Source organism: Mustela nivalis, assembly GCF_964662115.1.
Source record: "Mustela nivalis genome assembly, chromosome: 8".
Lineage (NCBI taxonomy): Eukaryota > Metazoa > Chordata > Mammalia > Carnivora > Mustelidae > Mustela > Mustela nivalis.
The window spans coordinates 278,869-344,795 of NC_139027.1; the positions used below are offsets into that span (position 1 = coordinate 278,869).

General features: G+C 61.9%; 1 protein-coding gene across 7 annotated transcripts; it reads left to right on the top strand.

Annotated features, from left to right (window-relative positions):
• The first annotated feature begins 8,876 nt into the window (after positions 1 to 8,876).
• TPO (thyroid peroxidase) lies at positions 8,877 to 57,292 on the top strand. 7 transcript variants are annotated; one of them, XM_082743047.1, is made up of 16 exons: positions 24,318 to 24,647; positions 27,713 to 27,797; positions 31,265 to 31,434; positions 33,428 to 33,560; positions 38,970 to 39,099; positions 40,761 to 40,967; positions 41,667 to 42,176; positions 45,287 to 45,545; positions 46,133 to 46,303; positions 47,124 to 47,361; positions 47,835 to 48,043; positions 48,650 to 48,817; positions 51,626 to 51,757; positions 52,060 to 52,159; positions 56,131 to 56,263; positions 57,055 to 57,292. In XM_082743047.1, exons 1-16 carry the CDS (start codon positions 24,518 to 24,520, stop codon positions 57,091 to 57,093), a joined length of 2,814 nt encoding a protein of 937 aa, XP_082599173.1. In that variant the 5' UTR covers positions 24,318 to 24,517; the 3' UTR covers positions 57,094 to 57,292. The 7 variants fall into 7 exon arrangements, with proteins under 7 accessions (XP_082599175.1, XP_082599174.1, XP_082599172.1 ...); XM_082743048.1 differs by lacking the exon at positions 52,060 to 52,159 and having other exon boundaries at positions 24,317 to 24,647; XM_082743046.1 differs by lacking the exon at positions 57,055 to 57,292 and having other exon boundaries at positions 24,317 to 24,647; positions 56,131 to 56,421.
• Positions 57,293 to 65,927: the final 8,635 nt, after the last annotated feature.

The window sequence follows — 65,927 nt, forward strand, 5'->3', positions numbered from 1 at the left end:
CCGGGTACGGGCCCAGAATGGTTCTCCGCGCTCTCCCGAGTGCGTCGACCCCTCATGCCGATTAGGGTGAGTTTCCCCACGGGGTGGAGGCTGCTGGTTGAATATGGAACATTACGTCCTCGTTTGGAACACGGAGCACGTGGTAGGTCACAGGCTCAGGGCGAGGCGTTGGGGGCTCAGAGATGCGTAGAACAGGGGCCCCACTCTCATCAACTCTCTTTCATAGGAAACAACGGAATGTATTTAAAATATTCACACGGGCTGGGTGCTTGGCTGGTACGCTGGCGCTCTGGGGAGCTCGGAGAGGGAAGTGAGCCTGACTTCGGGTATGAGCTGGTTGCTGGGGTGTGAACACATCAGGGGCTGATTTCAGGTGACCGGTGGTTAACTACCCATTGGCGACCTTCCCGAATACATCCGAGTCCCATCTGCTGTTCGGAGCAGGGCTGTGCTCCAGCGGGATGGGTGGGGATGGACACTGGGTCAGCTCTTGGGGAAGCAGAGTCGGCGAGTGCCTCGCTGGCTTGGGAGGACGGGCCAGGACGCACTGACCTGTCCTGGCTCGCCGAGCGCCTGGATTCCATGGGCCGCTTTGAGACCGCTGAGTCTGTGGGGCTGTGAGTGACGTCTCACGTCTTGATCTGTCAGGGGGTCTCGTGGGAAGGGGACGGTGCCTTTCACACGGTCAGCGGTGTTGCTGCCGAGGAATATGCCCGTCAGAAAACGGTCTGAGGAAGGCCTGTCTGTGGTTTTCTTCTCTTCTCTGTGAAGACTCTTCCTTCCTCCAAACGGCAGGACGAAGCGCAGATCGTTCCCCCTCGTGGTGCAGACGTGGGGGTTTCTCTCAACGGCTGACCGGGTGGTTTTCCACTCGGAGACCTTGTCACTCTTCATGTCCTGGTTACAGCTTCTCAATCTGTCGGAGGGCACAGTGTGGACACCTTTGAACAGAGGCGTTGCTGAAATTTACAGAAAACACTAATTTGATTGAAATTATATCAGAGAAAATAGCTTGGGAGACAATCATGCCATGTTTTTGGTTATAGAGGGAGCAGGTAAAATCGCTATTTGAAATTCCTCGTGGGACAAGTGTTTACAAGTCCGATGGTGCTGGGATTTCATGCTTCCTCTGTGACTTCTCCTGACTCATACGCTTGAACTCAAACCTATTTCAAATCCAGAATAATCATATTCGCCTCTTCTGTACGGTTAATTCTTAACCACACAAATCAGTCTGAGCAGGTGTTGCCGTGTTAAATGTGTCAGGTCACGTCTTAGGATTCTTCTCCGTAGGTCGGTCGGTGAGAGGATTTTTGTAGTAGACTTAGCAACATCCCATGATCATGGAACATTTTCTGTTTCCTGCAGAAGGGTAGTATCATAAGGGCACGGGGTATTCTTGAGTTCTGGGGACATTGCCAAAATAGAGAAAAAAAGTCTGGATGATAACATCTACCTCCTCACCCTGTTTTATATGTAAAGTGAACAGAAAGTGAAATTTTGGCATATCTATTTCACCAAGAACACAGCAGTTTCTGCAAAGCTCCTATATTCTGCCGGATGCTTCCCTGAAAGAGTTTGGCTCCTTGAACTGCTTGAAGAAAGTGTGACGAAATGGACAGATGCAGTATTTTATGTTTTAATGAATAAAAAATTAACGGGTGTAGGAAGACCTTGTTTTAGTATTGGTGTCACAAAAAAAATCCTCTTAGTTTTCCTTGAAAGGAACACGTGCACATGTGTAAACACACCTGCACACACATGCGCATATGTACACAGATGTGCGGACATGATCAGTGCACAACTGCACGTGCCGGTATGTGTTTGCACACGTGTGTACTCACACGCGCACAGCACACATGCACACTTGTGCACACGCACACACACCTGCCTCGCGTGTGCACACGTCTGAGTGCATGCCTGCACACATGCACGTGTGTGCACACGTCTGAGTGCACGCCCGCACACATGCATGTGTGTGCGCACATGTCTGAGTGCACACGTGTGTGCACACATCTCCTAAACACCACGCTTGCCTGCATTTTGTCCTCCTGCAGCTGCCTCTCCCGTGGGGGCATCTGGTGGGAGTGCCGCATCGGGAGGGCATCGCTGAACGTGTCCATCTCTCTGAGCAAGGCAAACCGGGGGAGTAGACCATGTTGAAGTTGGGGTTCTGGCGACAGAACACCCAGGGACACCACGTGCTCGACCGGAAGTGGAGCCCACGGTTCTGAGTTCCTGCGCCTGGACCTCACATGCACAGGTCCAGAGCTGACAGTGTTAGAGTGGAGCCGAGATTCAGTTCGCGGAATTTAACAAGGATGGACGTGAGCCCCTGAGTTCCTTCTAAAGGGCTTTCCTCGATAATGCTAGAAAAGAGATGGTACCCTCTGCACAGTTTGCCAGGAGAGATTTCCGGACAGAAGAATGTTATATATCATTTTTCTTCCCAGGAAACTTATTATTATTTTTTTTTTTTGGAAAGCAATCACCCCAATTTGTGAAGATACAAAATCCAATCATCAAGTGCGCCAGAAAGCCAAATATATACAAATCACATTCGTTCTTAGACACAATCTGGTTTCTGAAGGAAAAAAGTGTATTTCGTGACAGAAACGCGTCCGGTCCCGGAGGACTGCCTTTCCCTCGGTTGCCGTGCACTAGCTTCCGTAAAGGCGCGTCTCCCAGGACATATGCGCCTGCTTCCATTAAACATGAGGACCTGGTGGTGTTTTTCCTCTTTGGCAAGTGTGGAAACTGGCAAGAACGCGTCTTCTGCTCGAACGACTTCTGTAAGGAGGATATTTCCTGCCTCCTAAACAGGGAGGTTTGTTGGCTGACAGAGTCTTCCCTCGTCTCTCAGTTGGCCTCTTCTTTCCCGACAAGTGGAAAACACGCTTCTTGACTCGAATTTCGGGGCCAGCAGTGGCGACAGCCGCGATGCTTCTGTTCCGAGGAAGCTTGCCGGCGGCTGGCGGGCTCTGGTTCCCCGCAGAGACCTCCCAGAGGCTCACGTCTCCCACCCGGGATGGTGTCGATGTAGCATCCCAGGGTATCTGTGCATTGATCATGTTTTAAAAGATTTTATTTATTTATTTGACAGACGGAGATCACAAGTAGGCAGAGAGGCAGCAGAGAGAGAGGAGGAAGCAGGCTCCCTGTTGAGCAGAGAGCCCGATGCGGGGCTCGATCCCAGGACCCTGAGATCATGACCTGAGCCGAAGGCAGAGGCTTAACCCACTGAGCCACCCAGGGGCCCCATTGATTGATCGTGTTTTAAAAGAGAAACTGACCGGTGAGAAGCTGGTCTCTCAGAGCTGTGGTCAGAAATTCGGCTTTTTCTCTGGGGGACTCTGGGAATGCTGCCCCCACGGGTGGGAGACGGGGCGACCCCAGAGCAGGCCCCCGGAAGCACCTCCACCCCGTGGTCCCGGCCGCCGGCCTCCTTGGCCGTTGTGCGGATCCACAAAGCTGCTCCAGCGCGAGCCCCCAGAGCGGCTCGCCTTCGTCCTCTCACGGACATCGTGAGTGCTAGGGTCGGCGCGTGTCAGCGCCGTTACGTAAATCAGGAAGAAAATAGGGGAAACCGTCGTGTTCAGAGATCCCACATGGTTATCTTTCTCCTGGGACCTGAAGCTCCGGGGTTTCCGCCCCGACGGTTTCCAGTTCGGCCCTGGTGGGTTATCGTCGGTATCGAACACGGGAGACGACTCAAAGGAGCGTTCTGTGTTCAGTCCGGCCACCAGCCTGTTGTGCCCGCAGCCTGTGCGTGGACGCGCCCCTTGGGTGCGGACTGGTGCCGTGGCCCCTGGAGAGCCCCCACGGCTCCGGGGTGGGGGGCTTCTGTTCATTATTTCCGGGGAACGCATCCCTGCACTCTGCGTTTCCCATAACGTCTGGGTACTCCCCTGCCAATGACCCCAGAAAGGACACACACATCCCCGTGTGCACGTGGTGAGGACACCGCGGTGACCCTGTGTTTGCCAAGTGTCCCGGCGCCTTCAGGTGGAGGAGTGCGCACAGGCCGGCCGCCCCCAGGGGGGTGTGTCTGCGACGGTGCGTCTGGGGCCTCGGCGGCACCCCCGGACTCTGCGCGGGCTGCGTCCGGGACCTCTCATGGGGTCAGCGTTCCGTTTCCACTTTGGATGTTGGCAGAGATGCCCCTCTGTGCCAGCTGACCTGCACCCAGCGGGAGGTCACATGCGTCTAAAGAACAAAATTGTGCTTCCCGTGGGGAAGCGCATTTAGTGAACCTGTGACTGACGGCGCCCTGGTTAGGACACCGGACAGAGCACCCAGGAGGGACCAGACGGCCCAGGTGAGGTGGGTGCCCCCCCACAGCGACGCCTGCTAAAATAGCCGACCTGCCTTTCCGGTGCCCGGGATCCTATGGACGATGCAGTCTGCACTAACACGACGGCCCTGGGACCGTCAGCACCACGTCCTCTCCATTGCTTGACTGATGGGCCTCCGGCGGGGGTCGGGGCAGGGGGCGGTAACAGTTTCCTGCTGAAATCCTGCCGCCTCTTAGTCCAGTGTGTTCTGTGGGCACGAGGGCAACACTTTGGAGGTCAGCGCGGGCAGGTCTCAGGGGTCCATGCTCATGCGCCTTCCCGCGGCTTCCCTGGGGCGCCTGCTTCCACGATATCACAGGGTCCTTTGACGGCGACGCAGTCGTCACTACGTGGGAAGGCATTTGTTCTTGTAGCGTTTGGTGAAGTTTTGGTCGTCTGGACTCATGAGACGAGTGGGCCTGGGAAATCCAGACGGGGCCGCGGGACAGGCAGTCGTGAACTTGGGGCACGTCTTGGGAAACCTCTCACTTTCCCTGGGGCCTGCGGACACACCAGCCCGGTTCCGTGTTCAGCTGATGAAGACAGAGAGCCCCAGAGAGTCATGGGGGCGTAGGAATGGACACAGGATTTGAAGGGCTTGAAGCTTCAGTGATTTGCAGTGATTTCTCTATGAAAAATTACAGTTGGGAACCCGGTTAACTCAGCTACACACGGACAGCCTCCCCTCCGGGGGCCGCTGGGCAGACGCAGAGGTCGGAGTCGAGGGCCGGTGGGCGTGTCACTTGGGGCAGACGACGCGCAGGAGAGGAGCCGCCGCGCTCTCAGCCGGGGAGGGAACGTGCCGTGTGGCCTCCGGGAGCAGAACAGGCGCAGGACGGCTCTTTCCAGAAGCTACCGTGAGCCGACATCCCCGTGATACTGCCCGTGAGGTACAGGAACATGGGAAAAGACAGAGGGGGAATCTGGGCCCTGTGAGGACACTCAGCATTGAGGCTCCGTTTAAACGAACCGCCCATAGGACCAGTCAGGCCAGTTTGAGGGACAAAGCTGCCGACGTCGTGCTCAGAGGGAGACAACGCGACGGACCCCGTAGGGGCACCCTGCACCCCCATGACCTGTGCCTTCTTAATCTGTCTCTGAACGGTGAGCAGAGAACTACTCCGCGGCACCCGTCACCATCGGACAGTTCGGGGAACCGCTGCTCAGGGGGTCCCAGCACTTCCCATGTCTTTCTCGCCCCGCGTGGGGATGTCTCTGGGTAAGGCCTTTGTCGCCCGCAGGCCGGTGTCACAGTCCGCCATCACCCGGGCCCGGCCGCAGAGCGTGTCACCCAGAGAGCCTCGCGGGGACCTGCAGCGAGAAGCCAGCTGCCCCACACAGCCCTCCGTCTTGGCCTGAATCGACCATGTTATGTGAGCCGCTCTCAGGGCATCTGGAAAAGATGGACTCGGGGCGTTCGGTCAGTTCTGGGTGTCTACATCGTTGTGGGTGTGGGCACACCCGGGGGGTCAGCTTGCCTTGACTCGGGCATGGGGTCTGGGCCACTCTGGGTCCTGCCGGGGACGGGAGGGCCACCGGGAAAGGTGATGCGGCAGCAGCTGTGTGACTAGTAGGACACAACGGTAGGAGCGTGCGCCTCAGCTGCTGGGACAGTTCGCGCAGGACTCAGAAAATGCGAAGATGACCAGCGACCAGTCGCCAACAGCCCGTCCGTCCTGCCGCTGTCACGATCGAGATCCGCTCTCATGTGAGGGAGGAACTTAATTCAAGGTGGAACACAGTGAAGGGGCCGTGGTTCCTGTACCTGGCATCAGGGTGGCTCGGAGCACAGGACTGAGGTCACGCAGGGGCCCCCATCCACCCCTCGGGGGAGCAGGTGTCCTCCGTGCCGGACACACCTTCCTGCTGACTCTGTGCTGGCAGAGCCGCTGTCCCCACGCCCGACACGCCCACGTGGACACCCTGTCCCCGCTCCCAGGGTCCACGGCAGCCTCCCCAGGACGCTGGCTGCCCACCTGCCTCCTGTCCCCGTCCCACAAAAGGAGCAGCTTCCAGAAAGAAGTCTCGCCTGCACAGTCCAGGAGGGGACCGAGGTAGGCATCCTGCTTAAGGCAAGCGTGAAGCCAATTTTGAGATGTCAGATCTCGAATCACCAAGAGAAGAGCTGAGGTGGGGGTCGGGGCAGGATGTCGGGGGCGGGGCGGGGGGCGAGTGTGCTCTGCCCTGGCCCAGAGGTCCTGCCCCAAATTAAAATATCAGAGATCCTGCCCTTACAGGCATGGAAAGGAGCACACCGGGGACGCGACGAGCCAGCCGGCTGTCCTTGCTGTCGCGACACAGCTCTCCGGACGTTCGCGACAGCTCGGAGCACAGGCAGTTTGCACACAGTGTAGTGAAGCTGTCCGTTAGGTAGCAGTTCTCTTAGAAGGAATTCTGGTGGCTTTAACTATTTTGGAGTTTTATTATGCCAGAGTAGAAAAGAAAGAAACAGAGTAAGATGTGAGGCTCTTTCCCCATGGACTGCGCAAGGTGGCGGCCGGACAGGAGTCACAACTCACCGACCGTCACGCACGTCAGGACACCGAGGACCTGCGTCTGCTCCGTCCGCGTCAGCGGCGGGTCCGATCCACCTGCGCGCGGATGCGTCGTGGGCACTCGTGTGGGGTGTGCAGGGAGCGGGAAGACCATCCGGGGCACAAACTCCACATCACAGCCTCCCTGGGGCACCCCCGGCCGGTGTCCATGGGCTGGGGCTGAGGTATGGGACCCCCGGCCCCGCACAGAGGAGTTACCTCTGGGACACGGGAGATAACAGGGTCAGACCAGCCTGTCGGTGTCCACGCGAACCAGGATCTTCGTGGCTATGGTCATGCCGACCACAGGACTCTGCCTCCCACTTTAAACCTTCCTACTTTGAGGGTATTTGTACCTGAGTGACTTTATTGGAGCTCAAAAAGCATAGAATCCACTGAATGTTTCATAATATGCTTTTCTAAGATTCACAGCATTTTATTTTATTTTTCCTTGCAGGAACTCGAGTTCCCAGACCTGACGGCCGTCCTGCACTGCAGTCACACCTGCCTAGCAGCCACTGGCCTCCTGCGGGGTCATGCCCGTGGGGTCCGAGCTCAGGGGCGTGGGCGTCCAGCTCACGCCGTGTCTCAGCAGGACACGGACGTACTGGCTGCCGGTCATGGCAGGGGCTTCGTGTGAAACACGAGTCTGGGCTTTTCCGTTCGACTTTCTGTTTCTCTTCTGGGGCTGGACTCGGGGCTGAGCTGACCTGCTGCCGACACGCAGACACGGATCGCGGATGTCCCGCTCTCAGAGACGAACCCACGGTTCGTCGAGGAAACGACTCTCGCTTTGCTCAGCGACGTTGGTAACACTGCACGTCGGCCCTTTTGGGGGTTGAAGTTTGCACAGAAATTTGAAAGCGTTTATGCACACATGCTGGCAAAGGGGTTCCTTGAAAAGAACATCAGCCTGAAAAGGTGAGACCTTTAGCTTGTAGATTTGTCTTTGAAATAGACGTTACTGAATTTTGAAAATTCAAACAAAAAATGTGTTTTTAATCCTTTTTTCCTCATTTGAAATTTAAAAAAGGAAAAGTCATGAAGAAAAGTTTATTGAACTACTCTGCACATTGCCTTACGGCGGGTAACCCTACGGAAGATGGAAGGAAGATACTCGACTCTCCACTTAGATCTGCACAAGCCTCGTATTTCGGTGAATGAAGAAACTCAGCTTGATAACAAAAGGAAGAGTCCACACCGCGCACATGGAAACATACCCAGAGTCAGGAATTACTCGTGTGTCTTTCTATGCTCAGTTCTCAGGCTTCCGATTCTAAACTCTGTTCCTGCTTTTTGGAGAAGCTACATGCCGACCGCACAATTCCCTTGTTGTCTTAAACACGCCTCGGCTCCAAAATGCAGGACGAGTAAACGTTATAGGAACTATTTGGCCAAAAGGGTCCTTGTCCGCCCCTACAGCAGATAAGGAAACTATCCATTCTCGGGGTGTGCAGATGGGCAGGCAGGTTTTTCCAGGCCTCTGTGCGGTGTGCTCCTCTCATTCTGGACAGGAAGCTCAGGCAGCAGGTCAGCAGAGGGCTCCGTGCTTGTGGTTGGTGAACGCCAGTTCTTGCTGGGCATGCTGCACTTCTGTTGGCTGTGGGACACGCCTCGGCTCAGATGTCCTCCCAAACCTGAAATAGAGACACGAGAGAGTCACTGTCTCTCCCTTCAGGATAACAGTCCCACTTAGAGTGCGGTGCCCTACGTGCTGGTTCAGCCAGGTCCCAGGTCCTGCCAGAAATGTGCCCCCTTGAAACGGAGTCTGGGGTAGAAAACAAGTGAACAGTAGAGCTACCGTATGAGCCAGCAGTCACACCACGGGGAAGCTACGCAAAGGACAGAAACACTGATTCAGAGGGACGCGGGCACCCTGATGTCTCTGGGGTCACGGGAGCAGCCTGACTGTCCACCAGCCGACGAACAGATGAAGAAGGTATGGGGCAGACGCACTACAGAACACTACTGGCCACCAAAAAGAGTGAAATCTTGCCATTTGCAAGAATGTGAGTGGGTCTAGAGGGTATCACGCGGAGGGAAGTGAGTCAGAGAAACAGACGCTTGTGGAACTTAAGAAACAAATGATCAAAGGAGAAAGTCCAGAGAGAAGGAGAAACAAGCCAGGAAGCAGGCTCTGAACAACAGAAAACCCTCGGACGTCGGCCGGCGGTGGGGGTGGGGACGCGGCATGAGGAGCACAGTCCGGTGGCCCCGAGTCAGTGCCCAGGCGAGGTCGCGGCAGCGGACGCCCTGTGCTGACTAGCCCGCAGTTAAAATAAACACAGGAAAAGAGCTGAGTCAGGGAGAAAAGGTCAGGTGCGCCTCCGAGCGGTGCTAAGTCCTGAGAGATCTGTACAAGGGAGGACAAGGAGAAAGAGAAGAAGTTCCTCCTGTTGACTCCTGTCCAGCGACGGCCGCGCGCAGAGGCGAACGGCGTTGGCCGGCCATTTGGCTCCTTTCCACGGTCCGTCACGAACGCATTCCCAAGTCTGCTCGGTCGGATCAAGTATGCCATCGAGGAGCTACTCCGCTGGGCCCCCAGAGGTTGTTTTGGTTTTTGTTTTTTGCTTAGAACTTGGTCCAAGAGTCCCTCTTGTCATAAAACAGCAAACGCCCAGAGCTAGACGCGGTCCGGTGGAGAGCCGCGGTGCCCTGGTGGGGGCTGGTGTTCTCCTGGTGGGGCGGCGCGGCTGTAAGCTCCCGACAGCCCGCCGGTCCCGCCCCGCCCGGACCCTCTCTTCTCCACCTGCCGACGAGGGCCACGGCGCAGACAGACCCCGTCGCTGAGGCCAAGAGGACCGGGAGGGATTGTCACGTCGTCTTCTGACTCCCAGATGCACGGCCCAGCCTTCCCCTGTGAAGTAAGAGTAAGACGTTTTCACAAAAACGTAATAATGTAATATTCACACATAAACTTGACGTTATTATTGTTAAAGCAGAACAAACTGAAATGCTTCTGGCAAAAGGAAAACCAAATCCACGTTTCTAAAAATATCTTCCAAGGGCTTTGGCAGCAAACAGGTGTAGAATTACTAAAGGCACTTTTAGTGAGTTCTTTCCTAAAGTGTTTATTTTATATCTTGGCAATGACAGGATATAATACAGAATTCGGTTGGAGGAAAAGGATACATATTTTATTAGTACCTAACAGTAACTTGTATTATAATGAATATATTATTTTTTGAATTTAAATGCAATTACTTAGCATAGAGTGCATTACTGGCTTTAGAGGTAGAGCTCTGGGGTCCGTCCGGTGCAGGCGACACCCAGGGCTCCGTCCATCTCGCGCCCTCCTTCCTGCCCATCCCCCAGTTACTGCACCACCTCACCCCTCCCCTCCAGCAACCCTCAGTTTGTCTCCTATGATTAAGAGTTTCCGGGGCACCTGGGTGGCTCAGTGGGTTAAGCCTCTGCCTTCGGCTCAGGTCATGATCTCAGGCTCCTGGGATCGAGCCCCGAATCGGGCTCTCTGCTCTGTGGGGAGCCTGCTTCCTCCTCTCTCTGCCTGCCTCTCTGCCTACTTGTGATCTCTCTGTGTCAAATAAATAAAATCTTTAAAAAAAAAAAGAGTTTCTTCTGGTTTGTCTCCCTTTCTGTTTTTGTCTTGTTTTATTTTCCTTATGCTCCTCTGTCTTGTTTCTCCACTTCCTCCTATCCGGGAGATCATATGATCATTGTCTTTCTCTGATTGACTTATTTCGCTCAGCACAATACCCTCTAGTTCCATCCATGTCGTCGCAAATAACAAGATTTCATTTCTTTTGATGGCTGCATAGTATTCCATTGTGTATCTACACCACATCTTCTTTATCCATTCATCTGTGGATGGACATCTAAGTTCCTTCCATGGTTTGGCTATTGTGGACATTGCTGCTATAAACATTCGGGTGCACGTGCCCCTTCGGATCACCACGTTTGTATCTTTAGGGTAAATACCCAGTAGTGCGATTGCTGGGTCGTCGGGTAGCTCTATTTTCCACTTTCTGAGGAACCACCATGCTGTTTCCCAGAGTGGCTGCACCAGCTTGCATTCCCACCAACAGTGTAGGAGGGTTCCCCTTTCTCCGCATCCTCGCCAGCATCTGTCATTTGCTGACTTGTTAATTTTAGCCATTCTGACTGGTGTGAGGTGGTATCTCATTGTGGTTTTGATTTTTATTTCCCTGATGCCGAGTGATGTGGAGCATTTTTTCATGTGTCCCTAACACTAAATATACACCAGATTTGAGAATATTAAATAATATATATTTATCCTGAGAAAAACTGTTCTCCTGTAATAAACTTTTTCTTTAAAATTGGAATCAAGGCAAATGCAAACCAAAAAAAAAAAAAAAAAATCCAGAATGTTCCCCTGGGGAAACCAGCATTGCCGCGTTCCTTCAGATAGACATGTCTGGCTCTGTCTAACCTTGACTTACACCCTGGAACAGAGCCTGACCCTCGTAGACGCGGTGGTGGGTAGATTCCAAGAACTTTACAGATTAATGTGTGAGAACCACTGCCCGTCACGGCTGCTGAGATCAGCTTCAAGGTGTTCCGGGGGCTTCTCTGCAAAACCTCCTCTCACTGAAGCCTGGGAGCCGAGAGGCTTGCTGGCGGCTTTATGGAATGTTCTTTGATGAATGAGGGATTTTTTGTGCCTTCGTAAGAGCTCACTGTGAACCCAAACCCGTCTGAAAAGGACCAGGTCAGGCCCCAGGCCTGGGCCACGGCCCCCCCTTACTGTCAGATCCTCCGTCCTCCGGACGGACTAAATAATGCCAACTTCAGCCTGAGCCTCCCTCCTGCCCTAAAGGGAAAGGTCCAGAAGGTGGGGCTGGACCCACGGGTGAGCATTTTGGGGTCATGGCAGATGATGTCATGTAAATAATTTGCGTGGCAGTCTCTGCTTTTTTAATTAATGAGAATCTTTAAGTTCTTGAAAGCAGGGGTCAGCAGGCCATAGACCGTGGGCTGCATCTGGTGGGGGACGGCTTTTGTCCAGGCGGCTTCATTAGAACCTGTTTGGTGGGTTCGCTGGGGCCTCAGATACCCGGCACTGGGGCTCAGAGTTCAAACGCCGCGGCCGTGTTCCTGCTTCATCAGAAAGCGTTTCTGGAGCACAGGCCGGGCGTGGACATGCTCACGGCTGGGGACACAGAGGTGCCCTCGGCACCTGCCCACCCCCGGGCGTGGTTAACCGCCTGCTGGAGGCTTCTGGCCCTGCTGGCCCAGGGAGGCTGTTCTGTGCTGTGCCCACAGGGGGACAGGGACGGGGGTCAGGGAGGCTCAGGCCTCCGAGGAGCAGACCGGGGAGCGCAGGTCTTGAGAAGGGCGGGAAGCACGTCTGGGGCATTCCGATGGCTCGGGGCATGCGGACCCCAGACGGGCAGGGAGGGGAGGGGAGGCCCAGAGTAAGGGCGATGCTGGCTGCCGAGCATTTGGGCATCATGACGCGTCAGGATCCCGCATTCATCCACTTCAGTTCTGAGCACGAGCCTCCGGTGACCAAACCCTTCCCCTGGGGCTGCCCGCGGACACAAAGACTGGGAGGCCGGCCGTCCCTCGGTCCCGGGCAGGACGCCCCGGTGCTCAGCGCGGGTGGCCGGCGTCCAGGCCCCGCGAGGAGGGCAGGGCAGCTCCTGCGACAGGTGCGCGTGCGGGGAGGAGGCGGCCGGAGGGACACGGGAGCCTCCGCCGACGGGGCGGACGCGGCTGTGTGAATCCCGGGTCTCCGGAGGGGCAGCAAGCCCGGACGGGTGGACACGGATTAGGAGACCCCTGCCCCGGCTGGGGGACCCTCAGGGGCTTGAGCAGGCTCCGCCCTCCTCCTGCGAGGGCCACGCTGGGAGCCCCAGGGCGCGACCCCTGAGCCGGAGCCGGGAAAGCCGCCTCCACGTGTGTACGGACTGCAGGCCGCGGGCATCGGGCGGCGGAGGGCGGCGGAGGGGGACGCGGCTTTCCCAGCGCTCTGGGCGCGGCGGGAGCGCAGGAGGGCGGCTGCGGGGGCGACACCGGAGGAACCTCAGGACGGCCCCGGACCGGCTGTTCCCCGGAGCTCGCGTGGCCAGAAAGGGCGGCCGCGCCCGGCCCAGCCCACCGAGGGAGCACAGACCCCGTCGGGGCCAAGACCTCCCACGACCAGCCGGCGCCGCCGTGGCCATCAGGACGGTCGCCGGGAACCGCGCACGCACCGCCGGCTGCCGCCGTCCGGAGCGCAAGAACCCGGGGCCCGGTGGGGACGCTCCGCCCCGGGGTCCCAGATGCGCCCGCGGCAGCCGCGGCCGGAGACCCCTCCCCAGCCGGTGCGCTCGGTGCTGCGGCGTTTCCGGACCAGGGGCCGACCCGAGGGAGTGGAGTCGGTCTGCCCGGGCCGGGCCGCTCCGGTCAGCCCCGTGTCGGGCGGTCAGCGCGGGGAACGGCGCCTCCTCCCAAGCGGGGACGACAAATGTCAGGGACGCCTGAGTCCGGCAGGAACTCACGGAGCGCGACGGGGGCGTCGGCAGAGCCGCGGGGCAGCCTCGGACCCCGGAGGCCGCGGAGGGTGACTCAGCGGTGGGCGCCCCGCGCGGCCCGGCTGCCTCCCGGCCAGGGTGTGCGGGAAGGTGGCCCGGAGCTGGCCAGATGCGCGCCGCCCGGCCCTCCCCGCGCACAGACGCCGGCCCAAGGGCGGGGAAGCAGCCCCAGGCGTCCTCCCCGGGCTCCTGGAGGGGCCACCGAGGGTCAGCCTCGGCACCTCCTACGTGTGTCTCTCGGCATTGGCAACACGCCAGCGGGAAGGGCCGTGACCTCAGAGAGGTTTTCTTAGGAGAGACAGAATGTGCTGGAACACAGTGACGGCATGAAAAGAAGGTGTGTGTGCTCTCTGCCGGTGGACACAAGCCAGCCCTGGGGGGCATGGGGCGCTTGGCCTCACTGGGCCTGTGAGTGGCTCTCGTGATGGAAGCTTCTGGAAATTCATAGGGATGATGACGCATGAAGGACAAACAGACCGTAAACGAGCAAAGAAAACCACGACCCGGAACACTGTAGGAATTCCTCTGGGAGACAAGGGGCTCCTTCCTCCGTAAGAGTCTCCCAGTTCTCGCTTATCCGACCTTCCCGGTCTTCCCTGCTCCCTGGTCCAGGGCTGTCGGCGTCACCCCGGCTGCACTCCCCACCCCCCACCCCACCCCCCACCCCCGCGCCCCGTGGGCTCACGTCCTCCCTCTCAGCTTCCGTTCTGTCACTGCGGCCAGTCCCTCTGGGCCCTGCTCCCTGACCCTCGTGACCTCGTGACACAGCCCTGGAGTGTCCCTTCACTCGGCGCTGGGCGCTGTTTGCTTCGAGCCTGCAGCGTAGTGGGACGCCTCCAGCGCAAAGACGCACCGAGGCCGGGGCCTGGAGGCCGCTCCTTACACAGTGTCTAGCATGAAGAGATCCAAGTAAGCAACGATACGTACGAAGTTGATGGTTTTCACTGTAAGGAAGTCCGCGACGTGACAGGGAAGTGTGGTCTTGTCTGGGACGGATCAGCGAGAAGCGATGGAGTTCATCTGTGATTGGAATACTTTACGTTAATTGCTTTTGAGCTCTTCTCTGATAAAAAAATATGTTCACTAATCAGAAAACTCACAGTGTCACTAAGAGCAGCCCACGGGGTCTGCACGGCCGGTGCGCCCCTGACCAGCTCTCCAGCCGGGCGGACAGCGGCCGTGAGACCGGCAGGAGGAGGGCGGGAGGGAAGCCAGCACCCCAGGAGTCTGGAAGAAGGGTGGACGGATCTTCCAAAACCAGGCAGTGGCGGTGGCTGAGGTCCTCCAGGCGTGGGTGAAACTTAACATCCTGGAACACCGAAGCCCCCGAGTTCCCGGAGTGACGGGTGCACAAGCAAGCCCCCGTCTCACAGACAGCAGGAGCTCGGGACCCGGACCCCAGGACGCAGTGTCTGAGGACGGCGGCCTGCGCTGTCTTTGTGACCATCCTGGTTCCCTGCAGTGCCGCTCCCGGCACGAGGAGCCCCTGGAGGCCTGCGCGGGTGCCGTCCGCAGACTCTGCGATGTCGCATGCGTGTTCGGGGGTAGGATGGCTTTCCACCCTGTGCGACCTGCCGATTTTGGCAGCTGGCAAGGACACGGCAGTCACGGCTGGCCCTCTCATGTGGGGGCAGCTGGACGGGGACGCTGTGTGGAGGCCGCAGGACGGACGTGTGCAGAACCCACAGACACCGGCCATCTCAGAGGCTGTCTCTGCGCCCGGAGCGTGAGCCCCGAGCCGGCGCTGTGCGTCCCACCCGCGAACGAGGAAACACACACCTGACCGCGGGGCGAGGCGAGGCGCCCTCCCTGCGGACGCACAGACTTCCCTTCGCTCCGTGTCCTACGTTTCTCACACTCAGAAAACTCGTTTGTGAAATATTACTAAAACCAGCAGGGAAACTCCCGGGTTCCAGAACACACACGGTGTTGTGATTGCCTATGAGGTAAAACCACAAAATGCCTTGACCCGAGTTGCGTGTGTCTGAGAAAGAACCTCCGCACCGCGAGGCGTGAGATCAGCCACACAGACCGAGAGAAATGCGTCTCTGCAGTCACAAGGGAGCCGACATGAGCTCCTTCTTTTTTTTTTTTTTTACTTTTTTTTTAATTAAATGTAAATATATTTTTTTAATAAACATATAATATATTTTTATCCCCAGGGGTACAGGTCTGTGAATCGCCAGGTTTACACACTTCACAGCACTCACCAAAGCACATACCCTCCCCAATGTCCATAACCCCGCCCCCCTTCTCCCAACCCCCCTCCCCCCAGCAACCCTCAGTTTGTTTTGTGAAATTAAGGGTCACTTATGGTTTGTCTCCCTCCCAAACCCACCTTCTTTCATTTTTTTTTTTCTAATGCGACGTGTGCTTCTGTGAAAGGTGCAAACGGACTCGGGGGTTTTAGCCAGAACCGAGTATTGGTTCCATGTCGAGTCTTCATGTCTCGGCAAGTCAGTCGTTAACGACCAAGCCTACAGGAGATTTTCTGAAATCCCTTTTATTGTTTACAACAATATAGACGGTTTTCTAATACACACCCTCGTGGCTCAGTTTTTAAGCAATCCAGGCACGAAGAGAAGCCCTTGGGAAGGTCTCTTTCCTGCCCCTTCGTCCCGGCCCGGCCGGCCTGCGCACCTTGAAGTGACCGGCGCTTCCCCTGCTGGTCGACAAACACCGTCCTCGTCCTTGTTTGCGGCAGGAAGGGCAGCGCGTCCGGGCCCCTGAGGGAGTGGGGCACGAGGCCCGTCGGTAGCAGCCCTCCCGAAGCAGCAGGCACCGCAAGTCCTGGCCACGGGCCTCCCCCAGAGCTGAGCCTGCACAGCGGTCCTTCCTGATCCCCCATGTGGGCTGTGTCCAGAGGGACTTGGGAGTTCAAGCCAACCACTGGCCTGGGGACCCCAAGAGGAGCAGATACAGCGGCTCTTGTGGACGGGCAGGCAGCGAGGGCCTCGGGCAGGTGCGCATCAGAGACTCCTTCTGTGAGGCCAGGAGCCTGGGGTGCATGTGAGAAGACCCCAGCCCTGACCACCCGGGGACTCCTGTTTGCCCTAAGTGGCCCTGTGGGCTCTCGCCTGACGGGACCCCAGGTTGTGGAGGTCCCAGCCTCAGCCAGAACGGAGGCTCAGGGGTATCCCCTACAGGCTGGTGGCCCCAGGGCCCGCGTGCGGCTGGGGTCGGCTGGAACAGCCGACCCGTGCTCTGGTGGAGAAAGAGGCCCCAGAGGTCTTGAGGGTCCTGAGGGACATGAGAGCAGCCTGGTGGCTTCCTGGCAGCAGGGGAGGGGGGCGGGGAGTTCAGGGATGGGCTGGGGCGGGTGCGTCGCTTGTAGGAGAGAGTGTCAGGAGTCGAGTGCCCGTCCTGACAGCTGGGTCCCTGGATGACCATGAGGGCAGAGCCCACGCGACCCCGCGCCCGTGTTGACAGCAGTTGCAATGTGGCCGCTCGTTACTGCGGCAGAGGGAGGCCTGCCTGAGTCCGGATTCCACCCGCTGTCCTGCATGGACGTCTGTCAGTGCTACGTGGACATCTCACGGCAAGAGAACCTATTGGGTCGCAAAAAGCCGCGCGTTCCCAGCACGAACCGTGTCTGGAGATGAAATGAGGCTCCGTGTGCTTCTGAAACCAAGGGGAGGCGCAGGGCAACGCAGGTGTGCGTTTCCACCTCCCGGGGACCCCGGTGCACGCACCTGCCGGGCAGCTCCTTGCGTGTCTCTTACCCACTGCGTCCGTCATGACGACGGCTGTGCTTCCCCGTGGCCGGCCGTGAGTGCCGAAGGGGCCGGCTTGACTTCACCGCCGTCAGGAGAGAAGAGAGTCCCGCAGCGGTCCCGTGCTGGGCCCCAGGGGAGGGGCAGTCTGGCCGCCGCTTCCTTCAGCCTGCTGAGCGCTAACCGGTGTGCCCTCAAAGTCCACCCGCCGGAGCCCTAACCTCCGCCCTTCGGGTGCACCCGGAGATGGGGTCCTTCGAGAGGAACTTGAGTGAGGGCTTCAGAATGGGCCGAATTCCAGTGGGGCCGTGTCCTGACAGCACTTGTTGCCTGGGTCACATGCGCAGGGAGGGACAGCTGTGCGAGAACAGTGCAGGGCCCGGCCCGACCCCGTAGAGAGGCCTCCAGGGAAACCCGTGTGCCCACACCCAGATCTCGGACACCAGGATCTCAGCCGCCCCACCAGCAGCTCCGCCAGGAATACGTCTCTGTTGCTCAAGCCCCTCCTCGGTGCTGACTTGCCTGACGACCCTGGGAAGAGACACCGGACCTTCCTTCCTCCTCGGCTTCACGGGTTCTTTACTGAAGCCTTCGACGGATTTCACAGGAGAAGATGTGATGCTCCTCATTACCCTTCAAGCTTCATTTCACGTGACTGGTCTCCTGGTCATTCCCCGTGGTGCCTTCTCCAAACTACCCGCCAGCGCCTTAGATCAGCCCTTCTCTCGCTCACTTGTTCGTCCCCATGCTCACGGATTCCGCTTGTGCCCCTCCTCGGTCCGCTCCTTCACACTGTCAAGGGCTCACACGTACCCGCCTTTTCTCGGCACCATGGACAGACCGAGAAACGAAAGCGACTTCTCCGCGAGCCGTCCTGCCGCCCCGTTAACCGGAATCTCTCTCTCTGTCCCCGTCGGCTGCCCCCTCACACGTCCTTGTCCCCAGCAGGCTTTCCTCGCCACACCCGCGGCCGCCGCTTCTGCACTTCTGTGTCCCGCATCCGCCTCCAGGGTCTTCACAGGGATCCGTCACACGCCACAGAAACGACTCCCCTGCTCGTCTTCCTGACCGGACGGCACGCTGGGTCAGTGCGGGGAGAACACGTCCGTCGAGCTCAAACCCGGGGGTGAAGGCGTGTGCGGGGCTTGTCGGTCCGATGCAGGAACACGACTGCCGTTTATTTCACGAGTCAATGTAAGAAGTTTCGACAGGATTGTCAGACCTTTTTTTTTTTTTTTTTTTATGACCTTTGTGGGCTTTTTAACTGTCACCACGCGCAGCCCGAGTCCAGCTAGAAAGAGGAAAGGGAGCTCTCGGACTGACGGTGGGTCATAGTGACATTGAACACACCTCTCGTGTTCCGCTGTTTCCCTTAATTGACTGAATTGACTGATTTACCCTCGTGTGAGCGATGCCTCCAGCTCAGAGGGAAGAAACGCCTCACCACGTTGCCCGAGGAAATGCTGTGTGCTTGCACGTCAGGAGTGAGCGGAGGCATGGACGTGTTTTCCCTGGAAATTACTCAAGGTCGTTTACTGACCTTCACTGCTCAGGTCGGAGAGCGAAGCCCGGTGCTCCGGTGCGCGTGGACTCCAGAGCCCTTTGCAGGAGCTGCTCCCTCACACATGGCTGAGCCGCTGCATCGGCCCACGTGACAGTTCTTTAAAATCCCAATGTTAGGGGCGCGTGGGGGGCCCAGTGGGTTCAGCCTCTGCCTTCAGCTCAGGTCATGGTCTCAGGGTCCTGGGATCAAGCCCCACATCAGGCTCTCTGCTTTTCCCAAGAGCCGCTCTTGGCTTGGTGCAGACTGACTTCGGAAAGGCTCCTGCGTGTCGTGTTCCTCTAACATGCGCCGAAATCTTTTCTTGATTTCTTCCTTAAAATGACACATTTTTTTTTAAACCTTCCAAACAATTCCCTTTTCTAGGTTGCGTTTATGCAGTTACTTAAATGACACAGCCCTCCAGGAACGGCCCAGCATTCGGTTTAAGCTCACCGTACACCGGTGCATACGCACAACGCCAAACCACGGTCGACAGAAGAGCTGGCAAACCCTCCTCACACCCACTAGGATTTCTCTGAGGCCTCAAAGGAATTTAAATTCAGTACAAGAGTAAGAGCAATTACATACCCTCCTGAGTCTCATCTCCAGAAGCTTCTGTTCAAAAGCTGCCCCAGGACAGTCAGGAGTCAGTGGGAGACACGGGGAGTGCCCGTCCCGGTCATGAAATTCCGATGTTTGTGTTTAATCTGGTGATGCTCTGAGTCCTCGGGAGAGCGGAGGAGGGTGACCATGAACTGGAAGCTGCTAGAAGGCTCAGCCAGCCGGGGACTCTCCTCCACCTCCGCAGGGCGTCCGTGCACACACAAGGTCTCCTGCCACACGGCGGAGCTCCCTGGTGTCCGATGGCAGGACCCGCCACCCCTGCGCACGGAGGGTGAGCTGCCGTGACCATGCCCTGCCCGCCGCCGTGCAGACGTCTGCCGAAGTCACGAGTCCGGGACCGCGCCCCAGCCTCTCCTGCGCTTCCCCTCACGTCCAGGGGAGCAGCCAGAGGGAAGCCGTGCTCAGGGCCCGTGTGTGAGGATCCCCAGACTCCGCCGATGCCACAGCGTGCGGCTCCCGCCCGAGAGCCGGCCCAGGGGCCACAGGTCCCCGCCTCCCGCTCGGAGCCTGCGGTGTGTGACCCGTGTGGCCCCAGGGAGCTGGGGCGGCCCACGCCAGGCTGAATCCTGGACCCTGCAGGCCTCCCGCAAGCATCTGGCCGGGCGGACGGCCACTTGTCAGGAGAGCCGCGGGCGAAGCCTGGATGAAGACTCTAACTTTATCAGGAACGTTAGCGGAGTTTGGATCCCAGGATTTCATTTTCTTCTTAAAAAGGGGCTCATTAAGATGACTGGAGGTTGACCTCAGAGTCGGACGGTGGTCGGGGATGCCCGGCCCCTCCCGCCAGCCCCCGGCGTCACTGACGGCGCAGACGGGGATGGGGACCCACTCGTCCTCCTGACGGAGCCCCCTGTGGCCGCGCATCGGCCCCGACACCAAGCCGAGGGGATGCGTCCCCGAGTGCTCTTGTCTTCCCATCGGTGACGGTCTTTCCTTTACAAAGACGACGTGCGCACAAGTCGGCCAACGGAAGGACCGACGATGCGGCTGACGGTGGGTGAAGGGCACGAATGGGCTCCGGTTTGCAGAAACGGGCCTGAGGGCCACGCCGGGGTGGGCGAGCTCTGAATGCAGCCACAGGCCTGTGTCCCTCGGAGTCGGGGTAAGTCCCCAGTGGAGGCATGACACCGGCCCGCAGAGCTCAGGGACCGGCAGGCATGAGGCCAGCGGAGCAAGAGGGAAGATGTTCTTTACCAGCCTGACGCTTTGGAAATCCGTGACCACACATCCCCCGAAGCATCGGTGGCCCCGAGTTCCCCACTCGGACGAGCGGCTCATGGACCCCCGACTCCCAGAACAGTCACCCAGAACGGGTGCTTGAACTTGTACAGGAGCTTTCTCAGGACGCGAGTTCTCTGAGGACAAAACCCACAGTGCTCTCTTCGAAGGCCGGCGTCAGACTGTGTCGGGGACCGCGCACGCGTGTGTGTGCACACCGAATGTACTCACAGAGGCGTAAGCGCAGTCTCAGCAGTGACGCTGGTGGGTCCGCAGCAGGAAAGAGGGGGTCAGAGCCAGGGTTCCCCTCCGACCTCACGGTCAGGGTGTGTCCCCTGGGCACGAGGAGGCCACTGAGCAGTGGACGCTGGAAGAGGAGGAGCAGTCCATCAGGAGCCGTCACGGGTGACAGGGGTCCTGGCATCTGCGTGCGGAGCCAGCGAACCAGCAGTGGAAAGGAGGAGTGAAAGTGCCCACCAGTTCCGAACTCGAGGCTTTCCTCTCTGACCTGCTGAGGCCCCCACTGTCACCCCCCAGGCCCCCAGGGCCCAGGTCCATGCTTCAGAGCCTCCCACGAGCCACCAGTCTCCTGCGCGTCCCCCTCTAGCTGGTACCAGAAGTCCCAGAGCCCCATGTCGCCGTGCCCCCGAGGCTCCCTCCACTGTCTCTAAGACAAGAGCCCAAGCTGCACACAGCACTAGCTGTCCCCTTCAGGCTGGCCCACTGGGCATCCCTCCCAGCCTCTGAGGGGCCGAGGTCCCCAGGACACAGGTGGCAGTGCAGACCCTCGTTCCTATGTGAGCCCAGAGACCCCAGTCCCTCCTACACACACAGGCGATGGTGCCGACGGTGACGGCGAGAAGGCCGGCTTCCCGGACCCTTCCCATCTGCTACCCGCACCCTGAGGCCACGCAGCCCCCTGACCACGTGTCCCCGTGCCCCGTGGCTTCCGTCCTGGCCTCACCATCGGTCAGAGCCACCTGCAGGACAAAGGCACACGGGCCCCCGAGCTCTGCTCTGACCACCTCGCTGGCACTGCTGACGTTCTGTTGGTGATGATTTAGGTCCACGTCCCACCTCCACTTCCCGCCGGCTTCATCCTGTCCTTGGAGCTTCAGGGAAAGGACTGAAATGTATTTTTGCTGGGAGAGTCCTGGGCATTCCAGCAGAAGCCAACGTGGGAGAAAACTCCTGGTCCCCTTGCCCCACACAAGCCTGCCCTGCACTCCAGGACCCTGTGCCCCCCACGATCCCCTGAGGGCCCGGCACGGAACCCACCCCCACGGCTAGCAGCCACGGGAGCTCGGAGCTCTTCCTGGATTTTGCCACTGAGGGCTTCCTGCACCTGGAGGACAAGGTCCTCCCAGCCCCCGTGACCTGGACCCGTCAGGTAAGAGAGGTCAGACGGGACCGCAGGACAGGTGGTGTCCACTTCAGCTCGGTGATTGTGGGGCCGCCCAGTGCCATCGCTTCGGACAAAACACACCAACGACCAGAACTTGTCCTTCGCAAGGGAAGACCTGGTGGGTTTTGATCCTGGCTGAACTGTTCACTTTGTGTCAACTCAACCAGTATCATCCCACTGGGCTGGGCAGGCGGGACCTCCATCACTGTCCCTGACGGGGTCGAGGGAAGGCCGCCCCAAAACAGTTACTGAAGGGACAGCCGTGCGGGAAGGGGCCTCGGCCGCTCCTCTGTCCCCCACGGAGCAGGAAGGAGGTGTTCCAGGTGAGGGGTGCTCTCCACGGCAAGCGGGGACGTCCTTGTCGCCAGGGCAGGACATTGAGAGCTGAGAAGGCCGTGTGGACACCCCCGGAACCTGTGTGGAACTCCTCACGACTGGAATCTCCCTGGGTCAGAAGCCCCTTGTCCTCCAGCTCCTGGCACGGTCCTTGTCCAATCTCCGCACGGCCCACACACCGCCTGCCTCGGGCCGACCTCAGGTCAGAAGGTCATTGCTGGGCCTCCGAGCACGGCGAGTAAAGCTTCGCGTTTCTCCTGTTCATCTGTCTCACATCCACGGGATTCCCCGTCCTGCGGGAAGACCCCACAGTTAGAGGAAGATGTTTCCTTCCCTTCATTCCCAAAAGCCAACTTTCTGACCTAATTTCAGCCCTTGTGGGTCTTTAGATCATCTGACACCGTCTTTCAATGCTGCGACTTAAGTGTGAGCTCCTCGGGGACGTCCCCAGGCCTGGCCTTTTCTGCACTGGACCCCAGTGTTTAAGGACGTGTCTTTCCCTGTCCCCACGTACCTCGCTGTGCTGGAGGGAAGCCATCAGGGACCAGCAGGACTAGCTGCGCAGAAGCCCGTCTGCGGGGCCGTCAGTGCCACCCACCACCCCAGTGTCCTGGGTCAGCTCGACAGGACTCCCCTCCACGGCTGCCAGCCCCAGCCAGCTGCCTCGCGAGCGCCTCGCAGGAGGGCACAGGGCACGTCCAGAGGGGGTCGGGACTGCGGTGTAGACCCGAGTGACCATCACACAAGTCTCAGCCCCTGACCGGCAGGCAGGGACATTCACGCAGCTGAACAGCGGAGCTGACCTCAAGTCTGCTCGGGTTCCCCTGCTGGGACCGCGGGGTGCTGGGTTTCTAAAATGCGAGCCCGGGATTTCTGCTAATTCCAAGTCTATAAAAAGCACTGGATGAACTCTGAGTATAGTACGTCCCAAATACGTCAGACACGCAGACTTTTCAAAAATGTGCTGTTTCTCAGGAAGCCACACTCATCCGGGTGCCAGCATTTTGTCCAAAAGTAACTTTCCTGGTCTGAGCGTGTCGGGCTGCCGTAGCATCTGCATGGAACACCCAAAAGGAAGAGCCTGGCCCTGGGGAAAGGGGTGCCCTCTGGGAGCCCTGGGGTGGGGCCCAGGACGGGGGTGACTCCCGTCAGAGTGGGTTCGCCCAGGCCTTCCAGGGACCCCCAGACCCACGCTCCCACCGACCCTTCAGTGCTTGCACTTGGAAAGACAGGTCAACACCGGCCAAAGCAGCTTACTCCCCTAGCCATGGGGCGTCGGCTCCGAGACCCTACAACGGTCACAGGTGACGCTTGTTGGCTTTGTGCTGTGGGTGTGGGATCCCGGGACGGATCCTCACTCAGCCCTGCTATAACCCCCACCACTTCCCACATCTGCTTCATGTACACCAGGAATTTCCTTGTCTCCCTTGGAACCTCTTGCCTGTTTTTTCCTTATGGGGGGGGGGGCTGCTCTCCTGGAGAAGGCGCGGTGCTGCGGGAGCAAGTGCGAAAGAAGAGAAGGGAGACCGTTTTCATGAAGCAGAAACCGAGAGGCTTGGGGGGAGACTGCGTCTGCGTCTCCACAGACAGCCGAGGGAAGGCAGGACAGCGGCGTCCTCAGAGCCGCCGTGGACTCGTGCCGGGCTGACCACATTCCTGCCGAGGCGCACAGCCTCAGAGGAGGCCAACCACGGAAACCCTTCCTCCCTCCCGTCCACAGGGAGCCCCGTGCCCGTCTCCGGCTCGTGGCGCAGACCCGCCGGGGTCGGCGTGGGGAGCCCTGCCTCCTGCACACACCTTACTCGCCAGACCCCGGGACAGGCGCCTGTTCACCGTCTAGGCAGGAGGGAATGACGGCCCCAGTGTCCAGGCCCCAGGGACCCACCGGGACCGGCATGTGGTCGGGCGGCCTCTGAAGGCCGAGGTCCTTTTCTAGAAGGGAAGGAGAGGAGGGGGTGACTGTAGCTGGCGTCTTCCTCCTCAACACACACACCTTCTCCTTCTTCCTGGTGGGGGCGGGGGCTCCGCCCGAGAGGACCTGGACGGGGGACGCTTGCTCCTGGCGACATCCCGGAGGCTTGGCGCCAGCCAAGGGCGTGGGAGCCGCCCGGCCGGTGACGCTTGAGCGGGCACCGAAGAGCAGGAGGGTTTATAGGGCGGCCGCAGCCGTCCGGGAGGCAGGTCAGAGTCTTTGGGCCTCAGACCCAGCTGGGGGGACGCTGAACGCGGTGCTGGACGCGTGGGGAAGAGCCCGATGACAGGGTGTCCCGCTCCCAAGGTCCCAGAGAAGCCGCTCGTGTGGACGTCACCCTGATGGGCCGCTTGTTCTCCGCCGGTTCCGCCGTCAGAAGGAGAGCACTCGCCGTCCTGGGCGTCACGCTGGCGGCGGCCTGTGCCCATGGCCTCTTCCCCTTCCTCCGGAGAGGACAGGACCTCCTGTGGGGTGAGTAACGAGTGAATGCCGCCTCCGGCCTCGGGAAGCCGCTGTCCACAGCCACGGAAACAGACAGTGGCGCGGCGGCCCTGAGAGCCAGGCGAGGCGCCTGCCGTGTTTCCTCCTGCGTCCCGAGAAGGGAGCCATGGGTCTGGAGGGTGGACGCGTCGCAACTCGGTCCTGTCGGAAGAGCAATCCGGGGTCTCTACCACGAGACTCTCCATTTCACTGGCTTGACTATCTGAAAAAACTGTCTTTGGGAGAAATCACGTGTTCCTCTTTCTGGGCGTGGTGTGCGTCTGGGACACGGGGTGCGCAGTGTCAGGTGTGGTCCGGAGCTTGCAATGGCCAGGACTCAAGCTCGGCGTCTGTTTGGCTAAAAAAAAAAAAAAGAAAAGAAAGAAAAAGAAAAAGAAAGAAAGAAAAGGCACCAAACACGTTGCTTGAGCAGCATGTCGGAGGGGCCTCTGGCTGCCCCCCCCAGGGACGCACACTGTCCCCAGCAGACTCCTGCGTCCCCGCAGCCTGGCGGGGCTGTCTACGGACTCCTCAGCAGTGGGAGGACCCTCGCGCTGACAGCCCCCGTCCCACACCTGCTGGGCCCCACTTCTCCCAACTCCACTGGACTCGGGGCTTCGTGACCATGTGGAAAGTTGCACCGACATCCCTCACAGACCCCCGTGCCCCTAAGAAAGCGCCTAACGCGTCCCAGGCAGCAGGAAGCCTGAGCGAGCGCTGGGCTCAGAGAACATGGGTCTGCACGCGCCCCTTCCCTCGCCACACCTGCCACACGCAGGAGCTTGGGAAGTCGTCCGTCGTGGGGACCCCGACAGGCCACGCCGTGCCGAGTGCCCTGCGTCTGGACGACGGCAGGAAAGGACACCAGACACGCATTTCAGGCACCGCAGGAAAGGCGGGCTCATCTCGCCCACGTGAGCCCGCGGTGCCCGTGCTGCTCGACAGCTGTCCTGTGACTTACCTAATCTGTCCTTCTACCGGACAGTCATTTGTCCTTCTATCGGACAGCCCCGCCATGTAAAACCACGGTAGCACCAGCGGGGTCACGCAGCTGTGGCGGCTGAGTTGTCGTGGGTCGGAGACGCCCACAGACCGTCACACACACGGTCAGCTGTGGACGTCACAGTCCACGAATCGGGGCGTCTGGTCTCTGCGGCTTCGCCGGAGCCCCACACGCCACCGCCCGCCAGAGGCCTCAACCCGCGTCTGTGGGACTCAGAGCCACACACCGATTGCGCACGAGGACGCATCTCGTCAGGTTTTGTCCGGGGCTGTGGATGCTGCGTCGCGGGCGTTTTAGCATCAACCGGAGCATTTTGAGGCTTGTTAACCGTTTACAAATTACCTATTTGGAGAACATTTCTCTCACTGTGTCCGACCTCGCGTTCGTTGACAGAGGACAGTGTTTTCCCGGCCGACCACCAGCTCACCGCGGTTCCCCGAAAGATCACTGTCGTGGGTCACGTTTCTCGGCCCCTGTCCAACTCGCGATGCTGCTCTGTTCTCCGGGGTTTGCATTCTCATCACAGCGCTGGGGTCTTCGTGGGGCAGCCGGGAGGGTGGCTGCCGGCGGGCTCGCTGCTGGGCCCTCGCCCCGGCGTGTCCATTCTGGGCTTGGCCCCAGGAGGGCCCCAGAGGCCCGCGTCCAGGGCCCTGTCACCCCTGGGAGGGCCCCAGGAGCCCGACGTACAGCTGTGTCCAAGAGGCACCTGCCCCACAGCGCGCTCCTCAGGCCCTTAAGTACGAGGTCCCCCAGTTCTTGGTGGCCAGTCCTGTCTCCCAGAGTCCCGGGATGATGCACGGAATTGTGTCTGTCCCATAACACACTCAGAGGCTGCAGGGGGTGCAGGGGGCTGGAGAGGGTGCGTGAGGGTGTCTGTGCCGGGCTCTGTCCCCCCGGACTTGGGAGGCGGCTGGGGTCTCCGCCTCGGGCACCTGCGGTCTCGGGCCGCATAGACGCCCCTCCCGGCTCAGAGACTGGTTCTTCCTGCAGTGGGGTCATTAGCGAAGATTTAGGACAAAAAAGGACAGAAGAGAGCTGCCGAGAGTTCTCACGGTGTTGGTGGATTTCCTGGGCGTCTTGTGCCCACCGCCTCCTAAACACAGACATTTCCATCCTAAACAGTTTAATTCCTACAAAGGTGTATGTACTTGAAAGTATTCTCGTAGTCTATTTATCTTTACAAATTATGCATTTCCTTTCATGAAGTATTGATTATGCAAGGTTTGTTAGTAACAGAAGCTACTTGGGCACCCCTCGAAGCACTTGCTGCTTTACATTATTCGTTTGGAGCCTCATGTCTGAACCCAGGAGCGCAATCTTGGGTTGCAGGTTAGTCTGGGTCACTCTGACAAGCCGCCCTGCCCGGCTGGTGTGCACGCAGGAGACGAGTGCGTCTCACACTCTGGCTGCCGCGGGTGCAGATCCGGAGCCCGTTTCGTGTTGGGTAAGGCGGCGGGCAGACGCACCGGGCTGTGTCCCTGCCGGAAGCGGCCCTCGGCCCGTCTTAGTCATCCCGTCATGGGGTCGGCCTATGGCTGTCCTCACATCGTCCCGCTGGGCGAGGCTTCCGCGTACGAATTTCGAGGGCCGTGAACATGGGGATCGGTGAAGCATTTCAAGCATGAAATAAAATTAAACGCGAGTCTTGTCATTGGAGACTGCCGGCACATTTCAGTAATTTGTCCTTTCTTAAGTGCACATGTAAAATAGGGAAAGTTTACGAGTTTCTGTGTCCTGGTTAGGGAACAAAGGACTCGGCTCCTTGCAGTCATGGAGGGGGTCTGGGCCAGGGGGAGCGAGACAGTACGGGGAGGCGGTGGGAGTGGGCAGGACCCTGTGCTCCTTGCACTGCGTGGGCAGCTCTGGGGGGTGGGGGGCTCGTGCCTCCTGTGAGATGTAGAAACAAGACCCATGGGGGAGCCAGCCAGGACCCCTCCAGACAGGGCTCAGGGGCCGTGGGCTTGTCGCTGCCTCACGCTGCCCTTGGAGGACACTGAACGTGGCAGAGGAGTCTGCGCTCGGACAGAGTTCACCATGCTGTTTTGTTCCACAGGACGGAGCGGAGACCCTCCTGTGCTCAGCGTCGTGGAGGAGACCAGACGCATGGTGGACCGCGCCATCTACCACACCGTGAAGAGGTGGGCTTTCCGCGGGGGACACGGGAGGGCAGGTCACTAGGGCCGGTGCCCGGGCCGCGCCGCCGGCTTCGCCATCTCCTCCTTACAAAGCGGGAACTCCCGCGCATTTGCTCACTTCCTGGTGTCAAGGGGAAGATCCCGAAAGAACCGGTATTCAGTCCCAGACTCTGTCTCTAGGGTAGCCCAGAGCAAACCACGGGGATCTCGCCGTGACGCACATCTGCGGTCTTGGCAGCGGACGGGGTCCGGGGACAGGGGGCTACTTGTCTTGGGGCAGGCGGGAGGAGCCGAGACCAGAGTGGGGGCGGAGGACACCGCAGGACACAGACGTTCGGTGCAGGACAAGCCCGTCCTTCTGGTTTCAGTCGTAAGAAACCCCTCGGCTTTAACACGCAGTCGACCTCCGTACTGAGGACACGGTGGTCTCACATGGGATGTTTGCAAAACAAACAGAACAGCTAACGAGCGGGTTTTGTCCTCACAAGCTCGTCTCGTTGGTGGCTGACTAACGGTTACAGACGCTCTCGCTGGGGACGGTGACATCCGCATGCGGTCCAGGGAGCCAAATCAGCAGAGACCCAGGCCCAGGGCGATACCTGCCCTTCCCTGGACACCTGCATGCCCCGTGGGGCGTCACCCACCCCTGCACTCCTGGACCCACACTTTGTTTTTACAACAAACCTGTCCCTGGTCCACTTGCCGGGAAGCCCTCTTTCGGGCCGTGCACCGCTGAGCGTGGCTGATCCGAGGGGCCCCGCTGCCGTGGGCGGGCCACGCGGGGGGCCCAGGCTCCAGGCCCTGCTCCTTGGCGGCTGCCACCACGGGGTCCTTCTCCTCTGGAATGGCGGTGGGTGCAGTCACACAGTCTTACGGTCGCTCGTCTGACGGCTCTTTCCCATGCTGCTTCCTCGTGCCTACCAGGGAGGCAGCATCCGGAGTCCCCAAGGGATGTCCTCCTAGACCCATGGTCCCCATCGCCTAAAGCTCCGCCCCTTCCCGGACCCACCACTGGGCATACTGACCATGGGGGCGTGGCACCCACACCAGTGTAGGGGAGGGTCTACGCCCCTGTCTTTTGCCCCGGAGAGGAGGGCTTCCGTGCTGTGCGGGCGCTAGGGCCGTTCCACGGAGGGAGACGCCACTTCTGCCTCCCATGCTGCCCCCTTTCTACGCAGACTCCACGCCCAGCATTCGGCGTGGACTCGGGACCCTGAGAGCGAGAGTGGGGGCTCTGCTGACAGCCATCCAGGTGCCCCTCAGGGCGGCCCCTTTCAAAGCATCCTTGAGGGTGGACAGGAGCAAAGACAGTCAACGCCCTTTGTCTCACGGGGTGTTGAGAAATAACCCAGAGCCGTGGAGACTGTCCCCAGTAGTATCTGTCCCCGTGCGCACGCCACACTGGCGTCTTGCAAACTTCTCCACAACCCCGTCCTTCCAGGGACCAGCAGGGCTGGGGCCACATCCGTTTGTCCCCAGCCTGCTCCCGGGGTCGGCGGCCACCCCCATGACTCTGGGCTGCGGGTGCGGCCCTGCGTGTGGCGTCCTCCCGACAGCGCAAACCAGGGCCCTCGAGGTCTTCCTCAGGACGCCCGGGCTTCTCCCTGGATTCTGAGCTGAGCTCTGCCCTCGGCCAAGGTGTCACCTGGGGAGGGGAGGGCGTCTGCCATCTCAAGGCCCCCGACCCGGCGGTCTCGTCCACGGGTCTGCCGGCGAGCGGAGGCTGGCCTGAGTCTCCTCCCGTCGTTGAACTCTGAGGACAAAGAAACGGGGTCCTCGGGCTTCACGGGCCTTGTCGGGGCCACCGGGTCCAGGCTCATGAGGAGCAGAAGCGACCGAGGAAGACATGGCGTCTCAGTCCTGCTGAGTCTCCTCGTGCCAACGCCAGCCTGCGCAGCGAGAACGGGGCTGCAGATGGGTTTCACCGCTCGGGTTTGCGGTGATGTACGTGGAAACGCAAAGACAAGAGAGCCAATGAGGAAGGTCATCGGTGAGGTCTTCGGAGGTTGTTTCTAGAAGTTTCTTCAAGAGACCTTTGAAGACCAGCATCGCGCAAGGAGGCACTGAAGGTGCAAAGCAAACTCACAGTTCACTGAGGTCCTTACGGTTCGAATCCGGGAGACGCAGTTTCCGGAGGACCCGGAGACATGCTCTGGGGTGGGAGGTGCCTACAGGGGCGAGCCCGCGGCCCTCCTCGCTCGCCGACACGGACTTCTTTGGGGGACTGTTCTCCTGCCCCCGCAGTCTCAGGGAGCCCCAGAAAGGCCACGGCTGGCACTGTGGTGGCCAGTGTCTGGGGCCGGGGTCCCGTGTCTCCGCTGACTGGTGTGTCAGCTTCTACCAAAAATTCATTACAGGGACACCTGGGGTTAAAGCCTCTGCCTTCAGCTCAGGTCGTGATCCCGGGGTCCTGGGATCGAGCCTCAAGGCAGGCCCCCTGCTCGGCGAGCAGCCTGCTTCCCCCTCTCCCACTGCCCCTGCTTGTGCTCCGTCTCTCACTGTGTCTCTCTCTGTCAAATAAAATAAAATCTTAAAAGAAAGAAAACGTCGCGGTGACCTGGTGTCATGCGACATCCAGAGCTCTTCATGGAAGTTCTGGGCCGCGCATCGGTGTCACGTCAGGTTCATTTCGCTGTGTCCGCCGTGTCCGCCGCGTCTGTCACCGGCTGTGCCCCCGATGCCAGCTACTCGGCTCTCAATGACGGAGTGTCGTAAACTGAGCGTCATTGTGGCCGTGGGCGGCCGAGGTGCTCAGGGCGACAGCCCAAGGTGAGTGGTTCTCGGCCCAGCACCGGCCGCCCCGGTCCCTCAGTGCGACTCGGGCTTCTTACTGACACGTGGTGGCCCGCGGGGTCGCGGTGGGAGGCGGGAGCTTGGCTGATCCCGCCGCCGAGTCATCTGTGTCGGAGCCACACATCTCAGGGCGGCTGGAGGGGCTTCCTGCTGCTCTGCCTGAGGCCGCGGGGGTCCACTCTGCAGCCCCACCCGGGCAGGGGCCAGCTCGGACCCCTGCCCCCAGGGCGATGGCCCCAAAGTGCCGTGGGCAGGGGCTGGACGGATCCCCTGGGGCTGGAGCTGCTGGGACGCGCGAGGCCGGGGACGCAGGGTGCTGGGGACCCAGCACGGTGCTTCCGGTCCCACCACAAAGGCTCTGTTGCCTTGTCCTGCCCTGCGGGGACCGGTTCTCTGACAGGGGGCGGGGCCAGCCTGTGAGCACAGGCTCACCGGGGAGCTCCAGGGGGCTGCGCGCAGGGCCCCTGACTCACCAGCCGGGGCACAGCACAGGCGTCTAACTCGATGCTGACAAGGTTTATCGCCCCCAAGTCCTGTCCGGCCCACGACCCCTGGATGCGCCCGTCTTCGACCCCACATGGGGCAGGCCCTGCACATACTCTGCTGAAGTGAGTACTGACTCCTCACGAGAGCAGCCCCCGACGAATAACCGTGTCACTTCTCCCCTCGTGCCGCAGAGACCTCCGCCGAAGAGGGGTCCCGTCTCCGTCACAGCTTCTGTCTTTCTCCAAACGCCCTGAGCCGACCAGCCGCGCCGTCTCCCGTGCGGCCGAGATCATGGAAGCCTCCGTGCAGGCCCTGAAGACAAGAGTCTCCGGGAAGCTCCGGGGATCCTGGCCTCCCACCGGTGAGCCCCCGAGGTGTCCCCCCAGCAGCGGCCCCGAGGGGCAGAGCCTGGGCTGGGAGGGAATGCACAGAGCGCCTCTCGCTCGCCTCCCTGCTCCGTCCCAGACAGACGCGGTGGGTCTGTCACCGCGGCTCCAGCAGGCGTGGGATGCGTCTGGGTTCGCCTGGGAGGTGACGGTCCCTCTGTGGTCCAGACTGAAGCGCGGCGGCGGCTCAGCCCCCGGCAGCCTGTGTCATGGCATCCAAGAGCCGCCAAGCCCTGGTGGTGAGACGGGGCGGCCAGGGATGGCGGGTCGGCAGGAGCCACGCGCGGGGCTGTGCGAGGGGTCCCGTTGCTGTAGCAGCCGGCAAGGACGGCGAGCCCCGCCCTGCTGGGTGGCCGTGGCCTCCGTGACTTCCTCCGGGCCTCTGAGAACCGGTTTGCTGGACTCTGAACGGGGGACAGCAGTGGCTGCCGGCAGAGCCTCCGAGCAAGGCCGCCCGTTGGTGCACACGGGGCGCGGCTGGCTGGGCCCCGGGCAATGCATGAGCCCTGGTGGGGAAGGAGCAGACCAACGCGGGCTTCTCACGAGCCACGTGGTCCCCAGGTCCCTCCCCCAAAGAGCCGCAGACACTTCGTGCGGACATAGCCTTTGTTTCTTTTATTGAGTTTTATATGTTTTTAATTTATTTCACATTTTTATTTAAATTCTACGTAGGTGACACATATGGGAAAATTGGTTTCAGGAGTAAAACTTGGTGATTCTCCTCTAGCAGCCCCTCCCCTCTGCCCATCCCCCACCCCTCCTCCCGCAGCCCCTCCCCCTCTGCCCATCCCCCACCCTCCTCCAGCAGCCCCTCCCCCTCTGCCCACCCCCACCCTCCTCCCGCAGCCCCTCCCCCTCTGCCCATCCCCCACCCTCCTCCAGCAGCCCCTCCCCCTCTGCCCATCCCCCACCCTCCTCCAGCAGCCCCTCCCCCTCTGCCCACCCCCACCCTCCTCCCGCAGCCCCTCCCTCCGAGACGGCTGTAAGAGTCTCCGATGGTGCATTTCGCTCTCTCTCCCCTCCCCCATTCCCATAGGTTCATCTGCCTTTTTTTAAAGGTTTTATTTATTTATTTGACAGAGGGAGACCCAGCGAGAGAGGGAGCACAAGCAGGGGGCGTGGGGGAGGGAGAAGCAGGTCCCCGCCCAGCAGGGAGCCCAGCGCTCCATCCCAGGACCCTGGGACCAGGACCTGAGCCAGGGCCAGTTGTCTAAGGATCGAGCCACCCGGCGCCCCATCTGCTTTGCTCCTTGAATCCCTGGTGCGCGTGGGTCACATGGTGTTTGTGGTTCTCTCGCTGACTTACCACGTGAAACCCTCGGGCTCGTGCCCTGGCGGGGACGCCCCTTCTCTTTCTCTCTGTGTCAAACAGATGCATCCTTCCCAGGGTCCCCTAGGGAAGCTCCTGGCCCTGGCCCCTCCTCCGCCGTCCTCAGGGCTTTATCTCGAAGATCTGTACAACTCGTCTTGGAGAAGTGACCAAAGGTTCCTTCTGGGACCAACAGGGAAGCGTGCCGGCAGCACGTGCTTGGGGAACTACATGAGCTTCTGGGCCCCAACCCAGAGAGGGTGGCGAGAAGGGAGCCAGCAGTCCAGCTGGAGAGAGCCAGGCCCCGAGCTCCAGCGCCAATGCTGCCCGCACCCCTGACCGGCCGGGGGCCGAGCTCTGCTGGCCGCTCCATCTCACTGCCAGGGCCCAGAGGCTTGTCGGGGACGCGACCCCGCGGGTGCCCTGTCTCCAGGGACCAGAGCACTGACCGGCTTTCCTGAACGGTCACAGCAAACACGGGTTTTAAAAGCCCATTTCCTCGTGTGGAGGGTGTGTGGCGGCGTTGTCGAGAGCACGGGTTTGAAGAAGGAAGCCCTGGCCCCGGCGCGGACGCGTCTGACGTGGCGGGGCTGTCTGCGACCGCCTTGCCCCATATAGGACGGGGGTGGGCTCATCCTCACACACGGCTTCCTCCCCAGATGTCCTGCCAGAAGACGTGCTGAACACAGTCGCGAACGTGTCCGGATGCTTGCCCTACATGCTGCCCCCTGAGTGCCCGGACACCTGCCTGGCCGACAAGTACCGGCTCATCACGGGCGCCTGCAACAACAGGTCGGCGTGTCCTCCAGACCGGCCCCGCCTCGGGGGGTAGGGGGCAGTGGCATTCCATCCCGGGAGGCTGCAGACCGCCGGGGTCTTGTCCCACCGCGGCACACCCTGGACCCCCACCTGTCCCGCTTGTTGCCAGGTGTGTCCCCGACCTGACCCGATCCAGTAGTGTCCCCTAGACGCTGCCCCACCCCGTCTGTGGGTGTCCCATAGACACCTGCCCATGCCGTCTGCGGGTGTCCCTTGGATGCTGCCCCACCCCTTCCACAACGTGTCCCCTAGAATCGGGTTCTGGGAAGGCCCAGGAGCCATGGGTTCAACTGAGATCAGAACCCTGAGAAGGCGCAGGGCCAAGGAATGTGGCTCTGTTGGGCCCGGATGTCAGTTGGGCCACAGGTGGAGGATGGCCACGGGACCCGTGACACAAGTCTGCAACACAGCAGCCGCCCGGGTACCAGAGGGCAGCACAGCTGTGGCTGTGCCCGCAGTGGGGGCCGGGGCAAGATGGCAGACCTCCCTCCCTCCTGCTCTGAGCCAGGCCCCACGACACGTGTTGGGGAACACGATAGCCCTGTCCTCCCGCAGCTGGTGAGTGGGACCCCTGGCCAGTGGGTCCAGCATAAACAGGACTGGTTCCCATTTTTGTTACAAAGAGTTTCGCAGTTTGAAGGTTAGGTCCGTGATGACCACAGTCCTAGACTAAACAGAAGCGCAGAGCGCATCTCAGAATAACCCAGAATGGTGCTGGCCGTGTGGTGGTCACGGGGCTCACGGGGGCTGCTGCCAGCAGGCAGGGGCGTGTGGTCTCGTCTGTGGTTCAGGACAGAAGGTGATGCCCGAGCAAACCAAACCATCCAGGATGTGAGATTTCCCAGACACCCAGACTTCTTCCTGCACTTGCTGAAGCCGCTGCTTGCGCCAGGGGTGCATCCCCCTCCCCTCCAGATGCCTCCCCAGGAGGGCCCGGGCCCCTCAGCTCAGCCGCCCAGGTCCCTTCGGCAGGGGCAGGACGTCCGTCCCCTGGCCCTGCCCTGGGGAGCCCCGTCCAGGGATCTTGTCTCGGCCCCTCTCCCGGCGGGCGGGCCTGTCTCCTCTGTCCCGCCCTCCCCCGAGGCCCAGGCTGCAGAGGGTGGGAGTCCTCTGTGCACACGGACACCCCGCTCGGGGCTGCTCTTGCGCCGTGTCTGTGCCACACGTGCCACACACGTGTGTTCTCATGGCCTGGGGCCCGCGCACTTGCAGGTTCTGTGCGATGTCCGCCGGCACGTTTAACCCCAGTGTGTTCAGATCGAGGGGCTAGAGACAGGGCGGGGGTTTCTTCCAGACACGCATTTTCCCCCGAGGAAGAGCACTTTCCTTCCGGAAAGTTCTGGTTGTTGCGTGAGCGTCTGCAGCACTGCCGGTCAGGGGCACCTTCTGCTCCGTTTCGAAGGTTGGTCAGGGCAGGACGCCGGGGTTGGCTCTCGCCCGAGCCGCGCCGGGTCACGCTTCTCTGCCAGGTTTCCCGGGACTCGGGCTCCAGCACGTTGGTCTTCGCCACCGCGTTATGCTTCCTGCGTTTGACGGAATGTCCGCTGGCGCTTCTCTCTCATCTCTTGGGCTTGCCTGTCACTGTCTCCTCGACTCTAACGTGGACGCCCAGTCGCTGTTTTCCACTTTCTTTTCCTTCCTTAGCCGCGTCACTTCTTAGCCCGTTCGTTGCTGCTTCCTGGCGCGAACTGCGGGCTCGGGCCCGCCTGTCGGCTGCACGTCGGCCGACGTCCTGTCTTTAAGCAAATGTGGTTTGGAATTTGACGTGTAACGTCTGGATTTCCAAACGGAGCGTTGGAAGGAGACTCCGTTTCTGCCGGTTTCCCTGCGTGCGGGCTGACGGGTGGGCGTCGCGGCTGCGGCTGCCCTCACGGCCCTTTCCCCTTCGCTGAGACGATGCCCGCGGAACCAGGTGACCGGAGTGGAGAAGGACATCTGCGCCGCACGGTCCTGCCTGCCGGGAGGAGGGGGTCGGCCACCCGCGTGGCGCGTGCGTGAAGGCCGGCGGGGCCTGTTTCCGACACCACTCTCGGGAGCGTTGCCCTCGATGGTCCTCAGGTTCCCACCTCTGCCCGGGTTTCTGGGCATGCGCGTGTGAGCGTGCGCGCTGCTGTCCTCCGTCACGGCACATCCGGATCTCGGCGGGGGCTGCTGGATGTGATGGTGACCATCGGACGACTGTCGTCGGCATTCTGGGCCGTTTCTGCCTCCGTGAGAGGGAAGGACACTCCCCTGACAGCCGTTCCTGCCTGTTGGGAGGATTTCTGAAGGTCTTTGCGTGCGGTGTGCAACGGCGTGAAGGAAAGCGGTGCCGTGATCGTCACCACGGACGACCAGGTAGTATCTGACCTTTTGGGACCTGCCTGAGGCCTTAGCCACAGAGGACCGAGGACACAGCTCCAGGCGCCTTCTCCCCCGAGCAAGGCTCCCAGCTCTGCAGCCATCAGCGACCCCCGTGTGGCGACGCCAGCTCTCAAGATGGCAGCAGAGTTTTCCCGGCTCAGACAGCGGCTCGCCAGCCTGGCCCTGGCCGTCTCTGACCCGCACCCGCCGGAGGGAGAATCAGACGTTTGCACCACATAGTGATGGGTTCACCTGCTTCAGGAGAAGCCACCAACTGGAGAGCTGAGTCGGGCCGGAAACACGCACCCCACCTGCCCCCACGCACACACCGCGCTTTTAGCGGCAAAACCGTCCCCCAACAGGAAAGACCGAAGGTCGCTGAAAACCTTCTGCACTTTCGTGGGCTCATGTCGCCGGCGGTGTCTGGCATCCGGTGTGTTCTCAGCGGAGGGAAAGCACCACGGGGCTGCCGAGCGGGCGTCCCGTGTGTCCACAGGCAGGCTGCGAGTGGCCTTGCGGACTGCGGGCCGCGCCCTGTCTGCACCACGGCGTGATTCTGCATGGCGACTCCTGGCCCTTGGAGAGTCTCTGACCTCAGAACCCGTGAGTTCCCGGAGGAGGCGATGCACTCTGCTGGCGAAGTCTGGTCCGTGCGTTTGATGTGCCCGCAGAGCCCCTGACCTCCCTGGGTTTAGTGTGTAACTTGCTGTGCATAAAATTCCCTGCATTAATTTTCAAAACACTTGCCCAAACCCAAACTAAATGTGGGTCAGTCTTCCAAAGCTGTGTGAAGAGGCATATGTCTTCCCTGGCAGCTCCTGTTCCGTCGGGACACCTGCCACGCGACCGTGTCTTCTCATTTGTGTTTGGACGGAGCGCGGGAAGCCGTCCGGCAGAGGTGACCCTGCAGATCTCCCTGGAGGGGACGTCCTTGGCATGGTGACTCCCGTAGGGAAGCCCGTGTTTATCCTGCTTTGAACTGTTGCCTCCAGATCATAGATAGGGGCCGCACAGAGCCCAGGCGGCACTACAGTTGTTCACAATTCTGACACCTGAACAAACGGGAGCCCCGGCGGGTGCACGCAGCCCCCGGGGCCCCAGGACCCTCATGCGTCTGAGGAAAAGTAGATGCTGCTGGCGTAGGTCTCCGGCATGAAACACTTGGACCATAACACGGGCACGAATGACGCCAGGACAGGGAAGTTTCCAGAGTTCTTGGAGCACATGGCCTCCAAGCCCATGAGGAAGAGCACAGCATTGGCCAAACCGCGTCCACCCGGGTCTGCGCCACCTGCCCTCGGGGACTCCAGCCGCGACTGCACGCCAGGGGCTGAGTGTCCTCAGGCTTCCGGCCGGTGGATGGGACATCGGGCACGGCAGGAGCCACACCAGGTCCCAGGGCCATGTGGGGACCTCCCATGAATGGGTGTGGGAAGGATGCGCTACCACAGGGCTCCGAGCTCATTCTCGGTGACGCCGCGGCTCCTCGAGCAGACCCCACACAGCCCCCGTGTGCCCACACCCGTCCGCAGCCAGGAGGACCCCTGCGGGAGCCACCCAGCCTCCACCGTGACGTCCATCCACACTCCCCTCAGGCTGGGCGTTGGGCCTGCCTCTCTCAGCATCCGGGGGCTGGAGCCCCGGAGAGGAGAGCCCGAGCTCCGAACATCGCGGCAGAGACGGCTGTGTCCCCGTGACCTCTTGTCCAGAAAGGCTTCCGTCCGCTCACCCCGTCCGCTCCTGATCATGTCCTCCCTGCGGCCGAGAACCCAGTGGACAGGTGGTGCAGACCTAAATGTTGGTCCCACGCTGGGCCGAGGATCTTCCGACACGACAGTGGGCCAGGTGCCTCGTGGGGAGGCGCGCACAGGCCCCCGACGGCACCAAACACTCTCCCTCCAGGACTCCCGCCAGGCAGGCCGACTGCACAGCCTTTCCCGGTGTCCACGAGGACCGGTAGCCCCTGGGCTCTCGGGACAGCCTACAAGGTGCTGAAATGCCAGTCAGTCAGCAGAAACATCACGCCTAAGCAGTTGAATGAACATTTCATTATTTGTAATGGAGTAAATTGGCACCTCCCCCAAGCAGCGGAATTTCCATGACGTAAACCGACTGTCAAGAATCCACGCCGGGGGAGCACGTGGTCTCCCACGCCGACTTCCTGCCGCTAACGAGATGCATCGCGGCCCCGCGTCATTCCACAGATGGGGCCAGGCTGGGGTGCGGGAGCTCCAGGAGGGATTGGGGAAGGATTGTCCACCCCCCCGTGGCCCTGCAGATGCCCCCACGTCCCCCCCCCGCCTCCCGCTGGCAAGTCCCCCGGGGCTGCTGGCCGGGGCAGCGGCGTCATGAGCGACTGTGTGTCCCCATGTCCTGAGCCTGCGGCCCCGCGAGGAGCAGCGCGTCTGTTCCATCTGCCCGATGCCACGTGGCGTCTCGCCCTCCGATGTGCAGACGTGTCGTGAGTGTGGCCTCGGTCTTGGCAGCTCCCGGCGCCTTTCACGCCAGGCAGAGCTTCTCAACCAGCCCCGCTGACGGAGGCCTGGCCCACGTCAGCGACGTCCCCCATCATGATGACAACGTGTCAAAACAAAGCAACGGATCTTTAAATGTTTATATTTTCGAACACTCCAAAAACTTCACAAAGTCATGTGGCCTGTCACAAATCTCTTGGGTTTTGTGACTTAGATGTTCTAAGTGTCAACATTACGGGTGTGTGGGGGCTTGCAGGAGAGTCTAGACCCGACCTTCTCCAACGCGGACGCTTGTCCGCGGCAAGCCTCCAAGCCGGCCTCACGCACTGTGCGAAGACCTGCAGCGACCGCGCAGGCCCCCGCAGCCGGCAGCACGTGGACGCGGCACACAAGGGTCAAGGGGACACGAGCGCCGTCAGGGTTTCATGCCCAAAGTATCCGTTAAAAAAAGAAAATCCCCAACAGAAGATCCTCATTTCTTTTTGTTCTTTAAACGGACATTCCCTTTCTGTTTCTTCCCAAATGGAGGCTCTTGTGGTTGACCGTCCCACGTCTGTTTCCGCAGAGACCACCCCCGGTGGGGGGCGTCCAACACGGCGCTGGCGAGATGGCTGCCCCCGGCCTACGAAGACGGCATCAGCGAGCCCCGGGGGTGGAACCCCCACTTCCTGTACAGCGGCTTCCCGCTGCCCCCGGTAGGTGACCCCGACCCCGGGACCTGGTCCCCGCGACGCTGCCAGACCGCCCCCATCGGGGAGGACGCCCACGGCTCCGCGCAGGCTCCGGGCAGCGGGCGCAGAGCCCCTGCTCTCCGTCCCCACAGGCCTGCACCGGGCGGCTTTGTGCCCCGCTCCCCGCCTCGGGGCCTGAGAGGCGGAGAGATGAGCGTCACCAGCAGGGACAGGGACAAGGCAGACTTAGATTAAGGCTGACTGTCGGCTCTTCACAGTCATTTCAGTATCGGGGGGTTTGTGCTTGTTAAAGATGTATTCATTTTGGGGGAAGAGTAGACGGAGAGGATCCCACGCACACTCCCCACTGGTCCCGGAGCCCAGCGTGGCCTTTGACATCACAACCCTGAGATCACGACCTGAGCCGAAACCGAGGCTCGGTTGCCTGATCACCGAGGCACCCAGGCGCCCCTTATTTTGGCGTTTTGATATAAGTTCCTTTACCCGAAGGCAGAGGAGGAGGTCTAACCAAAGATACTTAAAAGTTAAGTAATTCACTCATTTATGCAAACTGATGGTTGCTGCTTTACTCCCGGAGGCAAATTACTTGCTAAGAAAACTCATATACAAGCCACTGATCGATTTGGCTAAAAAGTGGATATTTTGCTCTCAATTTGCCTATTTGCTTTCGTGAATAAATCAGTCTGCCTGGTCTTATACTACGTATGACAGTGGAATTCTCCAGAAATACGACAGTGACAGTCTATTCCGTGTGAGCACGCTCGGGGACCGGAACTCTGCCCCCAGACCCGTACCTCATGCGCACACACAAGGACAATTTCTGGACAAACGCATGAGATGCTCCTCACAGGTGTTACCTCCCGCCCCCGCACAGGACTAATGGGGATGTGGACCTTCCCTTACACCCCCTGCTTGATTTCTAAATGACATCTGAGGTGATCAGCTTCCCTGGCCGTTCGCGCGGACGGCCGCCGAGCAGGACGACCGGTGCCCCTCAAGCTGGGAGCGGCCTCGGAGCTGGTGGCCGGGCCCTGGGGGAGGGCACGGGCCCCCCGGCTGCACTCGTCCCTGTCCCTTTCTGCAGGACACTCTCGGCCTCCGTTTGACTGTCCCTAACAGACGTAGTAACACCTTCCCCATCCTGCCTGATGCCCCAAGGCCCTCTGGGCTCAGCGTAAAGGGACAAGGATTCTGTAAACCCGTGTTTCCCAGAATCACGTGGCTACTTGCAACAACTGGAGCTCAAACATTGTTAACGTGGGCTGCTGGGCTCCTGCACAAACTACTCCACGTCACCACCGTCCAGTTCGGGAGGAGAGGCAGGGCTCACTGGGCTGCCGCCAGGCATGGACAAGGCTGTGGCGGATCGTCTTCCCGGGCCCCCAGGTCCACGTCCCCTCCAACGACAGGCGGGAGAGGCTCTCAGATTGCATTGGACCCACTTGGAACCTCAGAAGAGCCCCTGTGTCGAGGTCCCGGCACTAGTCACATCTGCAAACCTGTGGAGGCCTGAGAACAACCTCACGCCCCTGGCCCGCCCTCTGGGTCACGGCCATCACACCGATGCTCCCCGTCTGTGAGCGGGCGCCCCGACCCGCGGTCTCCCCTGTGTCCTCTGTCTCTGCAGATACCCACCCCACATGACACACTGGTCTCTCTCACAGGTCCGGGAGGTGACAAGACAAGTCATTCAGGTCCCCAACGAGGCCGTCACTGAGGACGAGCAGTACTCCGACCTCCTGGCAGCGTGGGGACAATACATTGACCATGACATTGCGTTCACCCCCCAGAGCACCAGCAAAGCTGCGTTTGGGGGAGGGGCTGACTGCCAGCTGACGTGTGAAAACCAGAACCCATGTTTCCCCATACAGGTAGAATCTTAAACTGTGGGACTATTTACTATGAACGTAACAGATGCCATTTAGAAATCAAGCAGGGGGTGTAAGGGAAGGTCCACATCCCGATTCGTCCTGCGCGGGGGCGGGAGGTAACACCTGTGAGGAGCATCTCGTGCGTTTGTCCAGAAATTGTCCTCGTGTGTGTGCGTGGGTGTGTGTGCATGTGTGTGTGTGTGCACGTGTGTGCCTGCTCTGACGCTTACAGCTGACGGGCCCTGCTGTGTGTGTCGTTCAGAACCTGTTGTAATTGGCCGACGTCGCACCATATTGTAAGCAGACACTCTACTTCTAAAGTCTGCGCGAGAACGCGTTAACCCATTCATTTGCGCACGAGCATTTAAGTTTCAAGCTTTGCTGTTTTCACACCGACCCAAATAGTGAAGCAAAGCGTGCGCCCGGACGTGAGCCGCGGTGCCCCTGTGTCTGCCTGCTGGGCTGCAGAGCTGGAGGGCGGTGGCTGCGGCGGGTCCAGCAGAACGGGTCTCCCTAAATACAGTTCTCATTTCCCTTCTCACCACGTTGACCCCGGCAGGAGCCCATGGCACACTAGGACTGAGGGCAGGGGACAGGAGTGGACGGGTCAGAGAGTGGCCCCCAGGCTGGTGACCGTGGCCAGCCTGGAGCTTCCCGGGTGCCCGCAGAGGCTGTGACGGCGTCTTCCCTTTCCCGCAGCTGCCCAGCAACGCCTCGGGGAGCGCCAGCCTCTCCTGTTTGCCGTTCTACCGGTCCTCTGCTGCCTGTGGCACCGGGATGCAGGGCGCCTTCTTCGGGAACCTGAGCTCGGCCAACCCGCGACAGCAAATGAACGGGCTGACGTCTTTCCTGGACGCGTCCACGGTGTATGGCAGCTCCCCAGCCTTGGAGAAACAGCTGCGCAACTGGACGAGCGCCGAGGGGCTGCTCCGGGTCAACACGCGCCACCGGGACGCCGGCCGCGCCTACCTGCCCTTCGCGCAACTCACTACCTGCGCGCCTGAGCCCGGCCCCCGCGGGACGACCGCTGCGCCCTGCTTCCTGGCGGGGGACAGCCGAGCCAGCGAGGTGCCCGCTCTCACGGCCCTGCACACGCTGTGGCTGCGCGAGCACAACCGGCTGGCCTCGGCGCTCAAGGCTCTGAACGCGCACTGGAGCGCCCACACGGCCTACCAGGAGGCGCGCAAGGTGGTGGGCGCCCTGCACCAGGTACGAGGTCCCGGGAGCGCCGGGGGCGTGGGGGCGGGGTCGGAGCAGAGCGAGGGATCCCAGCACACAGACAGGGCGGGGTGGGGGGCTTCTGGGACACACGCCACAGTCTGGACATGCCCCTGTGGGTCACGACCTCGCATCCCAGGCGAGCACATGCGGAGCCGGTGAAGCAGGAACAGGGAGACCACAGGGACGTGCGAACGGGGTTCGGTAGAGCTGGAGGGCGGGAACCCGTCCCTGTCTCCGCCAGCCTGTCAGACCCGCTCCGAACTCCAACAAGGTGGCTCCCGGGGTTCCCGGTTGGGGGCTCTTGCCCCTCCCCCGCCGTGGAGTCCTCCGGCCGTGTCCCCTGACGGCAGTGTGCCCACGCCCCTCCCCCGGACGAGGGCTCCGTGGGCACATGCTGTCCGGCCTCGCGCTGTGCTCTGGCTGCTGGACCGGACGCGCACACTGGACGCTCGGGAGTGTGTGCGGCCCCGTCCCCACGTCACGCCAGGAGCCCCGCCCCCGTCTGCCCGGGACCGGGCCACATTTCTCAGCTTCACTGTTCGCTTTCAGATTCCGTGGAGTGTTTTTTCAGTCAACAGCTACTCTTCGGTGTTTTTTGCAAATATCTCGGAAACTCCAAAATGACAAGAGGCTGTGTTTAGCGTTGATAAACCCTTGCAGGGAGGTGGGCTGCGTCGGAGGGGTTCTTGCAAGGCCGTCCGTCTTTCCTGCTTCTGTGGTCTGGATCTCTCCCGTCCTGGAAAGCCTCATGTCATTGAAAGAAACATCTGCAGGTCAGAAGACAGAGAGCACGCCCGGTCCCTCGGCGGCTACCTCAGCTCTGAGCAGCCAGGCCCAGGGACACGTGGCCTGGCCTTAGCTCCCGTCGCCCCCACCCCTGCACCCAAAGCAGAGGCAAGCCTTCTGCCTCCTGACCCACAAAGTCCCACAACAGCCCCAATCCGTCCAACAGAGCCCCATGGTGCTCCTCACCAAGGCATTTACCCCAACTTCAGCAGCTCATTCCCCCGTGTCCCCCCTGCCCCGGACAGACAGCCCTATATGGGCATGTCCCTAGGGTCTCTGTCTCTACTGGTGGCCCTGTGGGTCAGGACAATGGGCCCTATGCCCCCTGGGACCCCAAGTCAAGCTTCAGAGAAGGGGAGAGGGAAGCAGAGGTCATTAGAATCTCTTCCACTGGAATTTAAAGCTGCCTCGTGCTCCTGGCGGGGAAGAGGACGGCCATTTCCCTTGTGGGGACAAGAAGCAGAAGCAGAGCCCTACCCACGCCGGGCAGCAAAGGCCACACAGCTCCTGTGCAGGGAAGGCTGAGGACACGTCTGGGGTCTGGGCTGAGGGCCGGGTTCTGCGTGACTAAGTCGTCCCTGCTCCTTACCCATCAGTGGCCCAGGGGCTTCTCACTCATCCCCGAACCGGCTCTGGGATGACCCATCAGACAAGGACCACCGGACCAGCCTCCAGACCCCGGAGCTGAAAGCAGGCTCAGTGGCAACCCGGGGCTCTGTGCGTCCACTGTTCTGCCGGCTCGGAGGCTACACAGCCGCTTCCGCTGCGCACCCACGAAGTGCAAATCAGAAAACACGTCCCACTCGGAAGGGACCCGTTCTGAGGGTGCAGGTGGGAGCTTTCTTCCAGCGTCTGGAGAAGGGGCTGCTTGCCGGCTGCCCGGAGAAGCTTCAAGCAAAGACCTTTATGTTCTCGACAGAACTGTTCCTATTGGCTTTTACCTCATCGGACGCCACTTATTGACCCAAATCCCTTCAATCCTGGAAGAATCTGATGCTGATTTTATAGGAAAGAGAATGACTGGTAAACCTCCCAGCAGAGCCCTTGTCCCTGACCCTGCGGGGGCACCGAACGGACACCACAGGACGACGGTGGGTGGCCTTGTTGCCACTGATGGGGCTTCTCGGAGGCATGAGCGCCGGAGAGACCCAGGCCGCCCACCGTTGTGCCCCCGGGGACCTCAGACTCGAGCAGCCTCCTGGGCGGCCACAGCCCCACCCCCGTCCCTCGAGGGGCCAGCATCTGGCTCGCAGAACTCCCGAGGACCAGAACAAACGAACCAGCACCTTTCTGAGAAGTCAGTCGGAGGCCCTAGCGCAGGGCAGAACAACGACACAGAGCCCATCCCGTCAGCGGACCGCGGGGTCCTGCCGTCAGGAAAGACGCTCGCTCCGGCCCGTGGGTCACACCTGTCCTGTCCCTTTAGAGAGCACGCTGTATCTTCCATCTTGTTCACAAAACCCAGGCCCGGTCTGGGCTCCTGTGAGACCCCCGCCAGCCCCTTTCCTTCCTGTCTGTTGTGGCGAGCTCACGAGCTGGCAGACGCGCGTCAGGGAAGAAGGAGCAGCGCAGGATCCCAACGTGCCTTTCAATCTCCCAGAGCCAGGCAGAGGGTGGGTGCCCTTCAATGGGGGGTGTTTCCGTACGGCTTCTGGGGAGGGTCCTCCGCACGCACGGACCCACCAGGTAACAAATCCATCTGCCGTACGGAGACCACACAACAGACCCAACAGAGAAAACCGTGTATGTTTTCTACTCTCACAAAAACTTCATGAGAAAGGCTTTTCCAGAAAAGGAAGCCAGATCAGAGAGGCCATCCAGCTCCCCATGCACCAGAGTCACACCGCCACGGAGTGGGGGGGGGGGGGGGCTTGGAACTCCCGGGTCGGGATCTGGGCCTCCACGGCTCAGGCTCCTCGAAGCGCCCGGATCCCTGACTCCTGAGCTCAGGCGTTGCTGATGCCCACGGTGAAGGGGGCGAGGAGGTTGGGGGAGGGGTGCAGTGTGGCAGCCAGTCCCTTGTGGTGCACCCCAAGCTTTATGTGCCCTGCCCTGCCCTGGGAGTGTTTGGGGGTGTTGCTGACATGTCCTCCAAGCCCCATAAGTCTCAGAGCTGTGAGGATGCTCTTGGGATCCATTCACCTGTTCACCTGTTCCCTGACCGGGACGCCGTGTCCTTCCCGGGACAACTCTGGCCCCAGCGGATGTGCAGGAGAAAGTCCTTCCCTGTCGCTGGACTGACCCAAGTCCGGAACGTGGCCCTGCTGCCAGTCGCCCCTGCTCAGAAGCTCTCTGTTTTCCTCTCTCCATAGATCATCACCATGCGGGATTATGTCCCCAAAGTCCTGGGCCCCGAGGCCTTCCAGAAGCACGTGGGCCCTTATGAGGGCTACGACCCTGCCGTGGACCCCACCGTGTCCAATGTGTTTTCCACGGCTGCCTTCCGCTTTGGCCACGCCACCGTGCACCCCCTGGTGAGGCGGCTGGACGCCGACTACCAGGAGCCCCCGGGCCTCCCCCCGCTGCGGCTACAGGACGCCTTCTTCCGTCCCTGGAGGCTCCTCAAGGAAGGTGTGTCTCCCTTCACGCCAGGGCTCGGCCTCCCTCCGTTGCTACCCTGGACCACGCCCCCAGACCCTGTTTATCATGGCCCTGGGCCAGCCCTGTTGTTGCTCTGGGGGTCCCCAGAGACCAGACAGTCGTGATAAAGGACCCACGTGATCAGGGTGGGGGGGGACCGAGAGGTGGGCTTCTCCATAAAGGGTCCTGTGGAGCAGGCTGGTCCTTAGAGGTGAGGGAGCAGGTGCCCGGACAGACCCCGCTCTGTTCTGCGCCCCCTGCCCGTTAGACTCCAGCTTCCGCTTCCTGCAGACGTCCACTGCGGGGAACAACACGGAAGCTTCAGGACAGCCGCGCTCCTCTGGGTTCCCTTCGGACCCAAGGCCTGCCCGTGCAACCTGCTGGTCAGTCCCCGGGAACCCAGACAGGTGCTCACCCACCCCCACGGCAGAACCCCAGCAGCACTCAGAAATCCTCAGACTCGCGAAAAGTGAAGTCGTGACCTTACATTCGTGATCTTGAAGGGTTTTCCGTTCCAAACAAGCCGAGTTCCACCAGGACTCATGGGATGACCGCCTCTCGTCCCTGGTGTTTTCCAGGGGGTCTGGACCCCCTGGTGAGGGGCCTCCTGGCGAGACCAGCCAAGCGGCAGGTGCCGGAGCAGCTGATGAACGAGGAGCTGACGGAGAGGCTGTTTGTGCTGGGCAGCTCGGACGGGCTGGACCTGGCGTCCATCAACCTGCAGCGGGGCCGGGACCACGGCCTGCCAGGTGCGCCTGCCCCGCTCCTCCCTGCTCCGTCCCGCCTGGGCTGCGGGGCGGCCCCTCGGAGCCTCTTCTATCGGAAGCGGCGTCTCCGATCCCCGGCCACCTTCCAGAGCTCTGGTCCGTCCACGGGGAGCCCCATCAGGGACCATGGGGCAGGGCAGGAACAGTTTGCGAACAGGAGGGGCGGTGGTCTGGCCTGGCGCGTACTGGGCAGTGCGACGGCCGCTGTCCTGCCCGTGGGCCCCTCTCACCGCCCCCAGGCCGGCACACTCCTCCGGCTGCCTCCAGGCGGTCCCCCCCCCACTGGCCCATCCCTTGGCCACTCTGGGGGCGGGAACCCTCTGCTCAGGCCGGGCCCCGCCCCTCCTCCCACTCGCTGTGCGCACTCCAACCCGATCGCCTCCATCTGTCCAACGCTCCCCACCGCTCCCCGAGGCCTGCCCTCACGCCCTGCCCCGTGGCCTTTCCTCCTGGGGCCCCCGTGGTTCAGCTGTCTGGTCCGCTCTGCTAGCCATGCAAGGCCCCCTGCCGGCGGGTCCACGAGTGCAGACCTGCCTGTCGCCTGGGGCGCTGCTCCAGCTCAGGGCACACCCGCACACGCCCTTCTCCTGGACCCCCCCGGGAGCCAGGTGATCGGTCAGGACACGTGCTGCTCTGGCCTCCCCCTCCAAGCCCCAGGAGGTCGAATCCTGACCACTGCACAATACAGTGTCTTCCTACTGTGTCTGCGGACAAACTCTCCAGTAAGCCCCCGACCGTGGTGCTGGAACATTCCGGCACGTTCCGTCCTGCTGGGCACGAGGTCGTGGGGTGGTTCCTGCAGGCTACAACGCATGGAGGGAGTTCTGCGGCCTGCCCAGACTGCAGACGCGGGCCGACCTGCACGCCGCCTTCGCCAACGCCAGCATCGCGGGCCGGATCATGGACCTGTACGGGCACCCCGACAACATCGACGTCTGGCTGGGCGGCCTGGCCGAGACCTTCCTGCCCCAGGCGCGCACGGGCCCGCTGTTCGCCTGCCTCATCGGGAGACAGATGAAGGCCCTGAGGGACGGAGACCGGTGGGTGCCTCGGCCCGGCCCGTCTGCGGCCCCGGCACAGCCGTCGAGGGTCCGCCCGCCCCGGCTGTCTCCGTGGGGCCCCGGCCCGTCTGCGGCCCCGGCACAGCCGTCGAGGGTCCGCCCGCCCCGGCTGTCTCCGTGGGGCCGTGGGCCCATCACGTGGTGACGCCCAGACAGCCCCTACGCAGGTTCTCTCACGGGTCTGCCAAGTCGGGCCGGGGGCGCTGACCCAGGAAGGAGGCCTAGGCCCAGGGACGGCGTCCGCGCAGGGGCGGGTTTGCTGCCCTTCTGTCGGCGTGGCCCGGCCGTGTCCCGCGAAGGCCCCCGAGGGAGTCAGGAAGCCAGGCCGTCACTCCCGGCCCAGTGGGTCAGGAGGGAGGGGTCTGGGAGCCCTCGGACGCGGCGACAGCACAGGACACGCTGTCCGCCCAACGGGAGGTGCCCTCAGCCGCGGGCTCGCCTCTCCTGTGCAGGTTCTGGTGGGAGAGCAGCGGGGTATTCACCGAGGCCCAGCGGCGCGCGCTGGCCAGACATTCCCTGTCCCGGGTCCTCTGTGACAACACGGGCCTCCCCCGCGTGCCTGCGGATGCCTTCCGAACCGGGAGATTCCCGCAGGACTTTGAGGCGTGCGAGAACATTCCGGGGCTGAACCTGGACGTGTGGAGGGAGCCCCCTCCTCAAGGTGACGTGAAGCCCTTTTTAGATCAGGTTGTAGCACGTGGGTCTGTGCCACGAGGCATGCCCACGCGCTGCCCCACGTCTGTGCCGCCGCCGGGACCCCCAGTGGGGTGGGCAGGTGTGTGGACGAGCACGAGGGTGTCGGGGCACAGGGCTCCCGCCGGCCTCCGAGACGCTGTGCGCAGAGACACACCCGGAGCCGAGGAGCCGTGTGCCCGCTAGACTGCGGGAAAGACAGGGACGTGGGGGTAGGCAAGACGGGGGCCGAGGTGAAGCAGGTGAGGGAGACGGGGGGTGGGGAGGGGTGGGGGTTAGAAAGGGGGTGAGAGGGAGGGGGCGACGAGCAGGTGGGGGTGAGGGTGAGGGTGAGGGTGTGAGCACGAGGAAGGCGCGGGGCGCCGAGTGCTGTGTTGGGCGAGGACGGCGCCCTGAGGGGTCGGCTCAGGGCAGGGACTGACACGTAGGGGGAGGCTCCCCGCCATGGCCGCTGCCGCCCATCGTGCGCAGCCTGGACGGATCCCTGGGACCTGGGGTCCCTGCGGCTGCGGCCACGGAGACGGGGAGGGACCGGGAGTGAACGCCGGGTGCGGTCTGTCGCCGTCTGGTGCAGGTGACGCGTGTGGCCTCCCCGACGGTGTGGACAACGGGGACGTCGTGCTCTGCGGCGAGACCGGACGGCGCGTGCTCGTGTTCTCCTGCCGCCACGGGTTCCAGCTGCAGGGCCGGGAGGAGATGGCTTGTGCCCCCCGCGGCCTGCTCCGGCCGCCCGTGTGCCGAGGTCAGTGGCTCCTCAGACGCCGGCCTTCCTGACTTTCCCCCAGGCCTGCGGTTTGCAAACAGGAAGTAGAACGATTGTCGCCGGGAGAAGGGTCGGCGGGTGTCGTCCTCTTCCGCGGAGCCGTGCTGGCTCCGCACATGGCGCCCCCCAGGCCTCGTGCCCGATAACAAAGCCCCGAAACAGTCGCGTCCCAGCGCCGCCATCGGGGTGACGCCGGCGGGAAGGGGACGCGTTAGGGACCCGTGGGAAGAGCTTCCAGAGCCGCCGCCTCCTATGAAGCCCAAGAGAAGGGCTTCCGCTCGCACCAGCCCGGAACAGGCTTGTCCTCATCCCCGCATGCGTCTGAGTGTGGCCACGCGGCCGGCGCGAGCGCGAGTGGGAGCCTCCAGGGTCCGCCCGGGGGCTCCGTGCCCCACTCCGCTGGTTAGAACAGTGTCGGGGGCGGGGGGCGCTCAGGGGACGGGCCTGGGACCCCAAGTCACTCCTCTGGAGAAGCGGGCAGAGGGACACCCCCCAGGGGCCCTCTGAGCGCCAGACCCTGAGGTCGGGGTCCCTGGTGAGAGCGACCGGGACCCCCGCAGGAAGGACCCAGGAGCAGAATGCGTGACCCCGAGAGCGGGCAGGAGATGGTGGCCAGGGAAGCATGCTGGGAGCTGGAAGCGCCCCCGACTCGCAGGCCCATGGGCCACGGCCACAGCCCCGGCTGTCTGTTGGCTGTGCCTGGGGTCCGGGGCGGAGCCGCGTGCAGCTGGGCACAGGGGAGAGACGCACTCTCGCTAGGCGTCCGCGGAGGACGATGACGACTGAGGACGGCGTTGCTAACAGCGGCACGAACGTCGCTACACGCCCAGTTACAAACGGTTCCGACAGACAGTTTCTCCTCCAGAACAAGAACCGCGTCTCCGTTTCGGATGTCGGGACGGTCCTGTCCTGGGAGGGCAGCCGCGCTTCCTGCAGGAAGGTGGACGGAGACCGTGAGCCCCAGGCCCGAGGGCGAGTCCCGTGTCCCTGCCAGGCTCGCGGCAGCGTCTCGCGGCGGCCCGGGTCTCCGGCTGCAGAACCGGGTCCAGGGAGTGCCCCGATGGTAGCCAATGGCCCAGGAACAGCGGGGTCAGAGCCTGCCAGGGCCGGGGACGTGGTGCCAAACACACGACCACACGGGGAAACCTTTGCACCCAGATTCGCCCCAGCAGGCCGTGAGCGGCTGGGCTGGCGAGCACCCACGCCTCGTCAGCCGTGCGGACAGGGGACCGCCCCAAGAGCTCCCGCAGATTCGCCTTCCGGAAAGTTCACCGTGCAGGACCCCGCGTGCGTGTGCCTCACACCCTTTTTGCCTAAACGCATTCGACATGTTGATTTGGGCTGTTCTCAGTCTCTGTGACCCCGGAGCTCGATTCCTCATGCACCTTCTCAGCCCGTCACGCCGTTCCCCTTCCTTACCCCGCAGACCAACGACCACTCCCCCCACCAAGTGGGCCGCAAATGACCAGGTGCCCGGCACGTGCCCGGCTCGTACTGACCGCTGGCCGTGAGCCTCCTGAGCCTGACGGCTGCTCCTGGGGGTGACGGGGTGACGCTGGCGGACAGCTGGGGCGCAGCCCGCCGTGTAGCCACGGTTCCTGGCTTATAGGGGTTCCGGCAACAGAGAAGCAGCTCTGGGTTCCCCTGCACGCCCAAGTCCAGACCTGCATGGCGACCAAGACCTGGCTGGGCAGGTCGGGCCTGGGAAGGCCTGGGAAGGCCGACCCCCTCTCGCTGGACCTCATTCCCCGCTGGCCATGACCCGGTCCGTGACCCCACATGCCTGGCCTGAACCGCCTCAGCAGCTTCCCAGTCTGCCTCCCAAGCCCACGGCCTCTGTGACTCCACGTCATTCCTTGGACACAGGATGGCCCAAGAGAGTGTGATGGCCGTGTCCTCCAACACGTGCCCAGGGACCCATAAAATACGGCGTCTGTTGACACTCAGACCTCCTGTGTTTCCTGGAATTGGCCAGAAAAGAAATGTTTTTTCTGAAGGAAAACGGACTCAGCGAGTCACCAGGAAACAGGCCTCAGGAATCCAGCGAGGGGTCCCAGGTTTCAGGCAGAAGGAGACGCGAGGGCAGCACCCCTTCCTCACCGGCTCACCGGGCCTGGGAGCCTCAGCTCCAACTCTGCACCGGGCAGCCTGTGCTCTCCTGTGGGCCAGGGTCAAGGGTCGTGGGGTCGTGGCCCGAGGTCTCACATGCTCTCTGAGGGTGAGCCGTCCAGTTGGAAGAGTCCGCGTGGACGCACAGACCCAGCCCCGCCCTGTCCCCCCATCCCTTGTCCCACACCGGGCCACATCTCACTCGAGGGGGAGGATGCCAGCCTCCTGGAGAGGCCCCATGTGGATTGCGGGCCACTGCCCAGTGTGCCCAGCTCGCCACGAGCTGCCGGTGGCCCCACGACACAGCCCGCCCACGCCCCCGTCACCTCCGCCTACGCAGGAGCACGTGGCACAGAGCTTGAACGGACGTGAGCAGCAGCCCAGGTGGGACAGGACAGCTTCAGTGCGGGCAGGTGTCCCCACAGCATCACAGCCACACCACGCAGCACGGTCACAGCGTGGCTGTCTGCCGAGCTGACTTTGGAGGGCACCCTCTGGTGGCAAGAAAGCGGTGCTCAGGGACGGATGTGGCCCAAGAGGGACATGGCTGCCAGGGCACCGGGGGTTCTAGATTCCCTTGCTCACGGAGCAGGGAGTGGAAAGGAGCCCCCAGGGTAAGGGCCACAGCGGGGTCAGGGAGGACAGGGCCACGGCCTGACCTCCGTGTGGTCTGTGCAGACGTCAACGAGTGTGAAGACGCGACTGCCCCTCCCTGCCACCCATCGGCCCGGTGCAGGAACACCAAGGGTGGCTTCCGCTGTGAGTGCACAGACCCCTACGTGCTGGCGGAGGACGGGACGGCGTGTGTAGGTAAGAGCACCCTCCTCGGGCCTCCTCCGCGGGAGGGCAGCAGGTCAGGCACACCTCGCGGGTGCAGCGGGTCGTCCTCCCGCGGCCACGCGTGTCCCGCCACCGCCATGCGTGGCTGGGTGTGGACTGTGCTTCCCGGGGGCTGTCCTGACCCCTCGCACCCAGGGGGCCCATCTGAGAAATGGCCTCCCTGGGCAGTCGCGGGGAGAGGCAAGGCCCTCGGGACCAGGCTGGCCCTGGGCTCGCGGGGCACGCTGGCCGCAGCCCTGGGCAGGGGCTCGCTAACCCCTCCGTCTCCCCAGACTCTGGGAGGCTCCCGAAGGCGTCCTGGGTCTCCATCGCCTTGGGCGCCCTGCTGGTCGGCGGCCTGGCGGGTCTCACCTGGACAGTGGTTTGCAGGTGGTAAGTCCTCCCCCCAAAGCTGGCAGAGGCCGTCTCCTCCCCTGTGGCAAGGATGGTGTGTTCCAGAAGCCAGTGTAGACGCTCGGTGGCCCGAACCCCTGCAGCCCCAGAGCGACTCTGTACAAAGCTCCGATTTCTGGCTCCTGTGCCTTCAGCAGTGAAGGTGGAAGAGCCCACACACTCGGGGCGTCCGCGGCCTGTGGCTGGAGACTCAGGGCGGGGGCTTGGCAGTGGCAGCGGGTTGCCGGGGATGCTCCCGTTAGGAGCCGAAATTGTGCCCAGATGTCTCGGAGAGTAAATGTCCCCCAGGATAAAACCAGCTCATCAGCGGCCCCGCCCCCGGCGCAGGCTCCTGCAAATAGGGAACTTGGATTGACGTAAAGCTGGGCATTTACATCAAAACTGGCCCCATGGTGGGGCCTTTGGAGCGGATCTGGGCGTCTCTTCGGGACGTGGGTCAGCACCTGTCCTCCTGCTTCCTGACCAGCAGCTCCGAGGACTTGAGCTCAGAGTCTTGCTCAACCTTCCCGGCAGCATAAACGGCAAGACACCGTTGCTGGCCCGTCTGCCCAGGGCCGGCCCACACTCCACGGCCCTGCGTCTACCGGGACACACCATGGAGCTCAGCGGTGCCCTCACCACGGCCCCGTACCCTGCCCCTCTGCAGCAGCAAGGTTGCTGCACACAAACCCAGAGCCCTGGTGGTCAGCCATCACCACCAGGAGGTCACCATCACGTTCCGAGGTGTCCCCAACCACGGCCAGCTGCAGCCTGGCCCCTCTCCGAGCCCCTGGGAGCCGCGGCTCTGGGACTGGACGGCTGTGCTCCTCCTCCTGCCCAGGCGTCCCGTCACAGGAGTAAAGCCAACACCCACTTCCTTTAAACTCCAAGTCCACCCTGCCCCCACTTCTTCACCCAACACGTGGGTTTACCTCTGCCTCGTAAATGGTATTTAAGTGACACACTTTTAACAGACTCGTGATTTCTGGCAGAACCAATGAACCCCACAGTTCAGACAGGAAGTCCTTCACTCTACCAGCTAAGGGGAACGCGCGACGGCTGTGTGTCTCATGGGCTTGGTGAATCCAGCCATGATGTCATTAAACTCTCCCTTCGATCATGTCAGGTCTTGGTTACGGGCTGAAACACGTCCCCCAAATTCACATGCTGGAGACCCGACCTCTGGGACCCTGGCATGGGGCCGTATTTGGAAGCAGTGTCGTTGGGGACATAACGAGTTGAGATGAGGTTGTGTCAGAGTAGGTGTCCCCGTCCAACAGGACAGCTGTCCTCCCTGGAAGGGGGAGTAGGGACAGACGGGGACACAGAGCGAAGCCTGCATGACGATCCGGGCAGAGACCGGGGGACACGGCTACCGGCCAAGGGTCCCCAGCAAACCCCCCAAAACCTCAGAAGGAGAAGCCCTGCCAACATCATGACCCTACACGTCCACACTGCAGGAAGGTGAGAGAACAGGTTTCCGTGGCCAAGCCCGTGGGGCCGTGGCACGGTGTTACTGATGCCCCAGGAATCGCATACAGCAGTGCTGGGGCGTCTGCTGGAGGAAGGTGTCGCTTGCCTGCTACAGCAGCGCTGAGACCCGGGCTCTGTCGGGTCGGGGCCTAGCCTTGGCCTCTGCGCCCCTGGCCTCCTCCCAGGTTGCTTTGGCACCGAGTGTGATTACACTATCAGGGCCGTCCCCGTCTGGACCGTCAGGACCGTCCCGGTCCGGACCCTGACCGTCTGGACCGTCGCCGTCAGAGCCGAGACTGTCGGGCTGTCATTCCAACAAACCACTGACTGGTCAGCAGCAACGTCCCGTTCAGGGCAGCCCTGCCGACGGCTGGCCATCACATCCACTGCTGAGCAGCGTCTCTAGTTTTCGGCGGGGCTGGCGGCAGGAAGGAGCCGCCCAGTGTTAGAAGCTCTGACACGGGCAGTAACAGAAACCCATAGCCGGCCACCCACCACTCAGTGAAAATGAGCCAGGCCACGGGCACACACCGGCGGAGGGGCTGGGAGCTGCGATCCCGTGGACTAAACGTCCACGCTGTGAAAATCCAGCATCACCATGACTTAAGCTGATGTATCGTCTCCGTCAGACCTCGGCCACCCTACGTGATGCAAAGGCACCTCAGGCCTCACACAAGGAAAAGGGGTTCTGGTTAAGACGGACAGTCGTCCGTCACATGGGCACTTGGGAAGACAGTGTCCACTGCCCTGGAGTCTGGACTCTGGAGCCCTCATACCCACCCCGAAGCTCGGCTGGGTGGCTGGTCACCCGTGGCGGCAGAGAGCAGAGCCGTTGGGCTGCAGAGGCACTCCAAGCGGCACGGACAGGTGGACACGGACGTGCTGGCCCACGGCCTCTGGGGACAGGCGGACAGCACCTCAGCCCAGGAAGGCAAACCTCCGCGCGCCCAGAAGTGCCCCATGTGCCCCGCCCGGATCCGCTCACCTCCCCACAACAGGCCTTTGGTCGTGAATTTTTTTTTATTTATTTATTTGACAGACAGAGATCACAGGTAGGCAGAGAGGCAGGCAGAGAGATGGGGAAGCAGGCTCACCGCTGAGCAGAGAGCCCGATGCGGGACTCGATCCCAGGACCCTGAGATCATAACCTGAGCCGAAGGCAGCGTCTTAACCCACTGAGCCACCCAGGCGCCCCTGGTCGTGAATTTGGTCGAGAGCCTGAAGCCTCCTGGCTGTGGTCCTCCCCGGGACAGGGAAGCTTGGAGGGAAGGAATTTCTCCTCAGGGATCGGAAGGGCGCGGGGTGCAGAGGGAGGGGCCCTGGCCCTGGTGGCCGCCCCGAGGGACCGCCCTCTGCGGGAGCTCTCGCCGGACAGCCTGTGGGTAGGGCCCCCCCCCGGCCCCTCGGCCCGCTGTGTCCACACCAGGGACAATCCACAAATGCCCCGGCACCGGGACACCTGCTCCCTCCCAGCCCTTCACTGCGAGGCCGCGTGGCTTCATCCCAAGCTCCCGCAGCCTGGTGGGCTTCTGGGGGATGGTGCCACGCGCCCGGCCCGCTGTCCTGGCTCCGTGGAGGACGCACCCGCTCCTGCTCCCACGGGGCACTGACCGCACAGAGAGCTGGGCGGGGGTGGAGGCGGGGGCAAGGTCGGGCTGCACCCCTGAGTCACCTGTGCTCTGGCGTCCAGTCCTTCCCTCCGCAGCTTGGGCTCAGCTGCTCCCGCTCCCGCGGCTGCCAAGTTACGTGGTTTAGCCGAAGTCTGTCTTCTTTTCCACGCAGACGCGGGTCGCTGGCTCATCCCCTCTGCGTGTGGCTCTCAGTGCGCCTGGGGGTCCCAGTGTGTCCCATCCACGTCCATTCCTCCCGTCACGTTTCCTGACTTCCCTGTGACGCCTCTGGTGCCGCGGGTCGCCCTGGGGGTGCTGTTCTCACCCTGGGGCTCCCTGGCTTTGGGAGGGTCTGACGAGGGAGAGCCGCAGCCAGGCCCGGCTCCAGCCGGAGAGGAGCACAGTTTCCCAGACGGCCCCGGCTCAGGAAATCTGCGTCCGGACGCCACGTGCGTGCAGTCGCCTGGAAAACAGAGCGCAGAAAGCGGGCACGGGGGCCTGCCCCCAGTTCAGCTTCTCCTCCTGGGGACAGTGATTTTCTGAACCCCCCCGCACAAGTCAGAAGTGGGATCAGACGCGTTCGGCGGGCCTGGGGCTGGGGGTGTCTCTGGTCAGGGCGTCCGCAGGCTGCGGCGGGGGGTCCTGGCGTGGGACGGGCCGCGCGGCCTCCTGACGCCCCTCGGCCGACGGAGAACGGTGCAGGCCGCGCCGCACCTGGTGCTGCCTTCCAGCTAACAGTGGCCCCGGGCTCCTCCCTGGATGGATCAGGAGGTGCCCAGGGTCCCAGCACCCCGTCCAGTCACAGTGACAGCAGGACAATGTGTGTGACGGGCCCTGAGCGTTCGCCTGAGGCGTGACCTCCGTCAGCAGGTGTATGCTTGTCTGCAGGGCACACGCCGGCCGGAAAGCCTCGCTGTGCATCGCAGACTCCGGTGGAAGAGGAACCTGCCAGCCGGGTCTCGGAACGCGCTGGGACACGAACGCGTCACAGCCTGCCGCCGCCACTCGAGGCGCAGGCCAGGTGGGTGCTCACCTGGGAGGGCACAGGGTGCCCACTCGTCCACGCTCCCATTCAGACCAGGAGGCCATCACAGAGACCCTGGTCCCCTGACCCCACGTGGCTGCCGCGCCGGTCCGGTCCCTCCGTGCACAGTTCACTATGCGATCACGGCTCGTCAAGCTGCATTCTTCCAGGAGGACGACTTGTGACAAGTGTGACCTACTTTGTTTAGAGAGTGCGGACAGACTAGAACGAGTAAGCCCAGGCGGGAGCCGGCACGAGGCTTCCCGTTTGTGCAAACTGGGTCGGAACTGACCCCATGGTGGGCGCTTGCCTCTGTGTCACCCCAAGCCTCGGCTGAACACGACAGCCAGAAACTGAAAGGAAATGCTGACTTCTAGAAAGCAATTTTTATAAAAAAAAAAAACAACAACAACAAAAAAAAAAACGGAGTCATTCCAAGTAGTGTGGAGACAATGGGTCTAGACTCGCCTATGGCTATTTTTACTTTGTGTGCGTGACCGCGGGACGGGCGACACTGAAGTCGGCGTGCGCACGCCTGTCCGAGACCTAGGTGGGCGGCCGGCCCTCGGACACTCGGAGCTGGCTGGCCCTGCCCCCGACGCGTCCCCCCACAGAGCAGGACCCGCGTCCGCCCCAAAGCAGGGAACCGAAACGTCCCATTGGGACGCACACACGAGGACCCTTGCAGGCACCCTGGGACCCCGCGTGTCCCTGGGCCCCCGAGTAGCTGACTGAGTCCTGGGGGGTGCCCGGTCTGTCCTCATGCTGAGAGCTGTTCTCTCCCACAGGACCCGGCCTGCGGATCCCAAATCCTTCTCTGCCAGTAGGAACCACAGGGACACGCTCGGAAGCCGGTGCGACAGGGCGGCCGCGGGCTGACTCCTGGGAGCGGACAGTCCTTCTCGGACGGGAACCCCCTTCCTGCCCGACACGGGGGAGGAGGTTCCCTCTGGAAACAGCCTCGGTCCTGGTGTGTCCGTCTGAATAAAGCGTGCGCTGCTCCCCGAGCCGGAGTCACGTGTCCTTCATGCTCGCTTTCACGGGCGGGTGACAGGGTGGACGACGGCCCTGCCCGTTGTCGGACGCGAAGCAGGACACCCTGACCCGGTCACTGCGCGACAGCAGCTCCGAGTCTCCAGAATACCACTGAGGCCGTTTCCCAACCGAGGCTGACCTAGCGCCTGTTCAAGTCACGACCCGGCACGGGCGAGGAAACCCTAGGCCTCGTGGCCACGGGCTGTGCGCACCCGCCTGACCCACCGCCCCCGGGGCGGGCTCCACACGCGTGCACACGCTCACAAGCCGCTCCGTCTCAGCCGACACGCCGGGACACGCCATCTTCCCTGGACTCGGGCCGCCTTCCCCGGGGGCCTGTGGCCGCTCCTCCTCCTCCTCCTGTTTCCTGCTCACCCACCCCTTCCCTGCGTCCCGCGTCTCAGCCACCGCTGAGCCACCGACGCTCCACGCCTGTGCCCCTCCCCGCTACGTCCCCTCCGGGAGGTGTCCCCTCCCGGCAGTCCTCCTCACGGGCAGCGGTGGGAGGAGCTTGGCTCTTCAGATCTGTGTCGCCCCGGGGGGACTGCCAGGCTCCGCCCCGGACACCTGGCACACCCCCAGGTAACAGCCCGACACCCCTCTGAGGGTTCCGGCCTCAGCGGCATGGGGGGGCTGGGAACCCCCACATACAGTGATCGTCGTGGCTCTAGTTTTCTACACGAATGACCAAGTGGCTGGCTGAGTCCCCTGCCCAGGTGGCCCATCCCTGCCAGCCCTGCTGGGAGATGGGGAGACGGGAGGTGGGAAGCCTGCCCTGCCCCAGAACATGGAGCGCAGTTAGGGACAGAGACCCGCTCAGTCCGGGGCGGCTCTCCTGACGCGCCAGGAGGGAGGACGTGGCGGAGGAGCGGGAGCGTCTGTGACACGGGTCCCACTGCGTGCGACCTGCCCACAAAGGTCCCACCGCTTGTGACCTGCCCACAAAGGTCCCACTGCGTGCGACCTGCCCACAAAGGTCCCACCGCGTGCGACCTGCCCACAAAGGTCCCACCGCTTGTGACCTGCCCACGGGGCTGCTTCGCGGAGGAGCTGGGGACCCAGACCTTACTGCTGTCAGTACGACAGTCACAGTGATTAAACTGCAGCCAGAGGCCCCCTGGGGAAAGCCCACTGGTCCCCTCACCACGAGGGTCCCACGTCCCCCTCGGAGCCCACAAACATCGCGGAGCGCGTGCTCCCCGGCCTGGGACGCGAGGCATCCAGGGCTCGGACTCCACGGGAGTCCCACAGAGGAAAGATGGGAGCGGAGCGAGCCCTGAAGGGCCGTCTTCTTCCGCGGCCGCTCCGACTCCCACCAGCATCAGGGCCAGGACGCGGGCAGCGGCTGCGAGTCCCTGCGCTGTCTGCTCTGGGAGCTGGTCTTTCGTGCCGTGGTGCCCGTGTGCTTAGTGTCACCGCATAAGCTCCTGATGAACAACAGGGAGCTGGAAGGGACAGTCCCGGATGGTGAGGGTCCCAGGATAATTAAGTATCGACGGGCCACGACCCCAGGGGCCCTGCGCTGGGCCTTATGTGCTCCCCTCTTGTCACTTGGAGGGATCTTCACTCTCGTGCAGTCAGATTGTTCGGGGTATTGGTAACTTTGCCGGCACAGTTCTGGGGGACGCACTGTCAGGATCGGCGACAGCTTCGTTGTGATCGGAGCGCGTGGACAGAGTGTGCAGGGTCCGTCCGCTGCCTTCCCAGGCTCCTGTGTCACAGGCCCGGCGCGTTTCCCTTCCTCCTTGGCTGCTCCCAAACTGGCGGCCTCCTGGGGATAATCAGCCTCACGCGACGTTGGCCCCGGACGCCCCCCCAAGGTCACTTTGTGGGGCCCTTCATGTCTGAGCAGAGCCGCTGAGTCCCGGGTGCGAGCTGGGAGCGGCTCTGCGTCCCGAGGAGGGCTGGCAGCGCCGTCCCCGTGGCTCTTTGCCCGTCCACCTGGATCCAACCGCCCCAGCCTCTCCACCAAAGCTGGACTCCCGAAGGTGCAGGAGCTGTTCGGACCATCAGGCTGGATGACGCGGTGGGAGCCAGGCCCCCCTCGCTGGACAGGCCCATCGCGTGAGCCTCACCCCAGGGGGAGCCCAGGGCCGTGGGTGGGGCACGACCCCTGCTTCGATGCCTCTCCTTTAGGACAGAGGCCACGGCAGGGCCCGGAACGTCCCGTTTTCCTTGGCCGACGGCACCACCTGCTGGGCACAGCGGGAAGCACAGCCCATCCCCCTCGCTTTTCCGGGACCCCGCCGGGCCGCGTGCAGGACAGCGCCCGGTGCAAGGCAGCCCCTTCCTGGACCTGCTTTGTTAGGGGGTCAAGTGCCTGGGGAGGGACAGACTGTGGCAACCCTCACCCTGGACGCGACCCCGGGGGACAATGACAAAAACTGTCCTGTCAGAAAGAGAAATAAAGGAATAACCAAAAATCGTGTCAAGTGTTCTTTCACAACAAAGTACATCTGCCCCTTCTTATTTGAAGTTCACCTTGTAGTGGCTTCTGGCCAAGGCAGCGTGCCCTGAACGGTGGGGTCCAGCCACCCTGAGGACAGCGTCTGCCCGGGGCCTGGCTGGCCCCACGGAGACCACGTCTTGCGTAGCGTGAAGCGCGACTCTGGGATGATTTTACCAGCAGAGCAAATACGTACGACTCGGTGCTGACACCCGTTTATTTACAAAATGTGATTCTGGAAAGTTCTGCTTTTATTCATGTGCATTTTTTATAAATTAGAGGAACGAAATCATGTCCTATTGTAGACCTGTTTCCAAATGTCCGGGTAGATAAAGGGTTTGGTTTCCAGTGTCAACATGTTTGGACTTTTGTTGCGGCTGTTTTTGGTACAAAAGAGAATGGACCTACACGGCCGCCCTCCCCCAATCGGGGAGCAGAGCTGGCGGGGCTGGAACTTCTTGGAATCTGGAAACCAAAGAACCAGGACAGGCAGGTGCCTCTGCTCAACCTCCCCCGCCCTCCTCCCCCAGCCCTGAACTCGTCTCTCTCTGACAGCCACTGGAGCTTGGGCAGGAGCCCACGCACCTGGCCCTTGTGGACGCACCTGCCCCTGGCTGAGCCAGAGACCGGCCGGGTGTCTGGAAGGTGCAGAGTGCGTTCCCAGGTTCAGCAGCAAGCCTGGGTGATGGAGACCCACCCCAAGGAAGGTCCTCACCCCCACAACACCTGGAAGCCCCTAAGAAAAGAGTCACCCAGCCCACGGTCCACGGGACAGCACGTTCCACACCAGCCAGCATGCTCCAAGCTGGGCATCCAGGACTGAGCAGGACGTCTCAGGCAGGCCAGCTCCAGCAACCGATTGCAGTAATCAACTGACTTTTTTTTTTCCTTTTTTTAAGATTTTATTATTTATTTGACAGACAGAGATCACAAGCAGGCAGAGAGGAAGGGAGAGAGGAGGAAGCAGGTTCCCTGCTGAGCAGAGAGCCCGATGCAGGACTCGATCCCAGGACCCCGAGATCATGACCTGAGCCGAAGGCAGAGGCTTTAACCCACTGAGCCACCAGGCGCCCCTAATGGACTGACCCTTGAGGCCGACACGGTCCTAGACGTGCGCGCCGCTCTTCTGGAGCAAAGCCGGGTTCGGTCGTTACCTCTGAGAGCAGCAGCTCGCATGTCACAGGAGCGCGAGGGAAGCATGAGCGGATCACCCCGTCGCTCTGCAAGGTACCAAGTCCCTCCACCTCTCTGAACCGCCCTGGGCCGCCGGGACGTGGGTCTCAGATTTGTCCCTAGATGTCCCTAGTGCGGTAACAGACTCACCTTTTCTCCAGTCTCACTCAGGGCTCTCGCCGGAGGCCTGAGGCACTTGGCAGAGCTGCCCCTGGAGAGCTCAGCGGGGCACACAGTGACCAGTGTGCCTCCTGGGCAGGACCGGAGCCCAGCCCCTGAGGTCAGTGTGTGGTCTCTGGGCCGACCCCAGACGTCCAACATCGCACTGGTCAGCGCACCCGGCCTCCAGCACCCACCACCCACGGCCGCACCCACCAGGGGAACAAACCTGCGGCTGAAACAACCAGACAACGTGGTCTGGGCAGAGCCTCCCTGCTCACTCCTTCCGCATCTCACCAGGGAGACACGGAGGCACAGACAGTGGTTTCTGGCCGCGGGGCTGGAACACGCGCCTGCAGCGGCAGCACTGAGGACGCCTCTGTCGGTCGGAGTCCCAGCCACGAGGCCCTTCCGGGGCGGCCTGCAAGGGGGGACCCAGCCCTTGTCCAGCGTCCCTCCCTGGTCCAGCGGCCCAGGACAGCCCAGCCGCCACCGGAAGCCAGCGCAGCTGCCCAGTCTGGAGCCGGGAGCCGGTTGTGTGGACACAGCTGCCTGTGCTGGGGACCTGCCGGGGACACTGCCGCCTCCCTGGGCAAACCAGGCGGGGATGGAGACTCACTGCACGCGGACCCTGACCTGACCTCCAAGCGCCCCGACCCCCATGCACCCCAACATCCACATTCCCTGACCTCCGGGTCCCCTGACCCCGGGCACCCCGACCTCCGCATGCCCGCTGCACCTGGAACCCCCGGGCAGTCCCCGCGGGAGGCTCCACGGTCTCCGCCGCTGCCCAGAGCTCGAGCTCCTGCTGCAGGCGAGTCCTCTACGCCGCGCAGCAAGTTCGCGCCAACAGGAAGTCCCGTGCCCTGCGCGGGGCCAGGGTCAGGTGACCAGATTTTATTTATTTATTTGACAGACAGAGATCACAAGGAGGCAGAGAGGCAGGCGGGGGGGGCGGGGGAAGCAGGCTCCCTGCCAAGCAGAGAGCCGGATGTGGGGCTGGATCCCAGGATCCTGGGATCATGACCTGAGCCGAAGGCAGAGGCTTAACCCCACTGAGCCACCCATGCACCCCTAGAAAGGTGCCTAGAAAAGTTTATTTTGTTAAGAAACAACATTTGCAGTAGCACAAAATAGCAATAAAGGGAAATATGCCTGACAAAAATGTGTCAAACGTTTAGAAAAGGTAGAAAAACCACTGAAAGAAGTTAATGTGGTCCTAAGTTAATGTGGTCCTAAGTTAATGTAGGACGTTTTCATATTTATGAACGAGATGACTGAATGTTGTTAAAAATGTCAGTGGAGCCCACACTGAATTACAGACTCGGTGCAGCAGCAGATCCGACTCGGGGCAGACCTCGCAGGCCGTGACAGGCTGACGGGCAGCAAGGTCCAGACCGAGAACGGCCAGGACAGTCTTCAAGAGGACACCCCGACGAGCCCCACTCCCAGGCACGAACCACGGCCGTGTGGTCTCGGTGCAGGAACCCAGGTGAAGCAGCGCCTCAGGGACCGCACGTGTCCAGCCGCGACTGAGACACAGCAACCCCCAACCAGGGGTCGGCCAGGTCAGCTGTGCACGCGTGTGGACAAGCGCCAACCGTCCCGTGTTCTACCTAAAACTACTTTCCAGGGACCCCTGGGGGGCTCATTCATTAAGCGTCTGCCTTCAGCTCAGGTCATGATCTGGGGTCCCGGGTCCTGGGATCGAGCCCGGTGTCGGGCTCCCTGCTCGGCGGGGAGACGCGAGCACGGCACATGAGGATACACAATGGTCCTCGACTTCTCCCACAGGATGGGGAAAGCTCGTGAAGGGAGGGTTGGTAAGTAGGACTCGACGGAAACCGCACAAGAGACAGGTGCCGAGAAGGAGAGGCGTAGTGAGGAACGGGCCGGGGCACGTGTCCCTGAAGGACTGCTGTGCGGAACACGCACGGAACCAGGAACCGCTGAGAGACCCGACTGGCTACGTGAGGACAGGCCCGGGGAGAGGGTGTTCAGAGGACCGGCCACGACCATGCTGGTGTGCAGGCCGCCCGAGAGGCCGTGCCCCCCCACTGGGGATATCCGTGGACCCGGAGACGCGTTGCCGCCAGCGGATGCAGACTGGCAAAACCGGTCTGGAAAACCTTCCAGCAGTTTCTGACGAAGCTGAGCCTGCGCTTTTGGCGTCCATGGACACATGGTGCATGAGGCTCTCATGCTGCCTAAGGTAGCTACCCTGGGCGGTGCCCTTTGTGGGAGGCGGCCATCCGGCCACCGTCCTGGGGACCAGCCCCACATCCAAGCCTACAGTGTGGGCCTGCCCTGCCCACGCCATTGTGGGAGCAGCTGCGGGGGACGCCGACGCAGCCTCGTCCAGCGGGCACCCCGGCAGCCGCCAACCTACCTCCCCTGGGTGTGTGTGGTGCTGGGGAGTCTGTCAAGATGATCCTCGGTCCTGCACCCGTGGCCCGGAGCCACTCGGGGTGGGGGTGGCCCGTGACCCACGGCCGCCGGGAAGTGCCTCCTCTTGCCCCGACGCTTGAACAAGACAGGGGGCGGGGGGGACGTCTCCACGCTCAGTGCTGTGTCCTCAGGGCTGCCACATTCTATGCCTTGTGACCAGGGTGGGGGCGTGGGTGGAGGATTTCTCTGGCAAGTCTCGGGACAAGCCCTGCGTTCTTCTTGCTGCTCGGAATGAACGAACAATGGCAGGAGCTCCAGAAGCCACCCTGAGAGCATGAGGATGAGAACTGCCCTGCTCCCGACTTAGGAGGGAAAAACAATCCCTCTCTCTGGAAGGGACTTGTATCTGGGTTTCCTGTTTTAATTTCCCACTCTCAGGGGGAACTCGGCTGCTGAGCCCAGCCACCAATGCAGCAACAGTAAGCAAAGAGCTCTGAGGTCCTTTCAGGGTGACAGCCGTGCCCTGAGCTCAGGAACAGGGAGGCCAGCCGCAGCCGCAGCCGCAGGAAGGGGCACTGGGATGTGGAGTCGGGGAGCCTTCTCCAAGGACGCGGCTGCACAGCCGAGATGCTCCCCGTGCACTGGCGGCTTCCGGGGCGGAGGCTGCAGGCCAAGGCCACAGCAGGCCTGGAGCCCCAGGAAGTCAGCGGCCCGGGCCACAGAGGAAGAGGGAGCGGCGCGGGCCCCTCTGGGTGAAGGAAGGGGTGTCGCGCAGGGCCGGTGAGGGGACACGGAGCCCGAGAGGTTAGGGGAGGATTTGAGTTGAGCCCCCGCAGGGCTTTGAGGGGAGGGGCTGATGGTAGTCCAGGCTCCCGACCGGACACTGTGCGGCTGCTGTGGGCAGCGTTGGCTGTCCACCAGCACCCTGTCCCCGCGGCTGCCGGCTGCCCGCCGTCACTGCAGGGTCTGCAGGCACGTCAGTGTCCCCAGGGCGTCAGGCCCTTGAGAGCCACGGCTCTGACCCGTCCGCATGGACATGGGCCCGTGGGGCACCGGGGGCCAGGCTACGTGATGGAGCCACGTCACTCGCGGAGTCGTGTGTTTGCCACACTGGGCGCGACCCCGCCAGGCACAGGAAGGACATTTGCAGGCCGCGCGGCACCCCTCGTGTGACCGTGGGCGGGGCACAGCTCGGGATGGGGGGGCCGTCGGGATGGTAGCTCCGGGCTGGCCCGAGACCGCCTGTGGGAGCCTGGCCCACGAGACCCAGGACCGGCTGGACCCAGGGGCGACCTCAGTGGCTGGGGGGGACACTCTCTGGGGGATGGCAGTGCGTGGCGAGACCTGAGCTCAGGGGACGGGTCTGGGCTGGAGGAACACCTCAGGGAGCCATCTGCGTGGCCATGCCAGATGTCGCTGCTTCCACTGCCCACGAGGAAACGCGGCTTTGGACGACGCCATAGGGAGCCAAGCCCCATCCGGCTGGTCAGGGAGCCGCAGGGTGTGGGGTCATGGCTCATGGCTGATGAGAAAATGGCCCGGCCTGCTTGTGTGACGGCGGCCGCGGGACAAGGGGGCAGCACCCTCTCGTCTGGTCCCCAGAAACTTCTGCTGCGATCTGACAGGCCTCGGGGCCAGGAGAGTGATGGTGACCGGATGCATATCTGGAGGAGGAGGGAGCGGCCCCCTGATAAGACGCAGAAGAAACAGCCCGAACAGCCCACGTGGTGGTTCCAGGACTAATTTTAGGCCCAAAGGGCTCCATCCATCACCAAACACAAACACGGCCCAGAGCTCACACGCAAGCCTTCTAACAGAAACGGCTCCGGCTGGAAGATTGCAGAACTCGATAGGAACGGAGACATGCGCTCCTGGCTAACGGGCAGCTCGGCTCACTGAGGAAGACTGAGTAATAATTCCAGGAAGTCGGATTTCCATGCAGGAGACTCCTGGCAAATCTGGAGGAAATACTTTCAGTCAGGTCAGACCCACTGGAAATTGTCCCCAAGGCAGATGTCACGTAAAAGGCAGCAGCAGATGAACAAAAAAAAGGTTCAGGCTAAAACAGCAAGCGCGCGAGGTCACGTGGCCACCGGCAACCGGGCGCCTAACTGATGTCGTGCGGTGTTCCTGCAGCTTTCCTGCGAGTCGGACGCAATGGGGTCAAATGCGCAGGATCCCAACCCAGCACGACCCCTGAGACGCATCACGGTGGACACCTCTGCACGTCGCCCGGGGCCACAGCTCCCCGAGCACGACCAGCTGCCTGGCACCTCCTGCGCCGTGAGCACGGGCCTCCTCTGGCTTGGGGCGCAGGTCTGCAGAGAAGCCGTGATCCCGACATACCCAGCAGGGGCTGCCCCGCGGCCACCTTTCCACGGATGGCAGCCCGACCTCGCGCACTTGGTCTTTCCTCAAAAATACCGTTGAATTTAAAAAATCATTCCTACTGAAGGTGGC

Coding starts and splice junctions, on each gene's coding strand:
- TPO (XM_082743045.1), top strand. CDS start 24,518: ATGGGCCGCTTGTTCTCCGCCGGTTCCGCCGTCAGAAGGAGAGCACTC. Junction 27,798..31,264: donor ATCTACCACACCGTGAAGAG/GTGGGCTTTCCG, acceptor CTCGTGCCGCAG/AGACCTCCGCCGAAGAGGGG. Junction 40,968..41,666: donor ACCCATGTTTCCCCATACAG/GTAGAATCTTAA, acceptor CCTTTCCCGCAG/CTGCCCAGCAACGCCTCGGG.